The following is a 72,089-nucleotide window of genomic DNA, read 5'->3' as shown; positions in this document are numbered from 1 at the left end:
AAAAGGGGTGTTTTGGGCCTAGTTTCACAGTGCGTTTTGGCACGATTTTAACTTAGGCCTCTGCGAGATAGCAGTATTGCATGTTTATGGGGGCTATTTGGGGGTGTTCTAGATCTTTGGGAGTAGGTTTAGGGGTCTGGGAGCACTGCTGGGAAGGTCTAATTTTGATTGCAAGTGGTTTGAAGAAAATCCATGGTGGAAAAGGGGTGTTTTGGGCCTAGTTTCAGAGTGCGTTTTGGCACGATTTTAACTTGGGCCTCTGTGAGGTAGCAGTATTGCCTGGTTTTTGGGGGACTATTTGGGGGTACTCTAGATTTTTGAGAATGGGTTTAGGGGTCTGGGAGCACTGCTGGGAATGTCTAATTTTGGTTGCAAGTGGTTTGAAGAAAATCCATGGTGGAAAAGGGGTGCAAGGTAGCAGTATTGCATGTTTTTGGGGGGCTATTTGGGGGGGTTCTAGATTTTTGGGAGTGGGTTTAGGGGTTTGGGAGGCACGTGGGAAGGTCTTGTTTAGGGGAAAAATAGTAGTATGTCGGTAAGTTGAGGGGAAAGGTGATTTGGCCCTGTTTCTAAGGTGCATTTCAGCCCATAGGCTAACATTTCCGGTAATGCATAATTGCGTAATTACTGCAGCCCTGTACTGTCACATTGTTCCTTCATAGTTAGTAAGTTGTAGAAAGTACTACTTAGTTTAAGTAACCTAACCATCCATTTAGCAATCAACTTCATGCATGCAGTAGTGCATGCACTTCCTTTATGTCCCTTAAAAGATTTATGGATATCTTCGTATCCAAAGATTTGTTTATCTTCATTTGTTGTTTGTCCATGCTGTTTTTTTTCCTCTCTCCAAAAAACTTTCCCAAAAAACCCCATTCCCATCCAATTTTCAAACCCTAACCCTCTTCCCCCGGGCTGTGCGGTTTTCATTCAGGCGTGACTAAATGACAACAATAATTCCACACACTTGCTGGGGAGGAACAGAAAATCAATTTCAAGGCTGGTGAAGGAATCCGAGGATATATTCTTACTCAGCTTGACACAGACCCATGACTATTTGCAAATCACATCTGATTTTCATGGGCGCCATCAACTGAATTGATCATCAAGAACATCCTCCTCCTACACGTGGTGCATGATTACGCTGCTGTGTCCTTCACCTTCAGTACTATTTCTTGTAGTAGCCAAAGCCAAACTCCACGCAACTAGTAGTTATACTTTGAATACTTTAGCATATGTTAGGCTAAATTATGGCATTGTTCTTGTGTACTGTACTATCTATCGTACCTGTCTAATGCTCCGCTCGGGCTACTCGAGGTTTCATTTTCTTTTTTTACATATGTTGCTACTGCCACTGTGTACTGCCACTGTGTACCACCACTACTACCATCACAACAATGCCATTTCATCCGCCCAGGATTGCCAACCTTAATCGCCATTTGCCATGCAGCCAGCCCTGTGCCCAGCCCTATTTTCATACACGAATCACAGGTTATATAAGCGTTTGGGGGGGAGGAAGAATAATGGAGTAAGAGGAGAGACTAACGGTAGTACTAGTAAAGTAGTAGGACAATTGAATTCACTAACTCTGTGAGTGGCACTTACTTTTGTAAACATTTGGGTGATTACTTAGACAATTCGAATCCAGCAGCCAGTTAAGTTTCAGGAAAACAAACGTACAGTTAACCCCACGTCTCCCCCGCAAAACAGTAAAAACGCGTATGCTCTGTTTAAGTTGAAAGTAAATAATGATTTTTATCCCTAACAAAAATAAACTATCCCGCAAGACCCGACCCACCCCCCTCCCTAACCCCAAAGTTTGTCAGTGAAATAAAAAGTCCCCAAAGTCCAAAAAACCCAACTCCCAATTCCCACCCCCCCAAAAGTCTTTAAAAAAGGGGCAAGGGACAGTCTCTCCTCCTCTATTGCTGCTGGTGGTGTCCTTTGGCCAGGTGGTCCCATTGCTCCCTGCAGAGGTTCTTGAGCAGGGTTTTAACTCTCTCCATCTCCTGCTCAAGGTTGGACACCCTGAGGGTTAGGCGGTGGATGCGTGCCTTGCACCTGCTGTGGGGGGCAGCTGATTTTTTGGCGCTTGACGGTGGCGGGTGGCTCGGTACTACAGCTCCGTACCGCTGGAGGCTTGCGCTGACTGGCTGACCCAAGGTGCGTGGAGGAGGATGCAGCTGTCATGGTGGATGTTGTGGACTGAGACTGTGTGTCTTCCTCCTCCTGGGCCACCAGCCGCCGATATTCGGCAACAATCTAACTAACTACAGGAACCCGATGAAGACACACGGCTACCTACCATGTGTGGGTGCCTGAGGGTTCCTTTTTCCTCACTGGGAATTCACTACCCTTTTGACACAGTTAACATTTCGATATAAGGCACTTAAGGGTGGTGGTGGACTGGCCGTCTCACCGTTTCTCCTTTTGAGCTTTGTGTATACTATAGTTTTAGATACTCTTCTGTTGTTTTGGACTGACAGTTGTACTAGCAACTTGCAAGCACAGTACATAACATTTGTGGCCTGTATCTATCTAACCTCCCACTTCGTCAGCCTCTTCTCTAACATTAGTGGGAGTTTCAGGAATCAATTCTAGTAGCACTATATGGACTCACTACATTAGACTCAGACAGTACACCAGTCTTCTTCTTCTTCTTCTCTCTTGTTTAGCGAAATTGGTATGTAAACTTCTGGAAGCCGGCATGATGCCAGCGCAGTCAACTTGCACCCGAGAAAAACAGACGCAAGCCATGATGACACAGGCTTGAGTTACTGTACCACTCTAGTACATGCAGGTGGTGAAGCTCTTACTTTCTATTACAGGTGGCACTGGCCATATTCTGTTACAAGGGCTACTGCTTAATTAATTTAACTTTCACCATGCAGTGTCAATGACTTCTAGAAAAGGAAAATGAAGATAAATAATATGATTATCTATCCCTTCACAGGATATTTGCTTACATACGGGATGACTTTAGGTGCTTTGTTTTTTATTGAGTGAACACTGGTAGGCCACACATGAATGACAGAGTTGTAATAAAATTATTAACAGAGGTAGTGAGTGGCCCCGTAATCGCAGGATATATGCTGTGCTTGCAAACTACTGTTACTAGTCATGGTAGTATTCTGAAAAATTACAACTTTTTTTCCTCGCCTTTGCTACACTGGAACGGACGTGCGGGTGTGGTGTTACATGCTCTTCAAAGTAACACTTACTTCATCCAGTGACCGTCTACTCTGTCTACATACACCTATGCTATCTATGAGTAAGATGATCCAGGCATCCATCCATTCAAAGTAAATGTCAATCATTCTTCTTAATGTCTCAACTGGACAAACCTTAGTTTTCCTCACGGAAAAACAACCTTTTTATTTTATTTTGGAAACCGCCAGCCATGCATCTGTGCTTGAGTTGCATTTGAATTTGAACCAAAGGATATATTGTGAACACATACAGTTTCTGTTTCACCCACCCAACCAGTCCTCTTCCCTTTCTCCTTCCACCCATCCTTGCTTCAGCGTTCAGCCGGCCATGCATCATATTCCCTGCCACCTCGGGCAGCATTCAAAAACACGTATCATTCTTTGCCAGTCATTACTTTTAACTCGCTCGTCCTTCCTTTCACCCTTCTTTCCCTTTTCGTTCATCCCATCCATCAAGTTCATCTCTGATCTGACTTGGCTTCTCGATAAAACTTTCACAGCTGAGTTGAAGTCAAATTTCGAGGAGGTCATTGGTTACTCGTCAACTCCCGCCGCTAATGCTAATGCGAAGTCAAGGGTGAATGTCTTCTACCTGGTTGACAAAAACTTAGTTCTAAATTTGTCTTCTTAGCAGTAAAGTGTACTTGTACTGTACAACATATACACCCGTGCAAAGAGCACACTTTGCAGTCTGCAATCTCAATAAGTAAGGAATATAATAGCTTACCACTGCCCGCCACCCCCGTGGCATCCCCCACAGCAGTTCCCGATGGCTGTTGCACCGCCTTCCCCCAGGAGTGCCCACCTCCGCGCTGGCCCCGGCACTGGTAAATGGCTGTGCCGATGTTCCTCCTAGAAAATAAATTTCATATTCTTAGATGCCATATACACCCCTCCCTATTTTGTCTAGGAATGACAATTTTTTGCTAGTACTACATAAACAAATGTAATAATTTGTGACTCTCTACTCTAAACTACAAATTTCCCTTTCTTCAGGTAAGGGTGTTTTTTATTTATGCTTAGACGTAACATGTCTTGCTACACTTTTTGGCACAACTGATGAATGCTTGCTTTTTAACACGGACCATTTTTCTCATAACAGAAAGAAGCTTCCCTTCTAAGAACAAGAGCAAGATCAGATCATCATTACTTGGACGGAGTCAGCAACGATTCATCCCCACAAAGAAGACTTGAAGTTCCAACCAGGTGAGGGTTCTCCCACAATTAATGTGTGAAATCCGCCACTTTTCAGTTTTGAATCCTTCACCGTTTATCTTATATGATGAAGTTGATGTTAATAAATGTTTTTACTTTTAATAAAGCTTTAAAACTTACATAGGCTCTGTGGTTTTTGGTCATGAGTGTGTGAGCGAAAGGGTTTGCAATTTGCAAGCATGAGTCCGTGGCTCAGAGAGGTCGAGACTCTGACTCCGTAGTCTTATGTCCTGAGTTGTATAATCATTGGGGATCAATCATTGCTGCATTCGGGAGCTAAATAAAATGACTCTGACACACTAGCTAGTCAGTAAGGAGAGTGGGGGTTCAACTTCTGTTATGACTGAGGTATGTGGAAAGTCTAACTCTACCTATTATAATTTAAAACCAATGCCCTATTTCTTGTCCATAGTTCTGTTTGTGCAAAATAGTCCCTGCAACTGTAGTAGTATGGATTGTCCTCCTATCCAATCAAGTAAACTAGTATCTTATTCTTGGTGGCCATTGACATTTTATTGTTGGGAATTGTCAAAGCATAAACATTTAGAAGACTTAAATAGACATTATGGACAACCCAGGGGACTGCACTCAGTGCATAGAGCTATTGCTGAATAGAATAGGAGTTTTGTTTAACACCTTTTGCGAACTCTGCAAGCTTAGTTAGCTACACGGACAGACTAATAATAATCTAGTAGTACCCCAGGGAGTCATACTAGAGGCACGATAAGAATTTAGATACAGTCTACAAGAAGATCAAAGACGATTTAGGAAAAAATAGAATGAGGAATGTTTGGAAAAAATACAGGTGCTGTAAAAGATAGGGAAGTATAATTATTAATATTAACAGGAAAACTTACTGGGGCCAGCAGAGGAGCCCTCACCGGACCGATCCTGGCCTTCCTTCTGTTGTCCCTGATTCGCCGGCGCCGCTACTTCCTCCTGTGTCCCCTTGCCCCTGGGGGACGCTGATGTACAACATGAGAGAAGACATGGATGATTTCTGGGCCTGACTGGGAACCAAAACCGGCCCCGGCAAAGTGCTCGGCCGGCCCCCCTGGGGGAGGATGGGGGTGCGACTGAGCTCTTTGCCGGGGCGGTTTTCGGCCAATTTTGTTACAGGGCCGATTTTGCAGCTATGCTGCATAAACAGCCCTGTAACAAAAACAGCCCCGGGGGCCCAAAACCTGCCCCCACCGTTGTAGCGCACCGGGGAATTGCCCCGTGCCCACAACTGCCAGTCCGGCCCTGATGATTGTTGTCAACCACATCAAACATTTTTTTAAAAAATAACAAATTATTTTGGGGAAATAGACAACAATTGCACTAAATTTATTGACCCACATTTGATGTGGTCTACTAGGATATAGTATTACTGGATTTGCGGACCGTCTACTTGGAAAGTTATGTAACTCACTAAACCAACTACAAAAAGGTTCTACTAGGACTGGCAGGCAGCACTACGCAGCACGCGAAGTGACAGACACAGTCCGTCATGATCACCATCACTATCTCTTCTTAGTGGCAGGAGTACAAAGGAAGGACTGGACTTGAGTCTCTAATGTCTAGCATTACGCAGTTCTGTAAAGTACACTGATACATAATCGTCATTCAGGCCAAATGAGCACACAATTGAAAACAAGTAAGCATAGTAGCACCGCCAGTGAGCAGGCGACCACCTGCAATCACAGAAGCTTTTGAAACATAATTTACCTGCAATGTAATCTGCAGCATTCTTGCTCTTCGGAAAAAACAAATATTTTCTATATCATAATAACACAGAGCAGGAGAAAACAAAGTAGTGATTAATAGCTACTACTACTCACCAAGCCCTGGGATCTCCACTCCAAGCAGGTCGAGCAGGTCGTGTTCCCGGTCCAGGATGTCGGACCACCGGTGCGTCGCCTGGTTGTAGTTGCGCCGGACCCCAGACTCCCAATACATGGCCCGGCACACCTTCCCCCATAGCTTGCGACGCTCCCGGCACCGAGCCTGCCACCTGCCGCGACGGTCTTGGGGAGGTGGCGCTGGACGAAAAAAAACAGTGCGGCCACCTCCACTGCGCTGAAAAGCTCCCTGGCCACTACATCTTCCCCCCTTAATCGCCTCTACATCCCCTACATCTTCCCCCCTGTCCCTTGCTCTTCCTGGCTCCATTTGCCATGGTCCTGGACAGGAAAGTTAAATAAAAAATAGGAAAGAATAGGGAAAAAGTAAATTAAAAAAAAAGAGTTAAAAAAGTAGTTTAAAGTAACCAAAAGTAGAAAAAACACAAAATATAGATGTAGAAAAAGAGAGGGATAGATAATCAGTAAAAAGTTATTCCTGGTGACGAAATCAGGTAATAGGTCTGCCCTAATCAGGATTCCCTGCCACCACTTGAAAGCACTATTTTGAAAGACAGTTCTTTACTGGCAATGAGGGTAACGGATCCCATCGAAGATAAGGTAAATAGAACGTAATTGGCCAATTATGGGTAAACTGGTTGGTTATTTCATTATAACTTCAAGCTTCTAAACCACACGGAAATAAATAACAGTTAACTAACTGGAGAGTTGATTTGATTATTTTAAAATGCCCCTTACTGACCAGTAAGGTCATCAAAAATGTATTGTGTGAGAGATCTGAGGTGGACAGCCTCTTTCTGAAGATAACAAGGGGACCTTCTTGGGCCCTTTGTTAGGAACAATAGCATGCTTTCCCAGATGAACAGTGGGAACAGGGGAATAAAAATCCTGAGTTGTTCTTCATCATCAACTGCTGTCAAAAAATGAACACCACATCACAGCTTTCAGATACCTTTAGAAGAATCGCATAATTTAAGGTGTTCAAAGATTTACAAGGTGCGTTGCCCTCTTGTTCTTATTTGCTGCTATCACTTCAGTGTATTTAATGCAATTTAAATATGGGGTCTTATAATAAACATTCCTGTAGATTTTAATTTTAAGTCACCTGCCGGTAAATCCACCAACTAAGCATTGCCCATACTGAGTCAACTGGGACTGAAGGGTAAACTTGGAGGCAAACTTGCCCTGCCAGCATTAGCTCACGGGTACCAAGTAAGGAGTACCTACAGATGGGCAATTGCTTTCACTGTTCAACTGCTGCCAGCTGTGAAGTACTCTGAATACATAACCCTTTTAAAGTGAGTATGCTTTTCATTTGTTTCTAGTTTTTATAGCCGAATGCTTGTGCCTGTCATCAAGCATTAATACATTGCAAATGAATATTGATTAACAATACCCTGTCCAGAGTCAAATGTAGCTTTATGTTCCTATTGTCTTTTATTATCCTCCTGATAAATCAATAGACACCACAAACTTATGATAAATAGGACATTTGGGTAGGAAACATTACAGGCATTTGAAAAGTACTTGAAACCCAAATTATTGGTGGAAGTGGTGGGCTTTCAGCTGCTTGTGAAATTATCTAATATTAGACTCATGGTGAAGATGTAATGGAAGAAAGACTACACAGCCTGTGTTTTGGCATGCGAGGCATAACGTGATACAAAATAGGGCCAGGGGAAACATTGGAGCTGATCTTGCCATGTTAGCACTCGTTAACTCACTAGAAGTCTGCTAATGTGCTCGAACAAAAGTGCTTTGACATGGAATTATCAGCAAATAAGATTAGGTCCCAGGGCTGAAGAGATTCTCTTTCACCAGCATTAATAATCCGCTGGAGATAATGTCATTTCTAGGAAGGAAAATGGAAGTCTTGCAAGGGAATTCTCTTTCGTAACAAGGCTCAGGCCTAAAGTGCTTTTTAAAATGCAGAGACCACTTTGCAGTGTTGCATAAAAGACCCAAGTTGCACATTACGTTGGCTCGATTTTGTCTCAAAGAAGCAACATAAATTAGTCTAACTGTATTATAGAATGTTTGAGCGCATGCCAGAATGGAAACAGTTTAAAATGACACTATCTGCCATTTTATGGCCATATTTTTGCAGAAGGTGAGAATTGGTGTGCCGTGGGCATGTTCTTGGCGCTATGGTCTCCTTACAGAAATATCCCTCTGTTTCATGGCAAAGGCAATGGAAAATGCATTTTCAGAAACATGTGCAAGCTAGTGTGATCATGAGGCGAAAGGACGTGTTTTTACTTTGATATGTGCACATTGCATTTGGCTGCTCTGTATCTGCTCAGGTTGAAAGTATTATGCCGCTAGAGGGGGACGTTGTTAGCGTGCTGTAGTATTTTAGAACAGAGAAGGAATAAGAAAAGTGCCCTGACAGATGTTTGCTCGGGGATGACCATTGCATATGCATGGGTTGATTACATGAGGGGCTGCATTGGGGATGCTCTCCCTGATAAACCAGGGAGGGGACCTCCACCCCGTTTCCATTATATGTGTGGACAAGGGATGTACCCTTAGATAGCAGGGTCACATGTGATCTCCAAGATTCCAAAGGTCCAGAGCACCAGAGTGCCAGGACAGCTCCAGGACTCGAAGGTCCAGAAAGCCAGAGTGTCAGGACAGCTCCAAGACTCCAAAGGTCCAGAAAGCCAGAAAGCCACTGCCAGGGCAGCTGAAGGACTCCAAAGGTCCAGAGAGCCAGTGTGCCAGGGCAGCTCAAGGATTCCAAAGGTCTAGAGAGCCAGAGTGTCAGGGCAGCTCCAGGATTCCAAAGGTCCAGAGAGCCATAGAGCCAGGGCAGCTCCAGGATTCCAAAGGTCCAGAGAGCCAGAGTGCCAGGGCAGCTCAAGGATTCCAAAGGTCCAGAGAGAACAGTGCCAGGGCAGCTGAAGGACTCCAAAGGTCCAGAGAGCCAGTGTGCCAGGGCAGCTCCAGGACTCCAAAGGTCTAGAGAGCCAGAGTGTCAGGGCAGCTCCAGGATTCCAAAGGTCTAGAGAGCCAGAGTGCCACTGCCAGGGCAGCTCCAGGATTCCAAAGGTCCAGAGAGCCAGGGCAGCTCCAGGATTCCAAAGGTCCAGAGAGCCAGAGTGTCAGGGCAGCTCAAGGATTCCAAAGGTCTAGAGAGCCAGAGTGTCAGGGCGGCTCCAGGATTCCAAAGGTCTAGAGAGCCAGAGTGTCAGGGCAGCTCCAGGATTCCAAAGGTCTAGAGAGCCAGAGTGCCACTGCCAGGGCAGCTCCAGGATTCCAAAGGTCCAGAGAGCCAGAGAGCCAGGGCAGCTCCAGGATTCCAAAGGTCCAGAGAGCCAGAGTGTCAGGGCAGCTCAAGGATTCCAAAGGTCTAGAGAGCCAGAGTGTCAGGGCAGCTCCAGGATTCCAAAGGTCTAGAGAGCCAGAGTGTCAGGGCAGCTCCAGGATTCCAAAGGTCTAGAGAGCCAGAGTGCCACTGCCAGGGCAGCTCCAGGATTCCAAAGGTCCAGAGAGCCAGAGAGCCAGGGCAGCTCCAGGATTCCAAAGTTCTAGAGAGCCAGAGTCCCAGGTGAGCTCAGGATTCCAAAGGTCCAGAGAGAACAGTGCCAGGGCAGCTGAAGGACTCCAAAGGTCCAGAGAGCCAGTGTGCCAGGGCAGCTCCAGGACTCCAAAGGTCCAGAGTTCTAGAGTGCCAGGGCAGCTCCAGGATTCCAAAGGTCCCAGCGAGCCAGTGTGCCAGGGCAGCTCCAGGACTCCAAAGGTCCAGAGTGCTAGAGTGCCAGGGCACCTTCAGGATTCCAAAGGTCCAGAGAGCCAAAGTGCCAGGGCAGCTCCAGGTTTCCAAAGGTCCAGAGTGCCAGAGTGCCAGGGCAGCTCCAGGACTCTAAAGGTCCAAAGAGCTACAGGGCCAGGGCAGCTCCAGGATTTCAGAGGTTCTAGAGAGTCAGAATCCCAGGTGAGCTCCAGGATTCCAAAGGTCCCAGCCATCCGGAGTCCCAGGTGAGCTCAGGATTCCAAAGGTCCGGAGAGCCAGAGTCCCAGATGAGCTCCAGGATTTCAGAGGTTACAGGGAGCCAGAATCCCAGGTGAGCTCCAGGGTTCTAAAGGTCCCAGAGAGCCAGAGTCCCAGGTGAGCTCAGGATTCCGAAGGCCCGGAGAGCCAGAGTCCCAGGTGAGCTCCAGGATTCCAAAGGTCCCAGTCGCCAAAGTCCCAGGTGAGCTCCAGGATTTCAGAGATTCCAGGGAGCCAGAATCCCAGGTGAGCTCCAGCATTTCAGAGATTCCAGAGAGGCAGAATCCCAGGTGAGCTCCAGGATTCAAAAGGTCCCAGGGAGCCAGAGTCCCAGGTGAGCTCCAGGATTCCAAAGGTCCCAGCGAGCCTGAGTCCCAGGTGAGCTCCAGGATTCCAAACGTCCCAGCGAGCCAGAGTTCCAGTTGAGCTCCAGGATTCTAGAGGTCCCAGCGAGCCAGAGTTCCAGGTGAGCTCCAGGATTCCAAAGGTCCCAGCGAGCCAGAGTCCCAGGTGAGCTCCAGGATTCCAAAGGTCCCAGCGAGCCAAAGTTCCAGGTGAGCTTCAGGATTCCAAAGGTCCCAGTGAGCCAGAGTCCCAGTTGAGCTCCAGGATTCTAGAGGTCCTAGAGAGTAGGAAGACCAATGACAGAGGGCCTATGGCCATCAAGACCAGAGGATATGGATGTGATGGTGCTGGAGTTCATCTCATGCATTTAGGAATCACAGAGGTGAATGATTTTGTGGGTTCCTATCTACTTAGATCAATCTATATCTTATTTTTAGCTCCCTGGATAGCTTAATCAATCAATAATATCATGTGTACTATCTGCGCCAACCTTGGCAAAATACTTGAAAAAATCGGGGCGAGCTACAAGAGACTGCACTTACCAGAATGCCAGGGGGGCGAACCTTGCCTGAGAGGTCAGCGGTGTGCTCCCACATCCGGTTGTCTATATACACCTGATGGCAGGGTCTAGTGACATCAAGAGGAAGCAACCATTTCTGACCCACATAAGAAGCGAGTCCAGTAACTCAAGGATCCCATCTGTAACTATTCTGTTTTCTGCTACAGCTTCAGCCCATTCTTAACCACTTCTTCTGTTCACTCATCTTATTGCCTGAAGCAGAGCTAAAAGGTCTTGCGATATTAATGTTGTTGGTTGCTTGTCCTGCCACAATTTACTATCAATGAGGCTCAGATCAATTGCCCATATTTTTAACAACACATATACTGTGCCTATCAAGGCATCAATTGCATGTTTTGTCATTTGTACCTTTATCCACATCAGATTATGAAAAGTTAATCTTCATTTCATAAATGTCTCTTGCTACATCTATGTAACACTTGCCGTATAAGCGTTCAAACGCATACCATCCAACTGACCCTATAATGGAACACTCTAGGTGTTAACTTAACTTGAACAGCTGTATTTCCAGAAGGGGTTCCCATGGGATAGCCAGCATGCTTTATGCACTGTCCTGATTCTCCCACTCTTTTACCATCTCCAAACAAGGAGGTGATCTCTAGTATGCTAAGGATGGGTAAATGTCTTATCAATAGCAGTCATTCTAAATCCTGTCTGACCGAATTTTTAATATCGCACACAAAAATATCGGCCTCGAAAATTTCGACCATGTGAGTATGTGTAGGTAAGTGTAGGTTTACTATAATTCACTTCACAGATATGTACTTTGACAATATCTATAAGGTATGTAGAAGTTGAGTCAAGAATATTAAATCAATACTTATCAATACTCACTTACCTCCACAGTATTTTGCTTGTTGATATTTTTACTACAGTATTCTTGTAGCACAATATTTTTGTAGTAAATATTATGCCATACTGCTCTTGAGCCAGTGCCTGTGATCTCATGCACATAAGATTTTCACACGGTGTTACTTGTGCAAAAACATAGCGTGTTAGCGTCAAACAGTACCAGGCAGGTAGTTCCAGCGAAACACAATAAACTCACTAGATATGCAAGAAATATTCCATTATTAAGAGCATACCTGTGTGAGAGCTAGAGAGTGTCACATACAGACACAAACATATACTAATTGAGACATTTTCATAATGTGCATGTCTGTAACGCACACCGTGTATTTTTATGTGGCACCGGGTGGATTACGTAATTTGCCACATGCAAACTAAAACACATCTGGAGAGGCTTTTAATGGAATTGCCAGACATCTGCTACAAGCTGAATATGAAATCCTCCAATAGAAAGATCCAATTGAAAATGCCAAGGGTAGCAGAAGTGACATTACACACCCTTTGATTCCAGTGACATCACAGGAAGTGACTTCATATTACCTTTGACCATTAATCTCAGGAAGCAGTGCCATATGACATTGATCCTGATATCACAACAATTGGCATCCAGCGCTTCAAAGAGAAACATAATAAATTACAAAGGTATGAACAAAATAAGTGAATTGGATAACCAATATTGGTAACGTCCACTTATATGAAAGAATTGCCTAGAATTACTCCTTATCGTTGTTAATTAGTTTTGTTTTGTGGGGCACTATCGGACATCATTTTTCATATATTCCATTACAATTTTAGCACATAGAAACAAGTTGAAAATGTGTATATTTTCTGAAATATATTTCTTATGATGTATTCTAAAGAGTGTGCATTGCATCGTAGTGGGAAGCCCATGTTTGCATTCTGTTCTTGGCACTTCTTTTGCCACTCAGATGCCAGGGTTTGCAAGGGCAGTGCAAGGGTCACAAGCAGCGACTACTGGTGACCCCTAAATGATGGCCATGACTACCAGCAAGAGGTTTAGATGTGATCCGAGGAGGCATCACAGCAGGCACCACAGTAGAGCAAACTATGATTACAACTATGCTTCTGAGACACAACATATAAATACAGGTCTCAAATATAACAGAGCTTCAACACATCACACAAGTTCTTCAACACATCACAATGGAACTGGTGTACATCACTGCAACGCTTCCCTCCATCAGAGCTCAGAATATGTTTAAATAACGAATCAACTTCCGACTAAAACTGTGTAAATTTATAAATCAATAAATATGGAACTAAGAGATATGGATTAAAATATGACTCACACACTAATGTATAAGTGCCTTCCAGGAATAACTCATGAATAGTTAATTATTTTAATGCTTGGAAAAATTAACAACTTACAGACTTTCTAGTAGGAAGAAATTGATTTTCAATCATGAATTTAATTCACAGGTGCCTTAAAGTATATAACTTAAGGCAAAAATATGCTGATGTTCATTAGATTCCTAGATCACATACACAATTACATGCTTGTTTTAAGAGGATAAATAACCTGAATCTGCATTTTATACCTTAAAGTTAACCTCCTCCAGATCAAAATTATTTTACCGATCCCAGGAAAATTGTTGTTGATTAGAAGTATAAGAAGTTATCTATGACATTGTTTTCCTGTTGGTTTCTTTGCTTACTATAAATCCTTGATTTTTCTGAGGAGAAGTTAAAATGATTTCTAATATAGCATTATATAGTCTGCTGCCAAGGCTGCAGCAGTTGATAAAAGCCCTGAAATGAAGCTGTGGGCCTGAGCTGCAGGTATTCGCCTGAGCCCAAATTGTAGGTATGTTTTGCAGGTACAGAGCAAGGCAGGTAGGATATAAGGATATCAGATCAGCCCACTCAATTAGAGTAGAATGCTTAAAATTACCAAGGGAGAAAGGAACAGCACCACTGGAACAGAAGGGTAATGTGTCATTATTGGCTCTGGGCCACTCCATTGTGTTCAGTGGATTCTCAGCATTCCAATGTTCTAATTACAGGTTACTAAGGGGCAGATTTACAAGCCCCTTGCGCCTCATTTACGCCACCGTTGCTTCACTTTTGTGAAGCAGCGGCAGCGCAAATCCTGCTCCATGGTGCGGGGGTACTTACAACGTGACGCATCTGGGAGATGCGTCACGTTGTAATGCCCTGCGCCACATGTAGGCGTTCCGGTGCAGGGGGGGGAGTGGGGGGGCGTTCCGGCGCAGGAACGCCTCCTAAAAGTGACTGAGTGAAATCTACAAGATTTCACTCAGTCACTTTTAGGCCCATGCTGCACTAAAACCCTGCGCCTGCTTGAAGCAGGCGTAGGGATTGACGGAGCATTAACTAGATAGGGCCCCCAGAGCATTGCTGGAGCTGTGTTGCGCTTGCGACGCAACTCCAGCAATGCGTCACTTTTACGGCACAGATGCATCACGCATCTGTGCCGTAAAAGTGACACATTGCTGGAGTAAGTTTTCACGCATCTGTGCCGTTTTTCCACCATGGTGCGCCGCATTTACAATGCGGCGCATCCATGATGGCGGAGCTGTGGCGCACAATAACTGGCGTATCCCTGCTGATTTGCAGGGATGCGCCAGTTATTGTAAATATGCCCCTAAATGTTTAGAAGTAAACAATATCTGTAAAGTGCACCCAAACCAGAGATTCCCCTTCAATCTCCGAGCATCCAGCAGTTGTGTCTAGGAGGTATTTGATATTCTCTTTCCATGTCTTTCGGAAATGTTAGTTGATTTTTTTATTTATGCGTTTTATTAATAAAACATTATGAAAAATAGTTTGTAAGTAGGTAGCTTGATAGCGCTATAGCCTGCTGCCGAGGGCTACACCAGTTGTTAAAGGTCCTGAACGTGAAGTAAAGGCCTGAATCGCAGACGAGGGCCAATAAAAGGGAGAGGGACTTTAACAACCCACATAGCCTTACGCTAGAAGGCTATTAGAATATTCCGCCCACTACGAGTAGGATGTTATACATTACAAAGGGAGAAGCATGAAGACAAGCATTGGAATGTTTGAGCAGAAGGCTTATACCAGCCATTAGAAGCCTGGCTTTATTCCATTATCTTCAATGGAGCTCTCAACATTCCAATGTTGTAATTGGGATGTGAGTTTCCCTTGTTAAACCTCAGTTTTTTGGTGCTTGTAGGACCTTTGTTTTTTTTCCACCTCTGATACAGTGAGAGACTCCAAATAAAGTCTTGCCCACATTAATTGCTTTTTGAGATAGAATTCCCTGTGTCCAATTTTTAGAATAAGGTCACCTGAGTGTGACTGTGGATAGCTAGGTTTTAGCGGCAGTAATGTAACAAGGGAGTCATGGGCCCCAGTGTATACAAGGAAGGAAAATGGGCTCCACTGTCTGCTGGTGGTGCAGTAAAGTTCAACAATAATTTGTTTTCAGTGGGCCCTAACTCTCTTGGGCACCGGTGCAACTGCACCTGCTTCCTTACTGATAGCTACGCCCCAGGGAGTTCCTCTTGATAGGCTTTGCATGACATGCTTTACTCTTGTATACATGTGTAGACTAAGCAAGGATAGTTTTGTCTAAGCCTGTGAACTGTGCACTTATAGGCCTGTGGCACATGGGACCCATTTCAAAATGTGTGTTTACCAAAGGCATTCCAAGTGTTGCATACTGTAATGCACTTGTAATATGGATGACAGAACATGTGCCATGTTTGTGAGAGAGTATACCATACACCAAACTCTATATAAGACCCTAAATTGGGTTGAATTATATTTTACAATTGGAGCATGGTACAGAGACAACAAACGGTTCTAAACATTGGTTTATATGGGTTTAGAATTCAGATTTAGGGTGAATTTCACCCTATCTGTATTTATTCACATATTTGTAAATAGGTTTTGTTTAGGTTAGTCCTGTCTTATGTTTTAAGCAACAATAACTGATAAAACACCACTGAAACGAAAACAACCCTCACCAGAGTAAGCATTTAAACACTCAATCAGGTGTTTAAGTGCAACTACTCACCAGTAAGGGTCTCAAGGAGCTGGGGGGTGGGGAGGATTGAAGGTTCCAGTCCATCAAGGAGGGGGTCTGTCGAAGAGCCAGGTTTTGAGGTTTCTTGCGAAGATGGGGAGCGATGTTATCTGTCTGAGGTGGAGCGGAAGGTCGTTCCCGGCTCTGGCTGTGCAGAAGGAGAAGGAGCGGCCTCTCGATCTGGTCTTTCTGGTGCGGGGGACTACTGCGTAGGAGAACTGGGCTGATCGTAGGGTCCTTTGGGGTGTGTGGAATTTGAGTCCGCTGTTCAGGTATGCTGGTCCGGTGTAATAGAGGGCCTTGTGAGTGTGGGTTAGTATCTTGAAGGTGACTCTAGCTATGATGGGGAGCCAGTGGAGTGTGTGCAGGTGCTGGGAGATGTGGCAGTGTCTTGGCAGGTTGAGGACCAGTCTTGCAGTGGCATTTTGGATGTTCTGTAGCTTGCAGGTGAGGGTTTTGTTTATTCCGGCATAGAGTGCATTGCGTAGTCGAGCCTGCTGGTGACCAGGGCGTAAGCGACGGTCTTTCGGTGTCCGAGGGGGATCCATTTGAAGGTCTTACGTAGGAGGCGGAGGGTGTGGAAGCCGGAGGACAAGATGGAGTTGATCTGGCGGTCCATTTTGATCTCTGAGTCCCAGATGATTCCCATGTTGCATGCGTGGTCCGTGGGGGTGGGTGGGCTTCCGAGGGCGGGGAGAGGCCACCAGGTGTCATTCCAGGCATCTGGGTTTGGGCCCATGATGAGTACCTTTGTTTTGTTGATGTTTAGTTGTAGGCAGCTGTTTTTCATCCATTTGGCGACGGCATCCATGCCTTCTCAAAAGTTGTGTCTGGCGGTCTTGAGATAGTTGGATACTGAGAGGATGAGTTGGGTGTCGCCTGCTTATGACACAATGTTGAGTCCATAGGTTCTGACGATGGGGGTGAGCTGAGCCATGTAGACGTTGAAGAGCGTAGGGCTGAGGGAGGACCCCTGGGGGACTCCGCAGGTGGTAGGTGTAGGGTCCGAGAGGAAAGGTGGGAGTCTGACGCGCTGTGTTCTGCCAGAGAGGAAGGAGCGGGTCCAGTCGAGGGCCTTGTCTTGGATCCCTGCGTGGTGGAGTCTGCGTCTACTGCTGAAGCAATCATAGCGTGAGAACGGACTCTGACTCATTGAATTCAGAGCAGACTACTTGACCGAGAAACATTGGCAAGAAGGCGCCGTTATACCTTCTAATTTGTAAGGGAACCTTTTAAAATTAACGAGGACCCTTTTTCTAAACCCGTGGCTTCTGGAAGCGACCGACTAGACAGGCTTTCTCCCGACAACTTCTAGTCTCTGCGGTGCAAATCACTCTATCTGCCCGGGACACCTGTTGGCTCCCATAAGGGTACTTCACCGAAAAACGCTAATCATTCAACCGGCAGCAGCGCTAGGCAATCGAATCTTTGATCCGGGCGCTTATATGAACGAGGGTACTCAAGATATGAAATCCATGTCCTGAGGATGGTCTCCTACACGAAAGAATAGAGACCGAAACGTCGACTGTGGCTTTATCTACCAATGAATGCTTAATTAATTTTGTGATGGGTAGAAAAGCTTGCGCAATTGATGTAGCAAGGGCTGTGTAGATTAATGTATTTACCCTTCTGCGTTATTGCTGTTTATCTTGTACCCAACAGTTTAACTTGATTTGAAAAAAGATTAAATACTTTTTTTCTATATACACCCGTATTTTAATCCCTTTTTGCTCTCTCCTTCCACTGATCACTAACAAGTGACAGTTTTGAATGCATATAATTTCTGTTGTTGCATAACCAGCATTAGTGGGTTCAAATCACTAAGCCCACATGATTTCATTCTGTAAGTGTTTTTAAATTTTTTTTGTTTACTAAAATCCCTTGAAGGTACCTTCACCCTATCATACTTGTGTTCTTTCAAGCAGCGGACAAGGACTCGGCAATACCAAAACCCAATCGGGTAAATGTCTGGTATCCTTGCCCACAGTAAAAGACCTTCTAATCCCATGTAAATAGTGCCCGTTACCTCTTGCCCTTAACTTCCCTTGAGATATATGTTTAGTTTCCTTCTCCTAAGATGGCCGCCGCGGTGGCTGTTTAGTGATCTAGAGCGTTCTCACGGTCTAGTGTATTTGGAAAGTGCGCGAGTTAGTAACTGCGCACTTCAACGACGAAAATTCCTGAAGCAGCAGCCGAAGTCCGCCGCTCCGCGTCAAGTTTTCCTGACGGGAGTTAGAGTTTCCAGAGTTCGCAGTCTTAGAAGTTCAGAGAGCATTCCTAGTCCCTAGTCATTCAGCAGAGATTACCGTTTCTAGTAACTTCCTTCGGTTTCAAGTGGTCGACAGAGAATCGAGTCCGCAGCCGTCAGCAGTATTACAGTTCATCATGGCTTTCTAGAACTGTCTTCAGCAGACCAGCAGAAGGATTCCCGCGGAGACACAGACAGTAAGACATTGCCAAGGATATTTGCAGCGTCTTGTCTGGCATTTCCTTCCTCCTTGCACTTATCCTATCCTTTCCTTTCCCCCCCTGTACCTTTTTGCGCGCTTCAAGAGGAGAAATTAGTACCAGCGACTGCTTTTATTGGTGTGAGAATTCATCTGTACTCAGAGAAGAACCCCATTCAGAACAAGGGCAGGAAGTCCTTAGAAATCCTAGTAGTTCAATATTAGAACAGTCTAGTTACTAGACCAAGTGTAATGTTAGTTCTCCTTTAACCGTAGAATGAAAGTTTCCTGCAGAACATCCTCAAATTAATTACAAAGTTGTTTATCTCTCCCCTCTGTGCATTAGATACTCCTTTGGACAGACCGCAGAAGCCTTACTCTCAGTCCAACAGGCAGTGCAGGTGGCAGAAGTTTACAAGGTGTCTCTTCTGTCTCTTCCACTTCCCCTTTTCCCCCCGACTGGTGTACTTTGCTCTTGTAGCGGAGACACTGGCGAGTGGGCAATTGGGACTAGCATCAATACTGCTTCTGCGAAGTGTTTGGAGCCTTCTGACAGATTGAAGTGCCCACGATTCTACTTCCCCCGGGCAGTATGGCTGAGGGAATGGATTTGAAGGCTTTGGGTGCTGTACTTGAGGGAATTCAAAGAGAGATAGGTGCAGTTCGTGAGGAAAATAAGAGTATAAAACTGGATTTAGTAGCTTCCCGTCAAGAGACTAAAGTGTTAGCTCAGAAGGTGGATGGTTTGGCTATGGGTAACCCAGTGAAGAGTACTCCAGTTCCTAGTACCAGTAATCCCAGTCCTGATCCTAAAACAGTAGCTCAGGTGATTCATTCAGTTTCTCCATTAATTCCCCTAGCAGCCCCAGAAAGGTTTACAGGAGATCCACAAAAGGCTCAACTTTTTTTTAACCTAATGTTCTTTACATTTTATGTGTTGTCCGACACTCTTCCCTGATGCTCAGTCCAGAGTAGCTTTTATTTTATCATATCTTGGAGGGGATTCTGCCAATTGGGCTATGCCATTGGTTAGTGGAGATGATCCCTTACTCTATGATTTTGCCCAATTTAAGAGTGAGTTTCTTCGAATTTTTGACAGGAGAAGGATTTCTCAGGCCACAGATAACGAGTTGCTGGAGTTGCGTCAAGGATCCAAGGATTTGATTACCTATCTTACTCAATTCAATAAACTCATTTTGGAAACTAAGTGGCCAGAAGAAAAGAGAACAGCATTGTTTTATCGAGGCTTACGGGATGAGATTAAGGATACCTTGGTTCAAGTTCCTAATCGTCCGACAGAATTATCTGCGTTGGTGGATTTGGTATTGGAATTGGACTTCCGTAATTCATAACGTAAGGTGAGAAGGGAAAGGACTGGAATGTCAACATTCCTCGCTTTGATCGGAGGAGAACAGAGAAAGGAACTGGTGGTAACAATGATACCAAAGCCATGCAGATTGGAGTTGTTAGAGTTCCTTTGAGTAAGGAAGAAAAGGAACAGAGACGTCAGAAGAATTTATGTTTATATTGCGGAGGTTCCGGTCATTTCGTGAAGGAATGTATCAAGCGACCTAAGACACCGTTTAAGGGAAACGATGCGAGCCATCAGTAGGCGGAGTCGCTCTGGTGGTGGAGGATGACAAGTCGGCTCCAGAACCTCATTTGATTTTAAATACTCTTCAGACTATGACACCCCATGTGATTCTTCATATGACGTTAAGATTCCGAGAACATCAGATATTGGGAGTGGCCATAATGTTGGACTCTGGGGCCACTGGTATTTTTTGTGACATCAAATATGCGCAGCGAATGGGATTTCGAGCCATAAAGAAAGATCAACCAGAACCAGTACGTGCAGTGGACGGAACGACTTTGGGCCCGATGTAGGTGGCCATTTACCGGACGGTAAATGGGTTTTCAGATGTAGGGGGCCTATATTTTACCGATTCTGTAAATTTACAGAATCGGTAAATTTACAGAATCTGTAAAATACCGAATCGGTATATTTACCGATTCGGTAAATCCACATGTAGGTAGCACTCCTAAGAGTGCCACAGGCCCTTAAGAATCAGTATTTTACCACCCAATCCTATTGGGTGGTAAAATACCGAATTCAGGTGTGCATGCACATCTGTGCATGCACACCTGTGCTATGTGACACACAGACATGCCCTTAGGGCATGTATGTGTGCCACATGGCACACAAGTCCGGAATTGGGGTGCTAGAGGGTGTCAAAGTGACACCCCCTGCACCCTTGCTGAAATCGGTGTTTACTGAATCGGTAAATACCGATTCGGTAATGCCCATTGATTCCTATGGGCTTCAATGCCCATTGGAATCAATGGGCATTACCGAATCGGTATTTACAGAATTGGTAAACACTGAATCTGAACGATTCGGTATTTACCGAATCTGTATTACCTACACTCCCCCCTCCCCTCTATTTTACCACTTCTTAAATACCGATTCGGTATCATTCGGTATTTAAGAAGTGGTAACATTTAATTACCTACATCGGGCCCTTTGTCTTCAGGTCCCATCACCAGTCACACAGAAGAATTAGAGTTAATACAATCCGATGGTCATTGGGAAATTTTACAATTTAATCTGATTGACACCCCGAAGTGTTTGGAGCCTTCTGACACCTGCAGCGGCTGCCATTAGGTAGGGGTCGGGGAGGGCTGGACAGCTGGGAGGCGGAAGCTGGATTGGGCCGGTCACACTGGTCCTGCTGGAGGGAGGGGCCGTGGAGGCAGCCGCGGCAGGGAAAACGGGCTCAAAAAGGAAAAAGGAAAAAGGCAAAAAGAGAGAGCAAAAGTGCAAATAAGGCAGCAAAAGTCCAAGAAAGAGTGTAGGAAAGACACATAGGACACAGAAGGAGAGTGAAAGGGGGAGATTGAGATGTGGGTATAAAACGAATGAAAAACTGAGGAAAGACACAGAAGGAGAGTGAAGGGGGAGATAGAAGTGAGGGAAAAAACGAGTTAAAAAGGAGAGAAAAAGCGGAGCGAGAGAATGGAGACAGAGGTAGACTGGAACACCAGGGATGAGGCGCAGGTGAAACCTGCGGGTGGAGGAGGGCCTTGAACACCAACATTCGAGAGTGCAGGGGCTCGGGGGAAGGCCTCACTTAATGGTGCAGCTACGAGGGAGGGAGAGCAATTTCACTGACAATGAGTCAGTGGTCTCGCTCCTATGGAAGAGTATTGTCACTATCACATAGGAAAGTGGTGAAAACATGTCACAGGACATTCCCCATACCAGCAAAATTCATACCTGCGAGGCGACTTAATTTTGTGTGATACCCTCTGCTAATCCTGACTTTTATCCAGCTGCACTATACTGCTGGGGTGTTGGGGCCCATAGTTACAATGTTAACAACAACATTTCAAGTCTCAGAATACCATGTGATTTCTGTTAAATGGTCAAGACTGACTTAAAGTGAGATACTTGGCAGATTTGTCCACACAGCCGCAGCACCACTATATGCAGTAAGGCAATAAGTGCAGAAAAACAGGGGCAAGTATGCTAAAGCCTCAAGTTCCAGGTGTCTTAGAATGCAGGGCTACCAACTGATGTGGTGTAACTCAAAATTCTAAAGGTTTCACAAGGTACTATGCCTTTGGCAGGGTTGCGCACACCTACAATGTGATAATATTCTGTAAGGAGTAATTGAATGACCCTGACCTGTGTACAGGAATTTGTTAATTAAGACTAGTAATAGAGCTTGTTTTGTTAATCCATTAATAGTCATGTAAATGAGACAGAGGCCTGACAGAGTGAGCGTGGGACATAATGAGATGCGAGTGTGAATTAGGGTGCAATACACAGACTTACTATGCCTACAACATTCTAACAAAAATACATTGTGCCACCTCCGCTTCCTCAGCTCGCCCTCATACAGGCACCACGCAACCGCTGCTCCTGCACCATGGGTCGATTCTCTCCCAACGTGTCACCAGATCCTGGAACACCCCTCCACCTGCGAACAGCACACTCATTGGCAGACTTCAAAAAGGGACTCACGACCTGGCTCTTGGACTGAGACCCTCAGCCCAGCACCTGGATACCCTCACGGGTGATAAGCCACTTTTTATAAGTACAATTTGATTGATTGATTTTACGCACTGTGGACAGACACTACACACCTTGCATTACTTCTCCTTTAAATTGAATATATGCTTTATAACAATTATTGCAGAAGCAATATGTATTGCAAACACTTGAAGACACTATAGGCAATAGGCTGACTCTTTGCAATGTATGATATAGGCGGAGAGACGGTGTAGCAGTATTAGAGTGGACGAGGCACCACCAAAATATAAAATCCTAGATCTCGATTTAAAACGTCATGTGAAGGGAAGACAAAATGACAATGAGAAGGAATACTCACAAAGGTTTGGAAGTGAAGAGGAAGGACCGACTTTGCTGTCGACCTCTACCAGGAGAGCTTGTGATTCTTGCAGTGTATCTCTGACTTTCAACTGGACCTTCTCTACCAGGCTGGTGGCACCAGACCCCTATCTTCTTTTCCTGGACTAGTTGTGAGTGAACCTGCTGCTGTTCCGTTAGGTAGCCCAGCTGGATAAAACCCTGTAAGAGTGAATTCTTTGGGACATATAATGCTTATGAGTATTGACACCCTGGATGAGGCTCTTTGCAGGGTGCCTTGAGAAAGGCTTATGGTTATGGACCTGGGAGTTCTGCTGTAAACCTGCCATTTCACAGGTACTTTAAAGCAGTATATATATATCAAAAGGGTGTACTTTCTCCTACCCGAAGGAAGGTCTACCTGTTGCGAGTAAATTCCTTCCTAGACAAAGACTCTGCAGCCCAGCTCTTGTTAGGGGCTACCTGAGGTGCAGTTGGTGCCAGATGAAGAGACCACTAAAGATCTGTACAGGATAAAGGAGCACCGTCAACTGGGTTGGACATAGAAGGAGCAGTGCTTGACAGTGGGGACCCCCCTAGATTCCCAAGACCCTGAACCACTAGTCTTCCTAAAAGGTGAGATGAAGGGACATAAAGGAGCAGATTCCCCCAAACCACATTCAAACTGAACAGCAGTTGTTGCAATAGATGCCTAAGAACCTTCTGCACATGCATACATTATTTTCTCTTTCCTGCCTATATCATGAGGCTGTGTGCACCCTCTCTAGGGTGGGGAAACTTTATCACAATCCGCGGTTTATCAGGGGCGCACCTTGATGCACCAGATTTTAGGAAACCACAACTTAACTGTGATTTAAAAAGGTTATGATGGCTTTTGCTCTCTCTACTCCCACTGTGGGATTCTAGTGCGCAGACACTAGGGGACACCTTTAGTTACCCACCGAATACCACTTATGCCCCTATGCTCCTGTGATCTACCTTGCCCAAGTAATGTAGTGAGGATGGGCTCTTCTATTCCATTTGGGTGGCTGGATAGCAGTGGGTAAAAATGGCTTCTGATGGGGAGAAGCAGCAAAATGATCTTTGTGGTGATGCAGCCAGTGTGCGGCCTTCACTGCAACTCAACCTCCCACCTGCTGCCCACCACTGGTGGCCATGCGAACTCTGATAGAATGGAAAAGGGTGTGCTTGTGCACTGGAGCACGCACTACAGAGTTAGCATAAGCATGCATTGTGGTTGAAACCAAGAGGAGCAAGCGGGGCAGCAAGAGGGTGTATGCATGCCTACAAACAATGGCGTAGCCTATTTTCCAAATTGATGTGAAAGTATTGATTAAGAATATACCTGAATGGTTTAGGCCCTCGTATAGTTCTTACTCCACGTGTTAGCTCTAGGCTTGCTAGCAAATTGAATGTAAACAAAGCCAAGTGGAACCCTTTAGTTTTAAAATTGGTGAGGGCTTTATTTCAGTTAGAGTCATGTTAGAAAAATTAGTTCTGGACAGAATGCTGATTTGTACCTCTTTAGGGGACCTTAGGTTATAAAACTTAGGCCTGGCCAGATATTTGGGTTGACTGAGCGTGACCTGATATCTCTAGGAGGTGACATTTTAGAAAGCAAGGCATATTGGCAAGGGGGGCTTTGGACTGTGACATATGCCAAAGTGAATAGACCAAGTTGTTGTCACTATAAAAACATGATTGCAACGGCAGTAGATGTGACTGGTTTATTAGTAAGAAGTTCACGATATGACAAAGGCCGAACACCCGAGGTGTGTGCGCTATGAAAATTTGGTGATAACTTCCAACGGCTTGATTGTTGTCTTGTTAAACAACCATATCTTAAACAATACTCCTGGATTGTGTTCATATTTGTAAGTTTGTGATAGTATTTAGCTTTGTGTGGATAAAAGTACTGTAGGAAAGTAGGATCTGCTTTCATGGTTACCCCACTTTTTGCTGGTGTTATTCTGTTTTCTGACTAGTCTGACTGGGATCCTGCTAATCAGGACCCCAGTCACTGTGCTTTCTCCCTAAATTGGACATGTGGTAAGTACATTGGTACCGTCCCATTTGGCTAATGGTGTACCCATGTAAGTCCCTAGTATATGGTACTAAGGTACCCAGGCCATAGGTACACCAGTGGTCTCCCATGGGCTGCGGCATGTATACTACTCAAACTGTGACTAAAGGCTTGCCATTGCAGCCTGTTGGTGCTAGCACCACTTACGACAGATATACGTTTTCTTATAGCTGAGGTCACTGCACTTAAAACCTATAAGCCAACCTATAAGTCTACCAGGATTAAAAGGTAGGCCTTTCAATCCTGAAGGCAGGGTACTAGTTTATAAGTGTGCGGGTGCCCTCCACGAGCAGGATACCCAATATAAACCCCAGAGCCAATTCTCCAGGCTTTGTGAGTGTGGTCAGCCATTTAAATGCATATAGTGGCCATGCATCATTACACAATGGCTAACTATATATTGGCTGTGCCGAACCTGTGGTATCAAACATGTTGGAATCATACCCCAACACCATTACAGGTGTTGGGGGTATGATTCCATGCATCAGAGGACTCCTCCGGGAATCCCCAGACACGATTCTGTCTTCCTGCTGCTGAACTGAGCTCGAGCAGGGGAAGGTAGAACAGTAGGGGTCCTGTCACAGGGAGGTGTGACCACCTCCCAGACAGGACTTAGTGTACTTGGATTGGATGGGGGTGCTTGCCAGCACCACCAGACAGTTTTGAAGGGCACAAATAGTGTCCTCCTTGCATTCTCCAATTTGAACCAGTTCAGCAAACCCTTGACTCCCACTCTGGCACGAAACTGGACAAAGGACATGAGAGTATCGTCCCCTCTGTTCAGCCCCTCCTCTGGGAGGGAATCCTGAATCATAACAACCATTTCCCTAGGGTACTTAACGGCCTACCTGTGGGTGGCTCTTTGGATTCATAGTGGGAGAAGATTCAAACCCGAAACCACTTCAACTTCAATCATCTGGGCACCTTGAACTACACCTGGAACCTAGACTGCAACAAGGAAGACTTCTGATACTCCTGGTCTTGCTGTTCTGCAAGTCTTCTTCATTGTGTGTGCCTCTGCTTCATCCAGGTTCCTCTCCAGGCCTTTGGGCATCAAAGACACCCAAAGGAATCTCCCTTGGAGTGAAAGACTTACTCCCCTGCATCTGCAGGCACCACAACGAAGCTGACTAGTCTGCTGCTCCTGATGTCCTACGGACTCCGAAAGGCTCAGCAGCATGGGTGGTGGTTGTGCCACTCCCTCAAGGCTTGACCTGTCCTCTCTGCAAGTTTAAGGCTAATAACCCTGTTCAGAACCGCTGGAACAGAACTCCTGTGCACCTTGTCGACTTGCTGTTGCCAAGGATTATTGCCTTTTTTCTCCAGAGATCTTCAGGCTACAGGAAGCTCCAGCATCTCTTCTGGCCAAGATCTTCCTCCTCACCACATCCTCTGCACCGTGGGACTGCATCTTTGGGAGCTGCATGAGGTCCTCCTGTGACTCCTGTACTTTCAGCCTGTGGGTCCTCTTGAGGGTCTTCTTTGGCTTCAGTGGGCTCACCTGCTTGCCCAGGCCTGCTCAGACTGTCCTGCAGTTAGTGAGTCCCTTGGACCTTGCTGGTCCCAACTTTGCTCCTTTTTCGTTTGCCACTTCTGTTGCTGCTGCCAAGGCTTGTTGGTGCTCCCGCCGGACACTGACTCCCTGGTTCTGGACTTCCACCAAAGGAAAGCTCATGAACGGCTCCTGGTATTCCACAGTGTCGCCTGGTCCTCACAGCTGCAGCAACAAGGTAACCGTCATCAATGGCCATTGCTCTTCCGTGCCTCCTGGTCACCTTCGAGTGGCATAAACTCTGTCCCCTCTGCTTGCAGGTTCTTCTCTTCAAGAATCCATCCTTGGATTCCACTGGACTCCTTCACCCTCTTCGCCAGCTGCATTTTTCCTGAAGTCCTCCATTGTGGTAAATGGCATTTTCGATGTCACTTCCCACCTATGCACCCCGCTTCCCTGGTGCAGATATCCAGGTTCCTGGGGTATCCATGGGAGGGGTGACTCTCCAACCTTCTGTCTTCCAATTGGTTTCTTCAGGGTCCACTGGGGAAGGTTCCTTCTTCTTGAAAACGGCAACCGCGACATTCCTATTGACTTGCATTGAGTACGCTGCAGTGTTTCCAATCTACACACAGCCTCCTTGGGTTTCCTGGGTACTTACCTCGGGTGTATCCTTGGGTCCCCAGCTCTTCTGAGACTGAGACTTCAGTTGCAGTTTGCATTCCACTTCTTTAGTATATGGTTTGGTCGCCCCTTGGAGACCACTGTGTATTTGTGCTTACTTACCTGTTTACAATTGAAGTATTGTGTGTATTGGTTTGATCTCTCCGGGTAAGAGATATACCAATATGTTAGTGTGTATAATAAATATACATATTTTCCCGAATACATTATATGATTCTTTTTCGTTTAACCTACACTATATGATTAGTTCTACCAAAACAAGCTGCTTAACACTCCTTCTGGACTAAGCCTGATGGCTGCTCTCCACAGCTGCTACTTAGAGAGCTTTCTATGTTTGTCTAAGACCACTAAAATCACCCTAAGTCTTGTCTCAATTAGTGCAAGGTGCTTCACTTAAATAAGTTGGCACCATATACTAAGCCATCCCCTACAAATGCGTTTTCTTTTTCTGTTTCTAAACCACTGCAGTTCCCTCAGCCAGTCCTGGACTCTTTGCCTTGCTGTCCTGAGAGTGAAGTGCTAAGAGGGGTAATTGAATTCCAGCTGTGGGACTCTAAGAATGCAGACCCCAGGATCTCAGGGCAGTAGCAGCTGGTGGGCTTTAGAAGTGGTGAGGTGTACAGCAGCAAGTGCCTTGAAGCTAAGAAGCACTGTTATTTTACAGGGCCATCAACAATGGAGAGCAGACCAGAGGACGCTGCCTCTTGCTGAGGCCACTCAGTGCTGTATTTCATTTTGTGCTTATTTTTTATTGCAAGCACAACTCTGCCACATTTTAAGTCGAAAAAATCAAAAGCATATGCCACTACATTAATGTGGCCAAATTTCCTGAATACACAACCTTCCTCTGCCTCCAATACTCTGAGGCAGTACCACAGATAGCTTGCTCCATATCAAAAAATGGTTTGCTGAACCCCATTTGCGCAGCTGCATTCGTATTTGTATTAATTGTATACATAACTATTGTTAGAGTTACATTACCTATCTTGATTATTACCCATCAACATATTATATTTTCTTCATTTAGTGCGCATTCTATGAAGTGATAAGACATTTGGTGCACATACCAAGTATTTCTCAGATGTACAATGCCCATATTACAGACCCCAGTTTCCTCAACAAGCAGTGGGGGGCAAAGATGGGCCTGCCATGTGAAATGCAAGAGAGAAAGGCCTTTTTTAGTTGTGAAATGTTCCTCCTATTAAAACAGCAACTTTTTAATATAACACTTACCCTGACTTGGTGCAACCTCAGAAGTTTAAAGTAAATATATCTAAAATTCAGTAATTTTATTGTAAACTTCACACAGCCCACTTCCCTGCAATGAATTGTCTTTCCCCTTTTCCTTACATGTCTTGCAGGATATACAATTGATAACATTTAGTCCAGATAACGGGGCACCACATTCATCCAACATACAGGCCAAAGCTAAACAGTAATATGCGTCATAATAGCAGTGCAGTGTTGAATCCATCTAAAGTTTTATTTAAAAAAACAGATGCATGCGCTCATCCTCCCTTGCAGGTGATGGGTGTGTTTCTCTCGACTTCATCTGGTCGCCAGGCTCCACTTTAACCACTTCGCTGCGGCGGCAATTCCGCCGCAGCGCTAGGGGTGGGGGGGGCCTGAGCGGCGCTCGCATGCTCGTGACGGAGCCGCTCCGTCACGAGCCGCGGTTGCGCTGTGCTCATGACGGAGCAGTTCCGTCATGGCCCCGCCCGCTTAATAGAATGCGCCGCGCAGGCGCGGCGGCAGGGCCATGACGGAACTGCTCCGTCATGAGCACAGCACAACCGCGGCTCATGACGGAGCGGCTCCGTCATGAGCATACAAGGGGTTAAAGAGAGGCCTTCTCCCTGACCTTGCTGTCATGAATCGTAGTCAATGCAGGTCAGAGGGAGCGCGAGCCAAGCCTCCCTTCCAAATCGGCATTAGATCTTATTGATGCAGCAGGAGATATGGAATCCACCTCGTGAGATCACTGCCATGATCATCTACATAGGCTAAAATGTTGTCCACTCCAGCACCCAGCCTCGGGCCTTGGCAACCACTGGCGAATACGTCACAGGCAGGCTTTCTAATTACAAGCACACACATACTCATACACTTTAACACCTGGTCAATTATACAAAGATGCATACACAGTCACACATACACAAACACAAAAGCATACAAAGACACATACCCATGCACACAAAGGTGAGGTGAGGAGAGGATGTGGTCTGATGGCTAGACTGCTGACTTTGGAGCTGGGAAACCAAGGTTCGAGCCTCGGGTCAACTCCACATCCTGTGATTCTGGACAAATCACTTAATCTCCGTGTGCCTACCAAAAATATTAATGTGTCCTTGTGTAACGCAACTGGTGCTCATGTAAAGCGCTCCAATACCTTCGGGTCCAGTTCCAGCTATATAAATCTGCAACAACAAAAGGACAGTGGCCCTGACACTAGTGCGTGAGAGGAGACCAGTAGTGGGGTTTATAACTCCCCTTCTCTCGAGGTCTGGGATAAGCCAGTACAGTTGATTGGAACAGGCACTGAGGAGGTGCACAATGGGCCTACAATGACATTATTTTAGGTTTTTCCAAAATCCAAGATAGCGGTCACTCTTCTCCAATGTCTGTCCAGGTTCACTTTCAGGGTGGGAAGGTGTGAACTGGATTTTGCGCAGTGGGTCATCCAAACACATGCTAATAGACTGCGCAAAATCCAGTGATGAACTTTCAGGCTGCAGTCTCTTACCCCACCCTTCTCCCTCTCATCACAGAGTGAGGTGGGGCCGTTAATCCCATCTCACTTTGTGATGAGATGGGGAAGGGTGGGAGTCTAGCTACATCCTTGATTGACGTGAAGGCCCTGGCATTGCAGGACTTCAGCCTGAAGCGCCCAGGGATAACTTTAACAAAATGTCATCAAGGGACGGGGCTAGGCCGAGGAGGCTATTGCTTTGCTGAGCTGATGACATCACAGACCTCGGGCTGTGAAATCGTCAGCTCTGCCATCAGTTGCAGCCCCAGTGAATAGGGTGAGAATGGCCATTGGTATTTAATCACTTGACATTCGTTGCACCAATGTGTTTTCAAGACTAAGCAATCGTCTTGATTGCTTGAGAGTGATTGACAACAGAGTGTGTATGTGTTCCTTTTTTATTCTAATGCCTTAGCGCATTGAAGGTCAAAGCAAAACAATTTGGTGTAGAAACCTAAAGGGGGGGTAACCCCATGGCCCATCCAAAGGAACCGAAAACGGGCCCTGATATTCTTGATGATGCTGTGTCCCCTAGACCAGCATTCTCAATCAATCAATAAATCAATCAATCAATCAATCAATCAGGGATTTATAGAGCGCACAGCAGTACTCACCTGTGAGGGTCTCAAGGCGCTAGGGGAGGGGTGTGCGGGCAGCTCCCTCGTCATCCGAAGAGCCAGGTTTTGAGATCTGTTCTGAAAAGATGCAGTGCCGGGCTTTGTCTGATGAGGAGGGGGAGTTCGTTCCAGGTCTTGGACATGACGTAGGAAAAGGATCTGCCACCCATTCTGGGCCTGTGGATATGTGGGACCGTGGCTAGAGCTAGGTCAGGGGAGTGGAGATTTCTCTTGGGTGCGTGGAAGTAGTTTATTTCATTGATATATTGGGTTCTGGTGTTATGGAGGGCCTTGTAGGCGTGTGTGAGTAGTTTGAAGGTTATTCTTTTTTTAACAAGGAGCCAGTGGAGTTCGCGGGGGTGCTGGGTGATGTGGTCATGTCATGGATGGTGAGAACGAGTCTGCCTGCGGTGTTCTGGATGGTCTGGAGTTTGCGAAGGAGTGTTTTGTTGATTCTAGCATAGAGCGCCTTTCCGTAGTCCAGTCTGCTGGTGATGAGTGCCTGGGTGACGGTCTTCTGGAGTCGGGGGATCCATTTGACGGTCTTGCGGAGAATGCGGAGGGTGTTTAAGAATGTGGAGGACACAGCGTTGATCTGGTCGTTCATAGTGAGTGAGGAGTCGAGAATGATGCGAGGTTGCGGACATGGTCTTTAGGGGTGGGAGAGTTTCAGAGTGATGGGGGGCCACCAGGTGTTGTCCCATGTGGAGGGGGTGAAGCCGAGGATGAGGACTTCCTTTTTCTCCGAGTTGAGCTTTAGGCAGCTGCTGCTCATCCAGGATGCGATGTCCTTCATCCCTTCTTGGGAACTGTGCCTTGTGATGTCAGGTTCCTTCGTGAGGGAGAGATGAGCTGAGTGTCGTGGGCGTATAGGACTATTTTGAGTTCGTTTTTTTACTGACGATGATTGCGAGGGGGACAATGTAGACGTTGAAGAGCATGGGTCTGAGGGAGAATCCTTTAGGTACTCCACATCTGATCTTTGTGGGTTCAGAGAGGAAGGGCGGGAGTTTTATTTTATGAGTTCTGCCTGAAAGATCAAATCCGGTCTAAGGCAGTTCCCTGGAAGCTGGCGTTGTGGAGTCTGGCGGCTATTGTGCAGTAGGAGATGGTGTCAAAGGCTGATGAGAGGTCTGGGAGGATGAGACCTGCAGTACGGCCTTGATTGAGGAGGGTGCGGATGTTGTCAGTGTTGGCTGTTAGTGCAGTCTCTGTGCTGTGGCTGCTGCGGAATCTGATTGAGAGGAGTCGAGGATGTTGTTGGTTTCTATAAAGTGTGTTATCTGGGTGTTGATGACTTTCTCGATGACTTTGGCGGCCAAAGGTAGAAGAGAGATGGGCCTGTAGTTCTTGAGGTCTGTCGGGTCTGCGGAGGGCTTCTTGAGAAGGGGTTTGACTTTGGTGCATTTCCAGTCATCAGGGAACATGGCTGTTTTGTGGGCGCAGTTGATTGTTTGTCGTAGTCCGGGTGCAATGTCAGTGGTGGCCCTGTGGAAAATGTGTGGTGGGCAGGGGTCAGTGGGTGCTCCAAATTGGATGCTTTTCATAGTCTTTGTGGTGTCTTCTATGGTGACCGGGGTCCAGGTGAGGAGGATAGGCTGGGTGGCGTTGCTGGTGGGGGGTGTTGGGTCGGTGCCGTAGTCTTGGTCGTTGAAGTTGTCATATCTTTTGGTGGAAGAAGAAGCGGAGTTTGTTGCAAAGGATCTTGGAGGAAGGGAGATCGATAGTTGGGTAAGGGGAATTCTTGTATGATGGCGAAGAATTCCTTGGAGTTGTGGGAGTTGGAGAGGATTCTGTTTTGAATTAAGTTTCTCTTAGGTGATTTGATAAGTTGGTGGTATGCCGTGGTCATGACCTAGTAGGCGGAGCGTGCTTCCAGGGTTTTGCTGTTCCTCCACTTTTTCTACAGTCATATGCAAGAATGCTTGGATTCTTGGAGGTCCGAGGTGAACTAGTTGGCTTACACGTTGTGCCATCTGGCGGAGTTCTGGAAGGGGGTGAGAGTGCTGGCGCAGTCGACGATCCATTGGTGAAGGTCATTTGCTGCTGTGTTGCCGTCTGTCTTGGTAGGAGGAGGAGTGCAGCTGAGGGCCGAGGTGCAGTGTTCTTCAGTGATTGTGCTCCAGTTTCTGTGTGGGGGGTGTGGTGTAAGCTTGTGTGTGGTGGGTTTCAAGAAGGAGAAATGGATGCAGTAGTGGTCCATCCAGAGCGGTTCCATGGTGTGACTGAAGTGAATGTTGTTTCCTCCTGAAAAGATGGGGTAGAGAGTGTGTCCTGCCGTGTGGGTGGGGGTGGAGACGAATTCCTTCTGTCCAATGTTGGTGAGGTTGTCTAGGAGCTCGGTGGTGTTGGGGTCACTGAGGTTGTCACGTGGAAGTTCAGGTCTCCGAGCAGTATGTAGTCTGTGGAGGCGAGGTCGTGGGGAGCGATGTAGCCTGTAATGGTGTTAGTGAATAGGGAGTTGGGTCCGGGTGGTTTGTTGGCGAGAATTCCGCAGAGCATCGTTTTGGGGTTGGGCTTGATCTGGAAGTGGATTTGTTCCATGGCAGGCGAGGCGTCGTCTGAGTTGGTGGTTGTGAGTTGGTGGGAGCTTTTGTGAACGATGGCAAGGCCTCCTCCGGGGCGGTTGGGGTGGTCTTTCCTCAGGATCTTGTATTCATCGGGGATGGCGGTTGCGATGTTGGTGTACAGAGCTGGCATTGGTCCAGGTCTCTGTGAGGAAGGTGATGACGGGCTAGTGTGTGTTGAAAAGGTACCAAACTTCTACTGAGTGTCTGTGCAGGGAGCACACGTTGAGGGGGATGCAGCTCAGGGAATTGTGTATGTTGGCATCCGGTGGGTTGGGGGAGTCTGTCTGGGTCTGGAGGTGGGTGAAGGTGCGGCAGCAGTGTCTGCAGGAGAACGGCCTTGGGAGTTACTCTGGGTCAAGAGCTAGCAGTTGTTGTTTGCTCAGGGTTGAGTGCGTGGAGAGTGCTGGGGTTGTAGCAGCTGGGTCGGGGGACCAGGGTCCCAGGCGCTAGTCGCAGTCAGGGTTCGGGGGGAGGGTGAGCAGCCGGGAGGTGGAAGCCAGGAGCTGGGAGGCAGAAGCCAGGAGTGGGAACACGCTGGCGGGGTTGCAGAGGCAGCAGCGGCGGGAAAGAAAATCAAGAAAAACAGAGGTACCAGAAAGGCAGAATAAAAAGGTATAATACAGAAAACAGAAAAGGACAGAGAAAACAGTGAAACAGAAAAAAAGACAGAAAAAGACTGACACCTACAGAGCAGACCAGCAGAAGAGCAGGCTCTTCCACTGGACCACCAGGGATGAGGTGCAGGCAGGAGGCTGCAGGTGGGGGACAGCCTCGAACACCTACCTGGGACACCAGAAGGCACTGGGACAGTGCATTAACGACGGTGCTGCGTGAGGGGAGACCAGTTACGCTGACCATATACATTTAATGCTACTGAAATCAAAAGGTCTTGGCTCATGCCAGAGGAAAATATTGATATTAATTATTAAAAATAAGCATGTTAACAGTTTCGACTTGTAACTCGATCATTGAGTGAAACAACAGGCAATGCCGGCTTGGTGTCCTGCTGCTGAATATGTTACTCTGTGTTAAGGATTTGTTTAGCGCTTTATTGCTCTTAGTGTGGCCCGCAGTACTCACCTGTTCAGGTATCTTCGCCCCAGGTATTGAGGATTCTGACACAGGCCGGAAACTATTTACTGTGTTTTTGGAGGTTCTGATTATTTATCAAAATGGCTTGTACTGTTGTTGTGAGCTCGGTGCACTATACTGCATATCTGAAGCATGTTGAACTTTTTTTCAGTGTTATGTCTTTAGTGTTTTTAAAGGTAGTTTTTTTTTTGCATATTGTAGTCTTTATTTTTCTTTTTTATTTATTTTTCTGCTACAGTCAATCCCTGTGTTTTGTGATCTTTCAAGTTACCAGGGACATTTTGTCTGCTTGCATTGTTCTTGCAGAAAGAACCCTTCCCAGCAACAATAAGATATAAAGATAAAGGTCAATGAACACAGATTAACCTAGAGAACATTCATTTTGTTCACACTGCACTGCCTGTTACAGATACTGTCATGCACTTTCCTCCACCCAGGCACCAGTAATGTTTTAACGTTTGCTCCTTTTATTGCTTAATTGACAGCCACAGCAAGGTTTTTTATTAACAGAGTGTGTTGTCCATCACTGCTGTCAGATTGTGCATCTAAGGATGAATTTTCAAATTAGTTGCTGTAGTCACAATCTTGCTTTCTTGTTATGTGCTTTTTGAAGATTGCTTTTTTATTTGTACACTTAGAATTTGGTGTGTCTGTATTTTAAATGGCACAGACACAGTATTCTCCTTGCTGCCAGCTGTTTGGAACAAGTACCTCCCACAGATATCCTACAAAAATGATTACTTAAAAATACCTTCCTCCAAATGAAAGTCAAAATAAGCATTGGCAAAGCCAATAAGGCTGGCTTGGATTTAGAGTCTTGACTAAAACATCAAGTTGACGCCTACAGCAGTGGGGAAAAATAAAAATATTACTTTCTGTACGCAATGCATCAATGTGGAGAATAATTTAAGGTGTGATGATTCACACCTTATCTACTTTTAAGTTGTAAAGTAGTTCCTCATGTATTGTAGTGCAAGCACTGCATTGTATGTGGAATAATACACCAATCAACCAATAGCGGGAGATGAGAGGGTGATGCTGCTCTAGATGAAGCCAACGCACAATCCATGCATATTTAGGACTCGCCTACGCAGTGCGCATGCGCTGCATAGGCAAAAATACCTTTTCTGATCATCATGGCTTTTCAGCCAAACACGTGCACGCGTTCCATTGCCTTCAATGGCAACGCGTGCACGTGAGGCAATTTACATGCGGGAGCGAGCGCCACCATATGGTAGCAATTATCACTCCCGCAAGTTAATCACGCAGACCCCCTCCTCCCCCCTGCTTCTAGCATGCATGCGTACACACAACTCCACAGGCTTGTTTTTTTTTTTTACTTTAAGCGTGAGGCTCGCGTGCGGCCAATGCTTGTTTGTTGTTGTAGGCAAGGGGAGCCCACGCCGACATTCGAGCCCTGTTCCCCATTTCAAAGTCGGCAGCTCATTATGTTTTTTACCACATCCTCTTTCTAAAGCAATCTAGTGTCTCCTGCAGCATAAATACTCACTATGGACCGCTGTAATTTTAAAAAGAACATTCACATGTGTCTCAATGGTAATTCCAGGCCAGGTGAAACTAGAGTATTCCATTCCTTGTTTTGGGCTGGTCTCACTCCACCCCCCCCCCCCCCGCCCCCCCCAACACCACCCCTGCTGTGGTTTCCTTAGTGACGCCGCGCCCCCTCAACTCCCTCTCCTTTACTATACCGGGCAATCTAGAGGTAAGCTGCTAATTATTTAGTCTAAAGCCTCGTTTTTAAGTAAATATACAAGGCACAGGAAGTCACTCTTTTGACAGTTTAGTCAAGAAGAATTCTCGTGTCAATAACCTTTTCTTCTGCATGGCGAAACTAAAGGAGTGACGTTTCTTTAAATGGAGGCTGGGGGCATTTTGGCACAACAATATACATTTAAAATAGTAATGAACATTTTTCCAAATTGCAAATATAGGCCTCTGTATCGGACACACGGTGATGTGTGCAAGCACTGCAGGTTCTAAATTAATTGGTGCAGTCCTGTTTTACCCCGGACTGAAAGCAGTTGTATGGAGCTCTTTGTGCATAACAAAGTGCAACAAAGCATCCCTACCTACACTGTTGCACTGCAACATATTATTTTATACTGCTGGCCTGAGTTTTGATAACATGAAACAATACCACGTTGTATTTTAAATGTCTCATTTGTCTGATATCAACAGGTAAATACTTATCTTAGAAGCATTTTCTCATATGCTTTTGTTTAGTTTATGGAGAAAGTGTTGCTGCATCTGACGACGAGGTGCTAAGGCGTATCCAAGGTGACGCCAGCCAATCCATGGGAGGACTGCAGGGATGCGAGGAAATCGTGTAGTTGTAAAGGGAGTGGTTCAAACCTGTCTCCCTCGCAGTGACTACATGAATGTTTGTTACTATATAGCTGAACATTCGGGGCCTCATTTATGAGGCCGTGCGCCACTTTTACGCCGCAGGTGCGTCACTTTTTGTGACGCACCAGCAGCGTAAAAAATGTGCCTTGTTGCACCATATTTACAAAGTGACGCATCTAGGTAGATGCGTCACTTTGTAAACCCCTGCACTACATTATAACTACGCCAGGTATAATGTAGGCAGGGGGGGCGTTCTGACGCAAGAAAGGGTCATAGAAGTGACGCCACTTCTAGGACGCAAATGCGTCAATGTCTTACTTCTACCTCACAGCAGGCGTAAGACTGACGCAGGCCCTTTCACATGGGACTTGCCCCATGTGAAAGGAAACATTGCTGGAGTTGCGTCACTTTTGTAACACACTCCAGCAATGCGTCACTTTTGCGCCATACAGATACGTCAGAAATACTGATGTATCTGTAACTCCTTGCGCCATGATGCGTCATACTGTAAATATGACGCATCATTGGTGTCGCAAGGAGGGCGCAGTGAAAAGTGACGCATCGCCAAGATGGCATTCGATTAGTGGAGTGGCCATACCTTTTGGCAGTTCTAGCGCACATGGGCTTCGGCCCTAAATTCATAGCGTGGATAAAACTCTTATATACAGAACCTGTGGCACATGTGACGGCAAATGGCCACGTTTCACGTGACATGCCACTGGCTAGAGGAACGAGGCAGGGCTGCCCTCTCTCTCCTCTGCTGTTTGCGCTGGTTCTGGAACCGTTAGCGACTATCATTAGAGACACTCCTTTGTTAAAGGGGGTAAGTTGGGGGGATCATTGGGAAGACAGGGTCTCCCTTTATGCTGATGATATGTTGATATACTTGTCGGATCCGGCTGCAGGTATTCCTATTCTACTTGACCTGTGTGATGCACACGGTGTTTACTTAGGCTACACCATAAATTGGTCAAAATCGATTATATATGAACTGAAGGGTCCCCTGCCGCCTATACCCAGCGAATGCCAACTGACCATAGCACACCCCTCGTTTAAATATCTAGGCATTTATGTAACCCGAGACGCCTCGCACTACTTTACGCAGAATTTATTACCCCCTCTCACTCGCTTAAAGGCAGATACAAGACACTGGGCGAATTAACCACTGACGCTTCTGGGCAGGGCGGCTTTATTTAAAATGAAGGCACTTCCGCGTTTTTCATATATATTGGAGAACACACCGACCCTTGTCCCACCCTCATATTTTAAGAAGGTGACAGCAGTCCTCTCAGGTTTGCTATGGCGACAACGCCCGGCTCGCGTGGCTCATATAAAACTTAACCGTGGATGGTACGACGGTGGGATAGCACTGCCAAATTTACAGTTATATTACTGGGCGTCCCAACTTAAGGTGATAAACCAATGGCTCCACGCACCACAAGACGCCCCGGCATATATGGCTTACAGAACCCAATTAGGAACACACAGCCTATTGGCACCACTATATAATAAACGTCTGTTGACTAAATTGATAGGCCCGACAAAGCACACAGTAATAATATGGCATAAGGCGCAGGCTAGATTAAAATGGGGGGATTTTATAACCAAACTCACACCCCTGTGGGATACTAAAGCACTGGGTTGCCTGAGAAATAGCAAAGGATTTACCCTATGGGACAACATAGGAATCTCCACAGTGGGAGACAAATGGACGAGTACTGGTATGATCCCATTCTCACTCCTACAACAACAATATGACCTAGGATCCACTGAGTCATATAGGTATATACAGATCAGACACGCATTGATGACGGCCATAGAGCCGGGGACCAAAGTCCCTGAATCATCTCCATTAGAAGACCGCCTGCTCACTGACTATATGCAAACAGGAGCTACATCACTCACTTATCAAAAACTATTAAATAATCTACCGGACCCACTAGTTAAATTACGGGATAAATGGGAGACGGAGTTGGGAGAAATGGACAAAACAGACTGGAATGCTGCACTGGCATCCCCGAGAGAGGCCGGAGTATCGGCCCGATTCCGCCTAGTACAATTTAAAATACTCCATAGGGTCTACTACACAAGAACAGCTTTGTATAGAATACACAGAGCGCAGAATCTGAACTGTCTGAGAGGCTGTGGAGAGGAAGGGACACTCCTACACACACTTTGGGGATGTCCGGTCATTAGCGAATACTGGAGGCGAATTATGAGAACCATTTCACAAACACTGGAAGTCTCACTTACACCCGAGGGTTTGCTTGTTGAATGTGTGGGGGAGGACGGATCTACCTAGACAAGGTCAACAGTGGGTGGTGATAGGAGCGATGGTGGCCAAACGCGATATAGCACAGAAATGGGGGGCGGCAGACACAACGACATTAGCACAGTGGTGCAGACACATGGATAAACTGATGGTTACCGAGCGTGCGGTCTATAAAATAAGGGCCAACCCTCGCAAGTGGAACAGGATCTGGTTACCCTGGAACAAGTATAGAGGTGAACTGTGTGAACCTTTGCCGGAGGAGGGAGAGGATAGCTCTGATGAGGAGGATGGACTTGGGAACTAATACATACTCATGAATAGGATGCGGGGAGGGATATGGGTGTGGTGGTAAGAGACCATGGGGAAATCATGGGTAGAATATAGCGTAGTACATCAGTAAAGCCCCACCGATATAGATGAATGTCCGTGTATTGAAGCTCTACTGAACTGTTCATAATTCCTGATGAGTCTATAGTTCTGTTTTAACTTAAAATAAATAATTAAAAAAGTAAGACTAATAATTCTGTATACACTGATTGAAAATTTGACGCACCATGATCATAATCGCTGCCGGACCGGGAGGTTGTCGGCTGAATAGCTGTGTATCACGAGCATCGGAATGACTAAGGCGGGTCATTGTCCTCTATACACGCAAATGATGTAATGTATAATTGTCAAATGCAAATAAAGTCTTACAAAAAAAAAAAAGAAAAGTGACGCATCGCTGTTTTCACGCAGCGATGCATCACTTTTCATAAATGAGGCCCTCGGCATTTAGAACACGACTCTAAGACAGCACGATTAGAAAGTTCTATATCTTTCTGGTCTTGGACATTAAACCACTGTAATATCAAGGCTTGGACAGTACTTCCATCACCGGCCTGTCCTTAAAAGTCAGAAAAGAGTATTGGATTTATTTTTATTACATAATAAAAACAGAAATAGTAGCGCATGTTCTCGTATATTACTCTGATGTACTTTGATATATTAGTTTATCAGAGATGCAGGATTGTAATTCACTGAGTTAATGCTCCTTTGAAATGTGGTCATATGTGTAGTACATGTGTCTTCGAGTAGTAGCTGTTTAATCATACATCCTTAACAACAGCCTTAACAATGAATCTTTAACAACGAATGTTGTAAACAACGATTCTTAAACAACGACCTTTTAGGGCTAAATGTATCAAGCATTTTTTTTGTCGCAAACGCTGGGAATCGCAAAATAGCAGCGTTTGCGACAAAAAAACGGGAAATGCGATGTATGAAAAAATCGCATCGCAAATTTAAGGAATCGCAAAATTTGCGATTCCTTAACTTTGCGTCAGCATTTAAGGAATCACAAATTGCGATTCCTTAAATGCTATGCATCAAGCATTTACAATTAGCGATTTTCCCTTAAGAAATCGCAAATTACCACCAACTTGTAGTTGGCGGTAATTTGCGATTTCTTTTACAAATGCACTTTGTGCAATTTGTAAAGGTGGCATGTGACGCTCATACATGCCATTAGGGCATGTATGTACGCCATATGCACACAGATGTCAATTTCTGGGGTGCAGCAGGGTGTCCTTAAGACACCCTTGCACCCTTGAAATTATTCTCAATTTGCGATTAGCTTATTGCGATTCGCAAATTGAGAATAATTTCCCATTCCTTCCTATGGGTCTCCTGGCCCATAGAAATGAATGGGAAATTATTCCTTAATTGCGATTAGCAATTTGCTAAACGCAATTAAGGAATTTTAAGAAATCGCTAAAAATTCGCGAATTTCTACATACATACCATTTTGCAAATCTCAAATAACGATTCCTTAAAAATCGCTATTTGAGATTCGCTAAAGGGTATCTTGATACATCTAGCCCTCAATGAACCACGACTTCCTAAACCACTATCAACACGAGCAACGACCTCCTCCTAAAACTGGCCAATAGAAGGCTCGATGCAGTGGTTTAATTTGCATCAAATAATAAGCCAAAAGGTATTTGAACTAACTCACAAAAAATATTTCAGGGAAGACACGCTGGGCGCCAGTTTTCATCTGTTCTCAAAGGACTCCGAGACCAGCAGGGTGTCTGCTACACAAGCCATTTTTTTTTTTTTTTGTTTTAACATTGCTGAAGTTTGAAAAGTGTTTGTTTTAAAATATTCAGGATCTTTGCAAAGCTCCGTAGGTTATGTTCAACACCCATGTTTTTTCTTCACTTAAAATTGTTTATGATAAAAGACATTTTAAATAAAAAAAAATGTTTCAGGGGTTTCAAACATGCGCTTTTAAAAGCACATAGATGGATATTTAGGTAATATAGCAAAAGAATATTTTTCGTGGTTAAGGTAGTCGTTATAAAGAATGGCGGTTTAGCTGTGTTCGTGATTTAGCATTCGTGGTTAAGGTATTCGGTCTTCGAGTAGTAGTTGTTTAATCATACATCCGGTTCACTGCATATATAGCTGCGCCTGGAATGCAGCGTATGCCAGTAATACTATTGAATCAATCATACGGGTGACAGACGCTTTGCACTTCGGTATTTTAAGATTGTGTTTATTAGTTTCCGGACTTATGTAGTGCCAATGCCAAGCAGGCATTTTTCTCGCTGACTGCAAACACTGGTTTCATGTGGTCGTCCCCCTTTTTTTGTGGTTTAACTTTTATTTGGCGAAAAAAAGACTGCCTATGCGGGCATGATTCACCCCTCCCTCTTATTGGAATAATACCTTAAAACTACAGCCAGCAAGCACAGTCGCTCGCAGCTCAAGCAAGCCAGTGGCTGCATTGAGCTGACCCTGTGTTCCTAATACATGGCTGGCAGCTGAACAGACCACTGGATGAAGGGGGTTGACCAAAATCCATTCTGCGTATCTAGTTTGATCTATTTGCAATACAAATGTAAATGTAGGTATACTTATATAGCGCGACCTGTCACCACAAAGGGCATCCTGGCGCTTGCCTAGGGAACCCATCCTGGTATTCCCCTGTGAGAGGCCCCGGCAGGGTATCCACAAGGTGAAAGCCAGGCATCCCGCCGCGAGGGGCCGTTGTGGAGATTAAGCAAGCTATTGCCCAGAGTCACAGAGCATGAACCCGTGAGTCGAGAAGGCACCGGAGCGAGAATTATCGAGACCGTGGAATTTTTAGCCCAAGACCCGCCGATGCGGGGAATTGAACCCTGGTCCAGGGCCGATCTCAGCTTCCGGGTCTGCTGCCTCTAACCCCTGAGCCACACTTCTCCACTACAATACAATACAAAGGGTGGCAACACATCAAAAGCTGTTTAGGCTGGACCACCAAAGGAAGCAATCACATTTTATTTTAGAAATGCAGTGACAACGGTACGCATTTTGTATTTTTCTTTTTTCTCCTCCGTTGCATCGCTTATAAATAGTAGCCTGGCGAACAGCATTTTCATTTCACCTTTTTAGTTTTGCCTTAGTTCTACTGAAGCAGTACATGGAGAGCATTGTGATTTGCTGCGGATCCGTAATAAAATAAACGAGCATTGGCATAGCCAATAGGTCTCGCCTTTGGGACCTTATAAGTGTTTAGCCACACAACAATTGATGTTGCACCAAGGATATTGCGCTGCATAACTAAATACTTATAAGGTCCCAAAAACGAGACCTATTGGCTATGCCGATGCTTGTTTTAAAAAGACTTGGGGCCTGATTTAGGGTTTTACGACCATTTGGAGCGGGAGTGTGAATGAGCAATGCTGATTGTGATGCGAAGAAATATAAGTAACCCACCCGCATCCTCCATTTTAACCGGCGCCCCTCTATATGGCAAGGGATTCAAGCCTTCGTCTGTTTTAGAGAGAAGCAAACATTCGGGTGCAATATGAACGCTTTATGGTGGAAGTAAAAGAAGTGATCAACCTCTGGTGGAAACTCCACTAGTGTACCAAACGCACTACCTGTGTAAAGTATTACATTTAAAACAATTAAGGCATTGTAACTTATCCCAGTGATCACTCATGAGAATTTTTCCAAAAAATAATCTTATATTTCTTCAGACAATACATTGATGTTACTAATCCAGTGAACTGATAAATTTATACATAATAGTGCGAAATTCAAATGCATCAACGTTGTTGTACAATAATTGTAGAGGCAATTAAACTCAATCAATCATATACTTAAACATCAAAAAACTGCCAAATTAAGCACATAATGGAAGAACACAATTTGAAAAAAAGCCCAATGCGTTTCGGGGGATTCCCTTCTTCAGGGGAACTGTAAGAAACAAAACATTGTATCAATTCATTATATCAATATATTTCAAAATAGTATGCTAACTAGCTTGCTAAACTCGCTTATGATCAATCTAAATTTGCAGTTCTAAAAACACAAACAAGGTGGACAGAACCAGTATAACATGATAGCCTGGTATGAGCTTATTATAAAGGTCAAAAAGTAAGATTGAGAATTAAAGGTACAACTTAAATAATGTACTACGCCACCAAAAGAACTCCAAGAATGTGTGAAGATTACAGACCAATGCCACCACTTTGAGAAAAGCGTCCTCACTGTAGACAAACAGTCACGTGATTGAAATAAATCTAAAAACCACCACTAAGTGAAAGAACTAAAGACCAGGTCCCTGTTTGCAACAGGACTCACTTAAAATGAAAAGACTGAAGTGACGATGAATGTGATGTAGACAAGTAGCTTGTCTGGGTAGCCCTGCTCGACAAAACAGGAAAGCCAATCTATTATTAAAATCAGACCAACTGCTCATGGTATAAACGTTAATGAATGAAATGCTGCCAAAACACTTACTGTGATTAATGACAACTGTGCGATATTTCGTAATTACACTCTTATGTGCAATCAACTCTGGAACTGCTCATGTGCAGACGCGGATCTGTGAGTATTCTGATTCTTCATGCGTAAAAAAACGCTAATATGTGGACAGACTCTGTGGAAAATAAATGAGACACCTGTAGGGATATGTCTCACTTAAGAATACTTTTGAACCAAACCTACTGCTACGATACTCGTGTGGCCACCTCTCACTGGAAACCTAATACCAAGCTCGAAAACGCTCAATGACATCCAGATCTGTGAACCTCATGATAGCCAGCACTCATATGCCGGAGCAACCAATCATTGTAAATGACAAATACTAGATGCCAGAGATTACAAAAACACCCGTTCTTCAAACATATAATGGTTAACTCCATTAACAACTCACCTTCCTTTAATAGCCAATGTTCCATTTACTAGGGCTGGCTGCCTTTCAACCAAACAGCACACAAACATTGTTTTCATGTTGTATAGCAATAGAGCACTAGAGTACACATAAGGGAGTGCGCAGGTTGATCACTTTTTTTCGTGGAAGTAAAAGAAGGCCACATATGCCTTTCCTTGACTCCAGGTTGTTCCATACCCTCATGAGACCCTGTTAGAGGCATACACGTCTTAAGAGTGTCTAAACGTCGATGATTCATATAGTGCCTGTACTGAAACTCCAACTTTTAGGCACTTAAGAATAAATGAAGATTATACCATCAATGAGAAACTAAAGCCATTTTTTTTACAAACCCCTTGCGCCGCCAGTGCATCACTTATAACATGGGAAAAAGTGACACATGGGCGGGTGCATGGGACTTGTAAATTAGATCCTAAGAATGTTGATACAGGCCCACCAAAGAATCTGAATTGTTCTTGTTTTTATATTTGTATAGTTACTTTTTCTTTTGTTGATGCATGGCATGAGCACTTCTTCACTTCCTACATATGGGGCACCTTATTGTTCGATCATTTGATGTATTGTTCCACAATGACTATGAAATACATGTCATTCATCCATTAACTGTGTTGTTTGGGCCTGCATGTTTTGAGATGTGTTTTCCTATATGAATTAACTGCATGATCATTTCTGTAACTGAATTTTGGTAACTGATGATGATTTTTAATTCTAGAACCAACTTTGTCTATGTACTACATGATACCCAGGTTCTAAGGAATATAAGGTTACTCTATTGCAGCTGAACTGATTTAGAGTTCGGCAGATGGGTACTCCATCCCAAATGTGATGGATAGCCTGCCCTCCTTGTGACAAGTGCATTATATACCAATGCACTTGTCATAAGGAGGGCGGGGTATCTGCCACTCTTGTGATGGTGTTCCCATCCTCCAAACTCTAAAACAGTTCAAGAATAACAATAGGCTAAAAATGGCAATCTGATAGCCAAAAAACAGGAAGGCCCTGAATTCATGGGCTGCAAAAGCATTCAATGACCGCCCATATTAGACAAATAATTTTTTAAGGGCGTTCTTTGGTGCGTTGGGAAAATCTATGGTAAGTGCCTGTACATTCTCTCAATCACTCCTTCTCACTTGCGCTGTTGTTAATCGCCTGAGATCGAGATGGCGATTAGTGCCTTGAACGGGTTCCATGGGGCTCTCTGCACTTCTGACACTGAATGGGGAGCGATAGCTCTTCGCATTAGCACCACTCACCTTCAGGAAAATTAGGTCAGAAAATGACTGACTCCAGTAGATGATTTGGTGATGCCTACTTTTCCCAAAGTTAGGTTTTGCTATTAGCAAAAGAGATGTTGGGTGGTCAACAAGCAGGATGGGACCCCCCTGCGGCAGACTGAAGAGGTCTTCTAAGACCTCTCATCGATCAATCATTTAATCAATCAATCAATCCGGGGATTATAGAGCACGGCTTCTCACCCTTGAGGGCTTCATCAAATGCTCTTAAGAGACAGAGTTTGCTCTGTGCACTGCAGAAACTATACCATGAGATGAGGAGTTGCTAAGCGGCAACTGGATGGAAAAAACGCATTGACCTGGTCCTGCTTACCCTTTAAGCCCTCTTTTGTTTTATTGAACTGCTGACCAATGGGAGTTGTCCTCATGGACGGCCACAGGTAAAGGATGGTGATGCCGTTTGCTAATTCCTGCAGTGATTCTTATTCCATAAAGGAAAAGAGCCAGGTTGCACAGGGTGTACCCACCACGCACCTTAAGTACCTTCCAGATTTAGGGTTATGGAACTGACCCATAAAGAAAGTGACCTCAACATTAAAGTGATGAGAAGTCTCTTGCATGGCCACTGAAGGCTCCAGCTGGGATGAAGCTCAGGGGAACCATAAAACTGCAGCGGCTAATATTCTGCCAGATATTAAAGAGGTCAATATGTCCCTTAATCCCAGTTTTGATCAATTGCACTCTGAGAGTCTACTGCTGCAGGTGGTAATGCATTCATAAATTTCCTCAGTGTCAGGGAACAGAACAGCCAGGCTTTAAAGAAAGTTGTTAGCAACTAGGGCACGCCGACAAATTACTTCATATACAAAGCACAAAGAGAACTCACTTAAAACCAATCCAGGCCAGTGGCGAAGCAAGAATGCCAGGGTCCTAATGCAAGGAACAAGGGTCCCTAGCAAAAAAAGAATTTGTAGAAAATCATATATATAGAGATGCAATGATATCTATACTTCGATTGTTCAAATGAACATAATATTTTAATGAAAAGGTATAACGAAACATACAAGTGGGGACATGTGTCACATGAAAAAGGTAAAAGCTCAGGCAATACTGGAAGGCGTATCCAAAAAGGATTATAGCTGTTAGGCCAACATCAAATATGTGAGAACACTCAAGCACACATTTATACACAATATACATTTTGTGTCAGATTGCCTAAAGTCGACAACGTTTCGATCCCTATAACTAAATACTGGGATCATCTTCAGGACAGTGCATGCCTGCTGAAAATGGAAACCACCAGAACCATATCTGTAGAGTGTTCCTTCATGTCACGAGGAGATCTATTAATATATAATGGATGTTTTTTGTGTGTTTTTTTTCTTAATTGGCATTTTTCTTTAATTGAACATTAATACAGTTGACAGTTTCATGCAATGGAAGCAAGTTCTTGATAAAGCTTTCATACAAAAGCATTGACAAGAACAGCATTGATACATGGGTCAGTATTATATACTTCTCGAATCCCCCGCATCTCAGTCTCCACCCTCCCTCCCCCAGCACCTTTCTATCCTGTGGTTTGGGTGACCATTTGCGAAACTTCCATCTTGAGGCCATAGTATTGTATCCACGGACTCCATATTTTCTGGAACTTTTTTAGGCATACCCTGGCCGCATAAGTGGTCTTTTCTCCAGTCATATACATATCCATCTCCTTCTTCCACTCATCCACTGCGGGCCCCTGCGTCATCCCCCATTTACGTGCCAAATCTCTCCTGGCAACCACCAGGCCAAGATTGGTTAATAATAACTTTGACTTCGGGAGGTCCACGTCTGTATGTATGCTCAGTAGCACAAATTTGGGGTATCTAGGTATTGTATCCCCAAAACAGCCTCCAGTTTAGTCAGTATGTTCTCCCAATAATCCCGTATTTCCAGACACTCCCATATTGTAGGAAAATAGGGCCCAGATTCCTTGGTATATCTAAGGTAATTAGGTGGATCTTCCCTCCCTATCTTAAACTTAATCCGGACAAAACGGAGTTGGTCCTGACTGGTGGCCCGACCAGTCCAGTGACCTCCGCCTTCTGGCCCCCCTCCCTTGGCCCCTCCCCGGTTCCCTCTACCTCAATATGGGAATCAAGATCAGTCAGGACCTCTCCATGCGCCCTCAGATTGGTTCTGTCGTTTCTTCCTGCTTCTTGTCCCTTAGAATTATTCACAAAATTTCCCGTTTCTTTTCCTTTGAAGCACTTAAAATTATTGTTTTGGCCATGGTTCTTTCCCGTTTGGACTACGGGAACAGCTTGTACGTGGGCATCCCTGCCTACGAACTGCGGCGCCTCCAGTCCATCCAAAATCAGACCGCTCGCCTTATTTACCGGATTCCCAAGCATCATCACATTACCTCCCTACTAAAGTCTCTTCATTTGCTTCCCATCTTGCAGAGAACCCTCTGCAAGATGGGTTGCATGACCTTTATGGCTCGTGCTGGTACGGCCCCAGCTTGCATCAACTCCATGGTCACCCCTTACCTCCCCTGCCATAACCTCCGCTCGGCTACTCTGGCCCTCCTCATTGTCCCTCGCTTCCGAAATTCCAGAGTGGGTGGCAATAGGTTCTCCATTCTTGCCCCCCGCTTCTGGAACAGCCTTCCCCCAACCATCAGGTCCATGACAGTATACCTGCATTTCCGCAAAGCACTCAAAACTCACCTCTTTACCCAGGCATTTCCCCTATAGTAACTCCACGGTGCTCCCCTTCCTCCGTCCATCAGTCTCCCAGCGTCAGGAAACCGCCTAGTAGCAGAGCGCTTTATAAATCTTTTTAAATTCAAATTCAAATTCCTATTCTGTGTAGACAAGATCTGTCATAGTAAGTCCTGTGCAAGTACTTGAATTGAATAAGTCTAAGCCGCGACTTAATGGCTACTTCCCGTGGATGCATCAACGCAGTCTCCCAGTCTACATCATCTAAGACTCCCAGCTCAATTTCCCGTTTAGCCCTCAGTTTCAGGAGTGTGTCTGGCTTATTGTTTATTATGGACCGATACATCCAGGAAACTGCTTTTTCAGAAATTTCGCCCATGAGGAGTCTTCCCTCTAACAGGGCATATTCAGGGAGCTCCTCCGTATCTGCACATTGCGCCTTCTGATGTAGATTATTTTTCTTCTAGAGGATGAGAAAGGCATCACGTTCTTTGTGATCTAGTATGTCTTTGATCCAGGAAATACCCAGCAGATCCAACTTTTTAAACCTATTCAATTGTGTAAATTCTTTACGTCTCCCTCCCACCCAAAGAGGGGTTTCTCTAGTAATGTTATTGTTCCATTTAATTTGCCTTTCTGCTTTTTTCCAGGTGGCAATCACCATCTGCGTGGCTACTAATAATTTTGCAACTCCCTTTCCTCCATAAAGATAGTGGGTGTGTGGATGTATGTCAAATTGCATGCGCTCCAACACATATGTGGGATGATCACCAGGCATATGTTCCCATTCGTTGACCACTATCAAATGGGAGGCTCAATAGTAGGCTCTAATATCTGGTAGTGATATTCCACTGTTATACTGATTGCATTGTAGCTTAACCAGGGCCACTCTGGGAGGCTTTCCGTTCCGGGGGAATGTACGTAAAGCGGTGTCTACCTTAACAAAGACGTCCTCTGGGACTGGGTAATATGTATTCTGGAGGATGTAAAGGCAATTAGTCAATACTATCATTTTATATGGTGCGGCCCTGCCTAGCAATGTCAAGGGCAGCGTTTTCCACCTTTCTATGTCCATTTTGAATTCTCTAAGGACTCTTTAGAGATTACGGTTTAGGGCCTCCTGTTCGTCAGTGGTAACGTAGATGCCTAAGTATCTTACCCCATTGTTTTCCACCTGAATCTGGCTTGCGCATTCGAGAGGTCCCCATCTCCGATTTGCTGGATTTAGACAGGATTTCTCCCAAACATTTTATATCCAGCATGTTTACCGTAGCATTCGAAACTATCCAGTATTTGTGGGAGTGTTTTCCTGGGATTTGTGACATAGAGAAGGATATTCTCTGCATATAATGAAATGCGTTCATCCATAATCTCAGTTTCATTGTGCCAAAACCCTGTCATCTCCTGGTGTGTTCTAATGACGCACGCAAGGGGCTCCAGTACGAGAGCAAAAAGGAAGGGGGAGAGGGGACATCCTTGTCGTGTCCCACGCTCTGTTGAAAATTCCCCGGAGATCACTCCACTTACCCATACCTATAAATGAGTTATCCAGTGCCTAAGTTTGGGACCAAAACCAAACTTTTCCAATGTTTACATGAGATAGGTTCAGTGAATAGCGTTGAATGCCGTTTCTGCTTCGAGCGATAGTATTAAATGCGGGTCTGTTCTATTGCTTGCTACCTCAAGCCAATTATGTTTTCTCTGTAGGTTTAATCTCATGGTCCTCTTTGGGATAAAGCTAGATTTGTCACGGTGAATAAGGCTGGATATGACTGTTGTGAGCCTGCCAGTGAGAATACGCACCAGTGTCTTCATTTCTATGTTTAGAAATGGGTCAATACGGGCTGCATTTCTGTGGTGGTCTGTCTTTCTTATGTATTACCATTATTGTGGCAGTTCGGAGGTCTTTCGGTAGGCTGCCCGCTGTTTGTGCCTCTAGAAACAGATTCAGAGGATGGGGGCTCAATAGTGCCGCATTTTGTTGAAAGAGTCCTGGTGGTAGTCCGTTGGCTTTCCCGGGATTCAGAAAGCTGATAGCTTCTCTGACTTCCTCAAGTGTTATCACTTCTTCTAACACCTGAGCCTCCTCTTTTGCTAATCTGTGGACCTCTAATGCGTCTAGATAGCTTTCTATCTGCGACGGTCCGCAAAGGAACGCTTGGCATAAAAGGCCTCGTAATAATGAGCAAAGGCAATGGCTATCTCAGTGGGGGCCATGTGCCTTTGACCAGCATCCGTATCTATCTGGGTCACCCACCTACTGTCCAATTCTTTCTTACTGAGCAATGCCAGTAGCCTGCCTGCCTTGTCTCCTGTGTCGTAAAGGCGCCAATGCATGGCCTGTATCACATGGTGTGCATGATCCCTGGCCATAGCTAAATATTCCTGGTGAAGAGTCCTCATTTTCCATATCAGGAAGGGATCTTCGCTTGTGAGGGCCTGTGTTTCAATTTGGAGGAGCCTAAATTCGATCTCAGCAATATCTTTCAGCTCCTGACCTTTTTTATGGGCTACTAGCAGCCCGTCCCGACCTTGTCCGGGAGCAATCAGGCTTCCCCGACCCCCGCCGGCCCCGACATTGTCCAGCATTTCGGGCCCCGGCCCGCCCCGTCCCCCGCCTGCCCCGACCTCCGCCTGCCCCGACATTGTCCCCCGGAGCCTTAAAAAGGCGGCATATGATAGTCACAACAGTGCATTATAATGTAAAACCGTCTCACTGTATTGCAGCTATAACTCCAGCCTTTGCTTGGAAATTACCATTTCATGTGTTTAGAGTGGGGATAAACCAAATGATAGTCACAGCATTGCGCTTCGGGCTTTTTGCTTTCCCCGTCTACATGAAAAGTACCACGAAAAGAGGGCACATTTAAACACGGCTCCGAGGTTGATGGATCACTTTCGCCTATGGGGTCTCTTTGAGCGGGGTTTACCCTTGATGGAGCTCGGCGTGCCGAGATTCCAGCATGGTAACATAATACCCGCGTGTCAACCTAAACCCTTAAAGCTGAAACGCTGAAACGCTGGCGCTCTGCAGTTCAACTTCCTGAGCTGTATTTGAGGTAAAACTAATGAGCGTGATCGTGGTAGTTTGGAGCCTTACATCACCCCGTTCCCCCGCCTGCCCCGACCCCCGCTGCCTTACCTCAGCCGCCGCTCCTCAGTCCACCGCTCCTCGCCGCTCATTACCGCTCCTCCCCCCGTGCCATGTCCGCCTCTCCTGGACGCCGCTCCTCCCCGTGCTCCTGACGTCAGCACGCAGGTCGCGGCCGGCGCTACTTCGAGGGGACTACTTTTTTTATAATGTAAATTTTTTTAATATAACGTATTTTTTAACTTTATATAGCCTATGTCCATCTGCACACCCTGAGGATTCCAACGATGTATCGGTGTGTGGATTGGCGCTGTGGTTCCCAAGTTTACCCGCCTCAAAGCCTCAAAGTTCTTCCTTTATAATAGTAGTATAGATTATAAAGAGAGAAGTGCTAAAGTTTCCCACCCAAACAGCGTTGGTACGGGCTAATAGTTATGTTTGTGAGCATGGCAAACTGAGCATTATATATGTTGTGAAAGTGTAATGAAACAATTGAATGTAGCAAATGTAGTAGAGTGGCTGTTACCAGTAGAGTACAGTACGTTAAAGGTGTGTCCTTTACAAAAGCAATATGTATACTACTATTATAAAGAGAGAAGTGCTAAACTTTGTCCCCCAAACAGCGTTGGTACGGGCTCGTAGCGTCTAATGTTGTCTTTTGTGGTTTGTGAATAAATTGTAATTTTTGTTTGGAGCGAACAGTGGTTTTATGGACAGCTCCGTGAATGAGCATCAATGACGTGTCCTTCTTTACCTATAATGATCCTTATTTAAATTGGGAGCCCCCTTGTTGAAGCTTTCATGTAGTGCAAATTGTGGAAGTCTGTCCGCCTTTGCGTAGCAATTACAGCGAGGCCTCTGATGTATGTTTAAGTGTGAAAGTGTTTATTTATTGTTTACGCTGCAATGCCACAGAAGAGTGTTTGAACGTGTTTGTGTTTATTCTTTAAACAATGGGCGCACTTATTAAAGCAGTGATTGTGCTTTTTGAATCAAGTTTGAGGCTTGTTGCGACCTAATTGTGGCACCGGAAAGCGGCGTCAATTACCATGCCTCTTTCGGTAATGTAAATGAGGCTTATTGAATTCTGGGTCTGCAATGGCAAGCGGCGTTAATTACCATAGAACCTGCCTCTTTGGGCAATGTAAATGAGGCTTCTTCAATTCGGCTTATTTTTGTTTTCCTGGCCGCCCACCTGTTGGAAAGTTTAATGTACTTTAAATTGTGAAAATGTCACAACGCTAATAATGTGGTCTCTGGCTCTAAAACTGTGTCCGTTTTTGCTCCTAATGTCTTGCTCCCTTCCTCAAACGCGTCGGTACAACAGTAATAATGTGCCTTCGTGTTTTTTGCATGAATTTCATTGAGCCGTCCGTGAACGTCTTTGTCCTTACAACGCTAATAATGTGGTCTCTGGCTCTGAAACTGTCTCCGCTTTTGCTCAGCTAATGTTGTGCTCCCTTCCTGAAACGCGTCTGTCCGTACGACAGCAATAATGTGCTGAGTGCGTCAACCAATCCTTGTCTTTTTTTAGTTAGAGTCACGTGCATTTCGGACCAATGTGTGCAAGTGAATTACTGTGCAACTTGTCCAAAATGTAGCGTGATTGGTTGTTTTCGTAAGGCACGCCCCTTTGGTGTGGTCTGACTTGAGTGACACTGATCGCGTTTTTTACCGCGCACCTATATCCGCGCCCCTTTTGTTGATGAAGCCACGCCTCTTTCTTTATGTCTGATCCGAAGCCTGCAGAATGTATCGCGGAATGGGTTAGCGATGTAGGCACTGAAGTGAGTACCCAGCCCATGCCACTTTGCGAACTTTTAATGTTTTTAGGCATGCCTCTATCATAATGTATTCGCGCCATGTGTTTAATTGCCCATGGATGCCAAAAACGCTGTGTTTTTGAAATCGCTAGGTAGAAAACGGTGTTTATGTGTAAAGGTTTGAGTTTTTGTTCGTGAAGTCGCTGTGTTTTGTGAAGGTGCTGTGTTTTATGTGTGTTTGAAGCTCGCAGCCCCTGTAAGCGAGTGAAGTGTCATGCATTTTGGGACATGCCCCTCTGCCAATGTTACCGCCCACATTATCTTGGCACGCCCATGCTACTCCCTAACAGCAGAACAACGCCCACAAGGAACTACTTTTGCCCGAATGATGTTTGCGCTTTGTAATGTATATGTTGTACAAATGTATAGCCTATGTCCATCTTGTCGACCTCCCCTTTCCAACACTGTATTGGGTGTTGTGATTGGTGGTTTACTTCTGGAGTTTACCCGCCTCAAAGGTTCCCAGTTCTCGCTTTATAATAGTAGTATAGATTATATCCTGGGCCCTGTCTCTTAGAACGTTTTGTAGGCCTCCTAGAGTGTTATACCGATTCTACAGATCCCACATTTTCCTTGAAGCAGAGGTCTGTATCTACTCTAATTTCTTGGGCTACGTTAGGATCCTCAAGTTTCCATGCATTAAACCTCCATTCATTATTTGAGCGTTTCCTATCTCTACCCACTGTAAGACAGAGGGGCGAGTGGTCTGAGAGAACTCCTGCTAAATATTCTATCTTTTGGATCTCCGTCACTTCTCCCGCCGGGGCCAGGATATAGTCTATCATAGAAAAGGATAGGACTGGATATATGTCATTATTATGTATTGCCATACTGTGGTTGTAGATGGCAAGTGTGAGTGCTGCGAATGCCTCTTGTCAGCCCCTGCTTCCCTAGCTGATGTCTGAAATAGCTGCTGCCTAATCTTACTCTAATGAAAACTAAATGTACCCTCTATCCCAACACCCGTTCCTCCCCCCCCCACTCTCCTACCACCCATCCGACTACCTCCTGCGTCAATGTGACCAACTGTGTCTTGATTGGATTGGAGAGGTCTGTCGCCCACCCACCCATGACCGCTTCAATGTGGCTCAACAAAACAAAACAAAAAAAAAAAACTCCACAAAGAAGAAAAAGAAAACAGCAGTGTTCTAATAGGCACGGGGGGATGGAAGGAGAGGAGAAAGTGCCTCGCAAACTCACTCCCCTTGGCATGCGAATGGCTCACTGTCGCTCATTAGTCTTCAGTTTCAGGTTGTGAGAAGTTGGCCTGGTATATAATGCTCACTAATTCTAGTGATCACTTTGTACCATGCCAAGCAACCCTTATGATGATGGTTGTAATTCAACCTTGTAGACCAGTTATCCTAGTGGTAACGTAGACAAAGCAGTCTTAGGCTAAACTCTGAAAGGCATGTGAAGCCAGCTGTTATACCATACACAACCCCCTTGAATACCAAATGAAAGGGACACCACACAGATATATATTGAAAATATATATTGATTTATTAACTATTAAAATCCCCTGGACTCTTTATGAGCACAGAAGCACAAGCGTTAAATCACAAGACAGTTTAAAATACACAAAAGCTGCACAATATGGATGAGCCCTAGGGGCCACCTAAACCATATACTAAGAAAGTGGTATAAGAGATACCTAGAGGAAAGTGAAGAGGCCTAGGGCCTTGGGAATCGCTGGAGCTATTCGAGACTGGAGTTAACTAAGTCGGGAAAGGCCCACGGGACTCGGGTGCAGTGCTCAAAGTGCACGCACTTCTCAATACAAAGTCTATGGTGCGTAAAAAGCACAAAGTTAGAAAGTTGGGAACCTTCCGAGTGACCTACGGAGCTGAAACTTAAAACACAGGCCCTTGGGATGTGTACCAGTGCAGGAGCACCGGCGGAGCTGAGTTACCTCACCCACAGGAAGCGGGTGCACAGGGTCGAAGTTGTGTCGAGTTTCGTCACGCTGGTCGATGGTGCTTGGAGCTGAAGATGCTGCAGGCGGCTCGATGAGAAAAGTTCCGGTGGATCCAAGGGTGGATCGGAAGATGTGAAGACCTGAAAGCAGAGGGGACAGTGTTCAAAGTCACTAGCCAGTGACTACCGTGGAACCAGATTGGAACCAGGCGATGTCGGGTGCAAACAGGCGTTGTCGGGTAGCTTCTTTCTGCAGCCACGTAGATACCCGGGGTCGAGGACGTCCAGGAGTCGGTCACGAGCTGTCCCACGTAGGCTTCTCGCTGTTGGCGGTGTCGGCGACCTGATCGGAGCAAACAGGCCTTGGCAAATGCAAGCCACGCAGAAGTTGAAAGATGCTGTTCACTCGGACCAGCAAGGTCAGAGCGAGTGCTCCTTTTTACAGGAGCTTGGGTAGGTCTGGAGCAACCAGACCTGCTGTTTAAATCTTCGGGTTCGTCGCCAAGATGGCCGCTGACCACGTGGCTAGTGGCCGGGATGGCGCGTCGAGTGGCACAATGCAAAAGGGCCCCACGCAGATCGTGGAGATGCTGGAGGGCTGATCTTCGGTGCAAGGGCTGCTCGGTGGTGGGGGTTCTCAATCCCCAAAGCACAACGTCGAGGATGCCTCAGAAGCTGCGCAGTCAGCTTTTCGAGTGTCTTTCAAGAGGTCCGGTCCCACGTTGCTCGGTGCCTCCACGGGTCCCTTCTTCGCAGGGACTGTGGATCGGGCTCTGAGAGGTCTGGGAATCTGGTTCTTGTCGGGCTCTGGGCTCGGTCTCCGGCGGGAGGCGGCGGCAAAGCAGACGTCGAGTTGCTGGTTGGTACCTGTGTTCACAGGGTGGCCACTCCTAGGCCACAAGGGAGATTCTCTTCAGTCTTCTGTGCAGCAGAATGTCGAAGTCCAGTCTTCTTCTTGTTTAAAGTTGATTTCGGGATGATCTGCTGTGCAATGGCACTGCTCCCCCTCTTATTCCCAAACTGGGGGTGGATCAACTACTAGGTCCCTCCTCTGGGAGGAACCAGGAAGGGGGGCGGTTACACCCCCTTTCCTTTGTCCAGCTCCGCGCCAGGACTGGGGCTGGAAGGCCCCAGAACCGGTTTGGACTGGCCTATGCACGGGGACACCTTGTGTGCCCCGGGCATGTCTGATTCTATTCAGCCCTGTCCTACCCAATACACAAAATCCTGTCTGGGGTGGTGCTCGCACCTCCCAAGGCAGGAAACCCTTTGTCCAGGCCACCATCTGCCGAGTTTCGGTCAGCAGCAGGAGGCCAGACTTGTGTCTGTGGTGGCAGCGTCCATTTTGTGAAGCTGAGGCTCTGTTTAACTTTAACCGGGGTTAAGGCTACACACATGTCGTGTCCCTCTAGAAGGGTGGAATGCTATCCCCGTCGCCAGAACTGGCGAGGGGATAGTATTCCAATTCGTATGACACCTTACTCGACATGTTTTGATAAAGCCAAACCAAAGATAGCATTTAACCGCGAGGATTATAATGCACTTAAGAGTATATGGTATGGCAATATCCCGGAACAGCTTACGGAGTGGTTCCCGACAGCTGCAGACAGGCTCAGCTCATGCTAGAGCACCATCTCACATATTTCCAAGCACTCTGCCTCCAGGATTGATGAGGCCTTCCATAGGAGTGGCTGATAGGAACATATGTGTCCAGTTTAGGGTTAGGCACAGGCACACTGTACCTAAGCAAGAGGTGATTACACCAACTTACCCCAGCTGAGTGATCAGCCAGTTGTGTCAAATATGGAGGCCAGGCCAGGGGTGGCACAATACATGCTGCAGCCCCTGGTAGGCCTTGGCTACACCTATGCCCTGGGTACCTATGGTACACTGTTACAGGGGCCTATAAGGTGAACCAATTCCAATTGTGTTATGCACCTAAGGTACATGGAGTCCATTTTAAGGAGAGAGCAATCAGCCTGGGGCCCTGAATAGCAGGATCCCAGGCTAACTAAGTCAAAAACCAGCTAAACACCAGGCAAAAAGTTTGGGGGTAACCATAGTCAGATATCCACCTTCCTACATAACCCCCCCCAAACGAAAGGAGATAAGGCTATCCTTGACCAGGTAAGCCTATATTGCCTAAGTGGCCATATAAGGAAGTTCCAGCTCTGGCTTGGTAACCCCCTGTCTCATGGTCCACTAAGCAATCCCTCACCCTAAGGGTATCGGAGGGTCTCCACCATAGGGAATCTCTACCTGTGGTGTGTCTTTGCAAAGTCAAAGGCTGGTGTTGAGATGGAGTACTGAAGTGAGTTTCCTCTGTAGGGCTCAGCTTCCTCCAATCACTCTCCACCATGTGTGCCTTTCTTTCTCTGACTGAGTTGCACTGTGCTCTCAAGGTCAACCTCTGGCTACCTACAGCTGGAGGCTGGGTCCCTCTGTTTGGCTTACTGGAGGGACAGGTCAGGTTTGGGCCCTTAGGGTCCCAGGTTTGGCTGTGCCCAACAATATCCATCTGGGGGAGGTCCCTAACTACTTTTAAGGGGGATCCCTCAGGAGTTTTTAAAGCTTGCACCTCACTAGGGCTACTAGTTTCGGTGCCCCTAATCTGCTGATGGGGGTGCTTTATTTGACAGGGGGCCCTTTGGGTCTCACTGTCCTTCTTGTCCTCTGCAGCCCTGGGCTGAGTAAGGCAAGGTAGAGAGGGGCAGGTTACCTGCTCCAGACTGGGTCCCTCCTGAGAAGGGTCCACTGCCATCAGAGGCTCTGTCAGGCCAGGCCTAACAACCTCTGGGACAGTTCCTTCATCAGGGGTAAGATCAGTTCCCTGAGGAGGCTGATCCTTTCCTAAAGTCTGGTGGGAGGGAGATTTCTCTTCCTCCTCAATGCTCTCTGTTTGGGTGGAGTGATCCATCATTTCAGGCTTCACTACCCAGGTATCGGTTTGAGTTTGGGCTGTGGCCATCACAGCCCCACCAACCTTTTCAGGAGGAGACTCAGTTTGGGTATGGGCTGTTACTAGTACAGCCCTGCTACTCTTTCCAGGAGGGAAGTTATCTAAAGATGGGGCTGAGGTTTGCTCAGCCCTCCCAACCTTTTCAGGAAGGACATCTTGAATTGGGGCTGTAGCCATTACAGCCCCACTAACCTTTCCATGGAGATTTACCATTCTAGAATGGGTTTGCTGTTCAACCTCAGCCCAGGCTGAGATTTCCAAATCATTACCCAGTAGGCAATCTACAGGCAAGTTTGCTGACACTGCCACTCTCTTTGGGCCAGTGACACCTCCCCAGCTAAGATTGACTACTGCCATGGGATGATTGGATTCTATGCCATCAATGTTTGTCACCTGATATTTGGCATCAGGTAAAAGTTGCCTTGAGGGGACTAGACATTCAGCCACCATGGTGATGCTAGCCCCTGTGTCTCTGAAGGCCTCAACTTTCAAGCCATTGATGAGGGGCTCCTGTCTATACTTGCTCAAAGTGTTTGGGCAAGCTGTGAAATTGGCAAACCCCATGCCAGTCTCATAGACAAGAGTATCTGAGTTAGGGGACCTGGATAGGCCAGAGTCCACCTGTCCTCCAAAAGTAAACCCACCCAAATTCTTGGGGGTGCTCCCACCACCTGGGGGACCACTGCTAACAGTGACAGGAGGTGTTGGAGCCTTACCTGGAGGTATATTCTCCTTATTGCCATTCTTGGGACAACAGCTATCTGTTTTGTAATGCCCCACCTGTTTACAGGTATGACAATAAGGCTTTTTCTGGGATGTAGAAGTGTCTTGGGACCCACCCCCATTCTTGGAGTTTTGGGGCCCTGGGGAAGTCTTTTCCTTACTTTTATCCCCACCCTTCTCTTGAGGCTTGGTAGTCTCTTTCTTTTGGTCACCACCCTGGTTCTTAGGCCTGATCCTGGTTCTGACCCATTTGTCTGCCCTCCTACCCAATTCTCGTGGGGAGGTCAGATCAGAGTCAACCAGGTGCTGATGTAGAAGCTGATTTTGACAATTACTTAAGATTTGCTCTCTCATAATTAAATTATACAATCCTGTATAGTCAGTAACCTTACTTCCCAGCAACCAGCCCTCCAGAGCCTTAGTGGCACACTCAACAAATTCAGACCAGTCCTGAGTCTGTGTCTTCTGGGTGTCTCTGAACATTAATCTGTACTGTTCAGTGGTTAAGCCCAACCCATCAATCAGAGCACTCTTCAGGACCATGTAGTTTCTAGAATCCTCATCACTAACTGTGAGGAGTCTGTCTCTGCCTCTACCTTCAAAGGAGAGCCACAAGATTGCTGCCCACTGCTCCTGAGGGATCTGCTGTACCATGCAGGCTCTCTCAAGTGCAGTCATCCATTTGTGGATATCATCCCCAGCTTTGTAGGGGGGCACAATCTTACTCAGGTTTCTTGTATCAAAGGACCTGTCTTTATCCTTCTGGATATTGCTGCCACCAGTGGATCCTAATCCACTCTCTCTAGGCTGTCTTGCTCTAGCAAGTTTCTCCTTAGCCAGGGCAACCTCTAACTCTTGCCTCTGGATCCTAAGCTCAGCCTCTCTCATCTTGGCCTCATGTTCCCTTCTCTGAGGGCTAGTCATCTCCTTTCTGGAGTGACCATGAGAGCCTCTAGAGACATGGGAGGTATTGGACTCACCTGAGTGATGCCTCCTCCTCCTATGGCCCTGGTTAAGTCCACCTGGGGGTCTGAATGGGTTGTTACCTGATTCATTCCCAAGTTGACTTAAGTTAGCCTGGTTCAGTCTACTGACCAGCACCTGACTATCTCTGTCATCATCTGACTCACTGCTTTCCACCTCCTCCTCCTCTTCTTCTTCCTCTTCCTCTACATCTACTTGAGGAGCTCCAGTGGTGGAGGCTTCCTCATCTACCAGGATGATAGGGGCAGGGGTGTCTACAGTGTCATCCTCTGAAGGATGGCCTCCTTCAGCATTCCCTGTGGGGTTTGCTTTAGAGGTCTTTAGAGCCTCAGACTGATCCAAGAGCTCTCTTAGGTGGTCTGTAGTAGGGGAAGGCCCTGTCTTCAGACCCCTTAAGACACAAAGCTGTCTTAATTCCTTAAAGGGAAAAATAGCAAACTGGGATGGTGCCCTTGGAGGGTCACTCTCAACAGGAGTAAGTCCACTGGACCCCTCTGTTCCAGACATTGCTCTAGTGTGGGTGGATGTGTTGCAATCTACCTACACTGGTGTTTACCTACTAAACCTATCTAGTAGTTGTAGCTAGGGTGTGCTACTCCCTTTGCTCTACAACAACTAAGTTCAGTAGAACTTAAGTATACTAGTCTTGTTTTATATGTACCTAGCAGGTACCTGTATGATCTTTCAAATGATAATCTCAAAGATTGTAATGGTAAAACAACAGCAAGCTCAGATCCCAATCCGCTGCTCACCAATGTGAGAAGTTGGCCTGGTATATAATGCTCACTAATTCTAGTGATCACTTTGTACCATGCCAAGCAACCCTTATGATGATGGTTGTAATTCAACCTTGTAGACCAGTTATCCTAGTGGTAACGTAGACAAAGCAGTCTTAGGCTAAACTCTGAAAGGCATGTGAAGCCAGCTGTTATACCATACACAACCCCCTTGAATACCAAATGAAAGGGACACCACACAGATATATATTGAAAATATATATTGATTTATTAACTATTAAAATCCCCTGGACTCTTTATGAGCACAGAAGCACAAGCGTTAAATCACAAGACAGTTTAAAATACACAAAAGTTGCACAATATGGATGAGTCCTAGGGGCCACCTAAACCATATACAAAGAAAGTGGTATAAGAGATACCTAGAGGAAAGTGAAGAGGCCTAGGGCCTTGGGAATCGCTGGAGCTATTCGAGACTGGAGTTAACTAAGCCGGGAAAGGCCCACAGGACTCGGGTGCAGTGTTCAAAGTGCACGCACTTCTCAATACAAAGTCTATGGTGCGTAAAAAGCACAAAGTTAGAAAGTTGGGAACCTTCCGAGTGACCTACGGAGCTGAAACTTAAAACACAGGCCCTTGGGATGTGTACCAGTGCAGGAGCACCGGCGGAGCTGAGTTACCTCACCCACAGGAAGCGGGTGCACAGGGTCGAAGTTGTGTCGGGTTTCGTCACGCTGGTCGATGGTGCTTGGAGCTGAAGATGCTGCAGGCGGCTCGATGAGAAGAGTTCCGGTGGATCCAAGGGTGGATCGGAAGATGTGAAGACCTGAAAGCAGAGGGGACAGTGTTCAAAGTCACTAGCCAGTGACTACCGTGGAACCAGATTGGAACCAGGCGATGTCGGGTGCAAACAGGCGTTGTCGGGTAGCTTCTTTCTGCAGCCACGTGGATACCCGGGATCGAGGACGTCCAGGAGTCGGTCACGAGCTGTCCCACGTAGGCTTCTCGCTGTTGGCGGTGTCGGCGACCTGATCGGAGCAAACAGGCCTTGGCAAATGCAAGCCACGCAGAAGTTGAAAGATGCTGTTCACTCGGACCAGCAAGGTCAGAGCGAGTGCTCCTTTTCACAGGAGCTTGGGTAGGTCTGGAGCAACCAGACATGCTGTTTAAATCTTCGGGTTCGTCGCCAAGATGGCCGCTGACCACGTGGCTAGTGGCCGGGATGGCGCGTCGAGTGGCACAATGCAAAAGGGCCCCACGCAGATCGTGGAGATGCTGGAGGGCTGATCTTCGGTGCAAGGGCTGCTCGGTGGTGGGGGTTCTCAATCCCCAAAGCACAACGTCAAGGATGCCTCAGAAGCTGCGCAGTCAGCTTTTCGAGTGTCTTTCAAGAGGTCCGGTCCCACGTTGCTCGGTGCCTCCACGGGTCCCTTCTTCGCAGGGACTGTGGATCGGGCTCTGAGAGGTCTGGGAATCTGGTTCTTGTCGGGCTCTGGGCTCGGTCTCCGGCGGGAGGCGGCGGCAAAGCAGACGTCGAGTTGCTGGTTGGTACCTGTGTTCACAGGGTGGCCACTCCTAGGCCACAAGGGAGATTCTCTTCAGTCTTCTGTGCAGCAGAATGTCGAAGTCCAGTCTTCTTCTTGTTTAAAGTTGATTTCGGGATGATCTGCTGTGCAATGGCACTGCTCCCCCTCTTATTCCCAAACTGGGGGTGGATCACCTACTAGGTCCCTCCTCTGGGAGGAACCAGGAAGGGGGGCGGTTACACCCCCTTTCCTTTGTCCAGCTCCGCGCCAGGACTGGGGCTGGAAGGCCCCAGAACCGGTTTGGACTGGCCTATGCATGGGGACACCTTGTGTGCCCCGGGCATGTCTGATTCTATTCAGCCCTGTCCTACCCAATACACAAAATCCTGTCTGGGGTGGTGCTCGCACCTCCCAAGGCAGGAAACCCTTTGTCCAGGCCACCATCTGCCGAGTTTCGGTCAGCAGCAGGAGGCCAGACTTGTGTCTGTGGTGGCAGCGTCCATTTTGTGAAGCTGAGGCTCTGTTTAACTTTAACCGGGGTTAAGGCTACACACATGTCGTGTCCCTCTAGAAGGGTGGAATGCTATCCCCGTCGCCAGAACTGGCGAGGGGATAGTATTCCAATTCGTATGACACCTTACTCGACATGTTTTGATAAAGCCAAACCAAAGATAGCATTTAACCGCGAGGATTATAATGCACTTAAGAGTATATGGTATGGCAATATCCCGGAACAGCTTAGGGAGTGGTTCCCGACAGCTGCAGACAGGCTCAGCTCATGCTAGAGCACCATCTCACATATTTCCAAGCACTCTGCCTCCAGGATTGATGAGGCCTTCCATAGGAGTGGCTGATAGGAACATATGTGTCCAGTTTAGGGTTAGGCACAGGCACACTGTACCTAAGCAAGAGGTGATTACACCAACTTACCCCAGCTGAGTGATCAGCCAGTTGTGTCAAATATGGAGGCCAGGCCAGGGGTGGCACAATACATGCTGCAGCCCCTGGTAGGCCTTGGCTACACCTATGCCCTGGGTACCTATGGTACACTGTTACAGGGGCCTATAAGGTGAACCAATTCCAATTGTGTTATGCACCTAAGGTACATGGAGTCCATTTTAAGGAGAGAGCAATCAGCCTGGGGCCCTGAATAGCAGGATCCCAGGCTAACTAAGTCAAAAACCAGCTAAACACCAGGCAAAAAGTTTGGGGGTAACCATAGTCAGATATCCACCTTCCTACACAGGTTGTCAGGTCTGAGGCAATGCTTCCGCCACCTGGTTGTCTGTAATTGGCTCTTTGAGGCAGTTTATGTTCTGCAGCAAGGGATGATTGCTATTGGAGCCTGAAGAAAGTTCATGTTCCGTGTGCCCAGAGAAATGCTGCACTGCATCCATATTCTGAGTTTTTCTTCTGGGCTTGCCGTCCGGGTATGCACTCTCAGAGTCTGAAGCCTAGTATACCACTTTAATAGTTCTCCTGCTTCGCTAAGGTGTTGCTCCGACCTGGTCACCCAGTTGATTGGCACTGGCCTTCCGTTTCAACCTCTGTGCTTTGGGTCTACTGCTCGGTGTGCGACCTCTCCTGGAGGGCAGTTCAGGATTTCCAGTTGCCTTCTTTGCGGGATGTTCTTCTATCCATTGCCAAACGTTGCTCGGAGAATGGAAGAAAAGCGTTCTGTCTTGATAGATCACTTTTAGTTTAGCTGGAAAGAGCAGCATATACTCGATCTGGAGACTCCTTAACTTTTCTTTAATCAAATCGAAAGTCTTGCGTTGTTTTTGCACGTCTCAGGAGTAATCAGGGAATACCATTATTTTGATGTTATCTATCCATATTTCTCCCTTGTTCCTCATTTCCCTAAGGACGAGATCTGTCCTAATAGTTGAGGAAGGGAGTAATCAGAGGCCACAGCGGCACCCCGGTTGGTGGTCTTTCCCCCGGTATTCTGTGAGCCCTTTCAATTACAAAGCAGGCGGAGAAACATGCGCCTGGGAGGAAGTCCATCAGCACTTTGCACAGGAAGGCGCAGGCATCGATCCCCCAATTGGTTCCGGAAAGCCGATGAAGTGCAGGTTGTTTCTACGGGCGTGGTTTTCGGCATCGTTGGCTCTCCAAGTCACCTCTTTCATGGCCTCTGTCATGGCCGTGACCTCCCTCCTTAGGGTCTGTGATGTGAGGTGTCTTCTACCTCTGATATTCTTTGCTCCGCTGGTGTGACCTTTTCAAGTAGTAGTATGAGCAGTCTGGCGTGTAATATGGCAGACATTTGCTGGAGCAACCTTGATGACTACTAATATTTTCAATCTGCCCATTAGAGTTCCCCCACAAGTCGGGAGTGAATGTGAGCTGAAGTGATTGTGTCTCGCTCCTGTTCTCAGGGTGTTGTGTCCCGCCCTTGATTGTGCAACCGCCGTAGGCTATGGAGATAAGTATGAAAGCAGATGGAGGCTGCAGGGTGAGAGTCCTCAGCCGCCCTCTCACTCCCGTACGCCGCCACCTCCACCCTCAAGTGTCAGGAAGGCACCCCCAGGGCACTTCCTGTTTGGCCTCGGTAAGGTATCTAAACGTAGGCAGGGTGTCTAATGCTGGCAGTGTTTATTTAAATGCTTGCCCGTTTTCTGAGGCCAGTGGGATCTGGATCTGCAGGGCTGTATTTAGGACCCCCCAGTCCTCCTGCTGGTGGGGTCCTGTCTGTGTGTCCTTATCTTTGCACTATTCCGCTCTTGCCCACTTGTCAATGCATGTGTCCCAAGGTTCTGGAAGAGAGGGGGGGGAGGCACAGGTGTGTCCGGATCACCTTGGTGCCCCTGGCGGGGCCCACAAAGCCTCGAAGTCAGCTCAGGCAGGATCGCTCAGTCCCCCAGGCCCCTTCCAGCAGCTCGACCCCTTACCCGATCTCAGCGGGTCTCTTCTCCGAGTCTGGGTCTGCCGGTCTCTTGTAGTCTGTCGCGGGTTGGGCCTCACCTCTTTACAGTCTTCTCAGTCAGACTCCAGTTGCCCAGGCCAAGGCCTTCATAGCAGCGCGGACCAGCCTCCGGGCAACGGGCGAAGAACACCAGTCCCTCCCCAGCTGGGTCTCCTGCTCTTCACTCGCGCCGGCAGTGACACGCAGCTTAAAGTGTCTGTAACACAGTCAATGGATGATACGGCGGCGCGATTTTGCAATTGCATTTCTGCCTTGATGGCCTGCATGAACTCCAATTTTTTTTAAACTCAACGCAGATAAAACTGAGGTGGTAGAGTTTGGACAGAAAATCTCAGTCTGGAACCAACTATGGTGGCCAACTGCAGCTGGCATCTGTCCGACTCCAGTTAAAAAAGCTAGGAACCTCGGTATTATGTTTGACAAAGACCTTACATGGCCTCCTCAGATTGATCAAGTCTCATCAGCCTGCTTCTTTATGTTAAAAGGCCTGCAGAAGATTCTCCCATGTATCCCTCTGTTTATGAGAAAAACTGTGGTAGGCGCGATGGTCCTATCTAGAATTGACTATTGCAATGTCCTCTATTTGGGAGCAGGTGCACCTCAACTCTCCAAACTCCAGTCAATTCAAAACGCGGCAGCAAGAGTCCTGCTAAAACTACCTAAGCATCATCCTACATCCACCAGCATAAAACAACTTCCCTGGCTCCCAGTGAGACGACGCATTGACTTCAAACCACTTTGCCTGGTGCACCAAGCCCTGTTTGGTGGGGGGGAAAGGGATGTGCAATCCTTGTTTGCTCGATACGTACCATTACGATCTTTGAGATCGTTTTCCCTAGGCTTGGAACAACTTCCAAAGATAAAGAAAGCAAGCTGTGGAGGGAAACGCTTTTCCTTCTTAGCGGTCAAACTATGGAACTCACTGCCCACATATCCCAGCAGATCTGTGTTCAGAAAGGAAATCAAAACATGGCTCTTTTCCCAACCCTGAACATGTTGGTCACTGTCTCTGCACATCACTTAGTGCCAAGACGCCTCGGCAGCAGTGCGCTCTATAAATACACTCAGTCAGTCAGTCAAGGGGCTGGGAGGAGGGGGGCCCCGACTGGACTTCACCTGGGTCCACTTCTCACCACTCCTGCCCACCCTCGTTCGAGGTTGGCGTGTAGCTCCGCGGAGACGCCTCCTTCACCTCCTAAGGCTATGGCCTCCCCCATCTTGATTCTGGCTGGGTCTCCGTTTCTTGTCACTTTCCTGTTGGTTAAATTCCAGTTTTTGTGAAGGCAAACTAGTCTAGTCGCGGGCGATGTCTTCCCGCACTCAGCCCTTATGTTACAAAACAGGATTACCACTTTGAGCGAAGGATTTTGGCATGATCAATTATGGGCCATCGGAGCTCTGGTCGAACACGTCTAGTCCGCCATGCTGCTGGCAAGGACCCATAATGAATGTTTATTGTTACCCAACACCATGGTAATCATTTTATCACACTAAAAAGATGAAATGGCGAGTGGACCCATCAGGATTCGCTCATGAGCAAGGTATTCTAATAGATCCCTGATGTTGACATGTATGACCACGCGGCGCATTCATCCCCGTCATGGCAGGAGGGTTTTCCCAGCTCTGGTGCCCATGTTGTCCTGTTCTGTTGTCTGATGTATCCGTGTTTCCCTTTCCCGGCATCCATGCTTCTCTGTGCCAGTGTTTGTGTTCCCCTATGATAGATTGTGGGCATATTTATCTACAGCTGTGTTAGGGTCGGACAGGCCTTTTATTCCACCGGGCATCTCCCAGGTGGCCGGCTCCATAGCAGTGCCTCTGTCACTATCCTCAGCTCTCCGATGTTAACTGCAGCAGACAGGGAAGGCGTCAAGAAAGTGAGAAAGAGAGGTGGGTAGGGGTAAGGTAGAGAGAAAGTGATCAGAGAGGAAGCGAGTTGAGAGGGAAGGAGAGTATGGTTTGATGGTCAGGGAAGGATTGCACAAGGAGATGAAGGGCGAGGGCTGGTTTCAGCTTGGAGGCTTCTGTGGATTTCCCGGTCCTACCCTGGCCAGTACCCATGATTCTCAGTCCAGCCCCACATGTTACTATCCCAGTGCACCCCTTTTCATGGTTTGTGTTTCCTCTCCCGCTGTTTCCTTTCTCTGGTGTTCCTGTTTCTATTGTGCAGTGTATGCTTTTTTCTTGTCCTGGTTCCCTTGTTTCCCTTCTCAAATTCAGAGCAAATTTTTCCCATTCTTTATCCTGGTGTGTCTGCCACATTATGGTCATCATACCACCCTCCTTAGTTTAAAATACAGACCGTTGGTTCATGTTTTGAGATTTTGTAAGGGCCACAAGATTGTTTATTAAAAACGTCTTTATTCATTTTTTAACCCAACAAAAATGCCTCTAATACTCGTAAGGTAATAGTGTACTTAGTTCTAAAATACTTTAGAGATGATTTTCTTCTTGTATTTGCTGTTTTAAGCTTTATTGCAAAGGGGATAAAATTGCATATTTTTTCAATTTTACCATTTCAATTTTTCCAATTGCTGGTAAAATACTGGTCAGGTGGCGACCGTAGGCCCAGTGTCCTTGCTGCTTTGTCCCAGAGGCTGTGTGCTCCTACCTTTATTTCTGTCTTGCCATAACCCAGTGTCTGGGATTCCCTGCCCCTGTGTTTATTTTTTCATGTTACCTTGTTCTGGTACCTGTGTTTTCATGTCCACGTTTCCCAGTTACCAGCCCAACGCTTAATCTGAGCCGGTGGTTGCAGGTGCGGTCCACCGGCACTCGTTTAAGGGGTTTTTCCCCCAGAGCAAGAGAGAGAAAAACAAAACAGGAGAAATGAAGGAGGAAAATAAAGACAAAAACATAGTGAATTACGAGAGAAAGCAGGGATAAAAAAATGAGCCTGCTAGAGTGAGATAAAGAGACAGGGAGTGTCTGGTGGCATATGAAAGAGGCATAAGGTGCAATAAGTATTATACAGCATGAGTATCCTGTATCCCTGCCCTTTAATAGCACTGGCTGCAGGCTTCTGAGAAAATCTTTGGGTCTCATCGCTTTCTTTTTTTTGTTCTACAAATTAAGAATAGCGCCAGCTTTTCAAGTGCAAAACCACTGCAGAATTATGTGGGGCCCGTTCATCTGTATTCCAAGTACATTAAACCTCCAAAATTAACAAGGGTGATCGCCTCCCTTCAGGTCATTATGGACGCTGGATCCAGTATTATGTATGAGCGTAATGCATTCTGGGGGTTGTAGTTTTGTTCAGGCCATTGACCTCAGTAGACTAATACACCTGAAATCAATGATTTGTAGGTGAAAAGTTCAGGCCTGGGGAGAATGACTGCTATAACAAGAGTGTGATGACCACCTTACGTTTAACTCGTAGTGGGCAGGGGGATAAATAAACTTAGTGATGTTCAGGAGTCAAAACTGGGGAACAGGCTTGGCTGCTGTTTTGCTCTTTACTTTGGGTATGTAGAGAACTCACTTTTTTGGTTACTGAAAGTCACTGGGGGCAAAGTGCGACGTGTAAGGGAACTCTAGGTTTAAAGACAGAATGGCTTAAAACATAGATGATGAAAAGCCTCTTCCAAGGGTGTTTTTTCCTTGTTCTAGGTCTATGTTTCTCTATGCCAACGCCCATATTTTCCAGCCCCATTGTTTCTGTTTTCCTCTGTTGTGTCTGTGTTTCCGTATAAAGTGCTGTGTTTCTCTGTCCAAGTGTCTGAGTTTGTCTGTCACAGTGATAGGCCTGATTCACAAAGGTAAACCGATATTTTTGTAAGTTTACACTTTTTTTTATGGCATTCACAAACTGACTTAGTAAGGTTTCGACTGTGGAGACTCCGTAGTCAGGGCGGAAAACTCCACACATAAAAACACAGGACAGGCTTAACCTTCATGCGTGGCGCTCTCTGCCTTGACTGTGAAGTCTCCTCTGTTGTAAACTTACTATTAACTCATAGTTTGTGAATACCAAATAAGAATGAACTTACATAAAAGTGGAAGTTTACCTTTGTGAATCGGGCCCTTCTGTATATCTATCGGAGTGTTCCTGTTTCCCACTTCCAGTGTCCATGTTTTGTTTTCCGAGCATCCAGGTTCCCTGTTACTCTGTTTCTATGTTGGAGCATTTGTTTATTCCTATCCCATGATGCAAGTGGTGGGTCATATATTAGTGTATGATTTGATAAATGTAATGGTGCAAGGTGAGTGCAGCTGCTGGTGTAGGTGGTGATATAGGTACTGGTATAGGCATTTCGTCTGTTGTGATGTAGTTGTGGTTGGTGATACTGGGGAACAGGGCTCGAGTCTGGGTACCACGCGGGTGGACGGCGTCCCCCCACTTATTTTTCCAGGAGCTCCATAACTGGAGCAAAAAAGAAAAATGCCACTACTTTTAAAACGCACAGCATGTAAAGCAGGAGTAAACACCTGTTTCCTACTCTAAAGGAATTAGAATAAAATCACATCTAAAGGGTGAGCGAGGGGAGGCAATGAGTCTAATGGTGCAAGCCACCTTTCGTGACGTCACTTCCTGTCGTGATGTCAGCTTCCCCCCACTTCTTTTTTTAGAACTTGTGCCCTGCTGGTGCAGGTACTTCTGAAGGTACAAACACTTGTCATATTTCTGACGGTGGAGTCTAGTAATTGGGTCCAAGGTGTGTAGGTTGGTGTTGGGTTGTTTGGCATCTTCCAGAGATGTTGGTTTAGGGCTTACAATTAGACGTCCCTATTGTTTGAATTGTCTGGGGTTGTCTTTTAGGCAGTTTCAGCAATGTGGCTTGTTTATGGCACTGCATTTCATTGTTGAGAGTTTGGAAGTGTGAATATGCGTGTGATGGCAGCTACTGGTGCAGGGGTGGCTCCTCCGCCTAGGTGGAGGAGCGTAGCCCCACTGCTTTCAGAGCAGTACAGAGGAAAAATAAAGAGGAAAAATAAAATGATAATAACTGGTCATGAATATTATTAAATTTTTCCTGTTTCTAGGTGCGGGTAGTGTGGGGCTGGCCAGAGCAGGGGCCAGGGGGCGGAGAGGCGAGCACACTTTTGGTGGGCATGACTGTTTGGCCAGCCGTCTTGGCCCGGACAAACATTCCTGTGCACTTTACATCTTCCCCACCAGGCTCCATTACACAGCCTGGTGGGGAACATGCCCAGACTCCCAGTCCCCATCTGAGCGCCGAACCACGGCACTCAGACCAATCACAACGCAGCATTGCGGTGTTGTGATTGGCTTTGGGGAACCAATCAGGATGCTGCATTGCAGCGTTGTGATTGGCGGGGAGCCCGGGTGCTTCCTGCTGCGATGGAGGAGAGGTGGCAGAGAGGCAGCACCTGGGAACAGGAGGAGGAGGAGGGGAATTTTCTTAAAAAACATTTTTTTCTATCCACCTCTCCTACCCCCCATCACCATTGCCTAAAGGCCGCAACTGTACTGGTGACAGCCTGGCGGGGAGTTACTTGTGATATATTTAGCATGTCTTGAGTGAGGGGAGCTGTTGGACTCACGTCTTAACTGTTGGAAATTGGCTTGGGAAGAATCCACTGCTGCTGGGCTGCTGCTGTGGGGCTGCTGCTGTTGAAAATTGGCATGAGACGAATCCATTGCTGCGGGGCTGCAGCTGTTGGAAATTGGCTGCTGCAGTTCTTTCTTTTTTTTTTTTCTCTCTTTTTTTTTTTAATCCTCATTTTGCGATTATGTAGATAAGGAGACTTCGGGAGTCTGGTGGTCCCATATTCTGTGCCTTCACTGCCCCGATATATTTATTTATTTATGGGCTTATATAGCGCTATGAATAAACTCCCTAGGGAGTATCTCCGCGCTGTAACTGCCGGTGCACAGCTGAAAAAGGAGCACATAGTTAAAAAGTACTGTGAACAAAGAAACAATTCAAAATGAACCAAACAAAAACGTTTTTAAATGTTTTCTGAATTGACAGTGGTCATTACATTGCCTTAATGACAACGGAAGTGAGTTCCACAATTTGGGACCTACGACGGATAATGCTCTACCACCCAACCTGGTTTTCGTGATCTTAGGAACATTTAGTAGCAATTGGTCACTAGATCTAAGGGCACGGATGGGAACATAAGGAATAAATTTGTTCGCCAAATACTCAGGTCCCAATTGGTTGAGGCCCTTGTGTATAGTACAGCAAGTCTTAAACTTCACTCGTTGACGTATTGGCAACCAGTGAAGCTCATGAAGTAACGGTCCGGAGGGGGATCTAGGGGGTGCATTTAGCACCAGCCTAGCTGCCGTATTTTGCACCACCTGCAAACGGTCCAAAACCTCCTCATTTGCACCTGCCAGGAGCCCGTTACAATAGTCAAGCCGACTAATGATCAGAGCCTGAACCAGAGTTTTCCTATGAAAGTCAGGGAGGAAAGGGAAGATTTTACGAAGAAGGCCAATCACATGAAAGCAAGATCCTACAGTGATGTTAACGTTTTGCTTCATGGTTAGCCCAATTCAACTGGGATTGGGGAGTATCCCTTTGAGACATATGACCATACAGTTTTCTCCCTTGCACTTTATCTTAATCAATAATTCCGATGGTTGGTGGAGGAGCTAGCCTTCCTGGCTACTCCACAGAAATAATTTCTGTCTGGAATTATTGTCATCGCTTTAATCATTGGAATTTTATTTTCCGGAGGCCCCGTATGATTTAACTGTCTATCTGTAAGTGGTGTTCCCATATTTCCCAAAAGTTTACTCTCCTGGAACTTTTTCCTTTCCTGTCTAGTTTGTTATGTTTTATTACAGAATTTAACCAGCTTGCGTGTAAGGGCGGTGTTGGTTTAACCCAATTTATACAAATCTCCCTCCTCGCTAATAATATCAATGCAAATAGGAGGTTTTCTTGTTTTTTAGTTAGTTTACCCGTGCCCGCCTCCTTGATGTTTTCTATCCCAAAGATAATAAGAGGGGTACTTACAATTATCTGGATTTCCAATACCGTGGTCAGCGTCTTACCAATCTCATGCCAGTAGGAGCAGAGTGCAGGGCATTTCTGGAACATGTGGGTGTCATCCGCCTTCTCCTCACCACATTTGGGGCAGGACTTTGTGTTTGTTCCTTTAAATTTCGATAATTTCTTTGGGGTCCAATATGCCCTGTGTATAGTGAACATATGGTTCCTTTTTAAAGCGGCTGGTTTTATACAGTTCCAACATTTTTCAAAGGATCTTTGCCAGATAGCCTGTAAGTCTAAGTCTTGGTCAGGCATGTCTTTCTTCCATATTGCTTCTGGAACTAAAAAATCTTCTTCTCCAGCCCCGATGAGGGCCCAGTACCATTTTGATATTTCTTTCTTTACTGGTGATGATTTTATCATTTCATTTTCAAGATTCTCGTTACCCTTTTTTCTTTCTGTCAATGTATTCGCCCAGCTGCTCAGTTGATAATATTAGAATTTTGATAATTTAGCT

The sequence above is a fragment of the Lissotriton vulgaris genome, chromosome 10, assembly GCF_964263255.1.
Source record: "Lissotriton vulgaris chromosome 10, aLisVul1.2, whole genome shotgun sequence".
In the NCBI taxonomy this organism is placed as follows: Eukaryota; Metazoa; Chordata; class Amphibia; order Caudata; family Salamandridae; genus Lissotriton; species Lissotriton vulgaris.
This window is presented reverse-complemented; position numbering follows the sequence as displayed.